The sequence below is a fragment of the Catharus ustulatus genome, chromosome 1, assembly GCF_009819885.2.
Source record: "Catharus ustulatus isolate bCatUst1 chromosome 1, bCatUst1.pri.v2, whole genome shotgun sequence".
Classification (NCBI taxonomy): domain Eukaryota; kingdom Metazoa; phylum Chordata; class Aves; order Passeriformes; family Turdidae; genus Catharus; species Catharus ustulatus.
This window is the reverse complement of record NC_046221.1, coordinates 40852100-40924188: the sequence shown is the minus strand read 5'-3', so window position 1 is coordinate 40924188 and position 72089 is coordinate 40852100. Positions and strand designations below refer to the sequence as shown.

At 41.0% G+C, this 72089-nt stretch overlaps 1 protein-coding gene across 6 annotated transcripts; it reads right to left on the bottom strand.

The window, feature by feature from the left end:
- Positions 1-24842: 24842 nt before the first annotated feature.
- Positions 24843-69962, bottom strand: LRRC3B (leucine rich repeat containing 3B). 6 transcript variants are annotated; one of them, XM_033074106.1, is made up of 4 exons: positions 69864-69942; positions 57702-57789; positions 52580-52713; positions 24843-26105 (listed from the first exon to the last, which is right to left on the bottom strand). In XM_033074106.1, exon 4 carries the CDS (start codon positions 25938-25940, stop codon positions 25161-25163), a length of 780 nt encoding a protein of 259 aa, XP_032929997.1. In that variant the 5' UTR covers positions 25941-26105; positions 52580-52713; positions 57702-57789; positions 69864-69942; the 3' UTR covers positions 24843-25160. The 6 variants fall into 6 exon arrangements, with proteins under 6 accessions (XP_032929997.1, XP_032930015.1, XP_032929987.1 ...); XM_033074124.1 differs by lacking the exon at positions 52580-52713; XM_033074096.1 differs by lacking the exons at positions 52580-52713; positions 57702-57789 and having other exon boundaries at positions 69864-69962.
- Positions 69963-72089: the final 2127 nt, after the last annotated feature.

Genomic DNA, 72089 nt, shown 5'->3' with positions numbered 1-72089 from the left:
TGATGACAGATCCTTTCCTGCCCGTGAGTGGTATAAGAAGGAACTAGTTTTCTTTGACTTTTCTCAGGCGTACAGAAAACAAGGCAACGAAGCATAGATAATATGGTTTGCTGAGTAACTTCTCCGAGTATTCAGCAGGACAGATCTTTAGCTTGCATATATCAGCACAGCATCATTGCTTTCACGTTAATTTAACATCTGCCCCAGTTTATTAATGCTTCTGTTGCTGTTCTTTCTCAATGGACATTCACACATATCCTAACAAAGAAATCCCCAAAAGAGCTGTCTTAAATCAATGGAGCAAAACAATTTACCCCATAGTGGAAAGAAATATTGGAATGCTATTCAAGAGCTCCAAAACAATGCGAGTAACTCAGCCTGAGATTTGTTTGAAAGAAAAATGAAGATTCAAGGCATGGTTAAGTTTATTTCTGCCAAGACATGGCTGCCCATTCTTGCACCTCTACCCTCTATGCTTGCATGCCTCTGTCTACTAAACTAAATCCAGTACTAGTATTCAAAATCACTCCCCAATACAAGGATTGCCTAAATTAGATTAACTATCATCGAGCAAGCGTGTGTCTAATGCTTTACTTGGATTCTTCTATTGATCATAACTGTTTCTTTGTTCAGTATTCTGTCCAAATATATTCTAAATTTAAAATATAGTGTTTGGTGTTGACATATGAGGAATGGCAGGGGGGAGAGTGGGGGTTGTCTTACTTCTCAGTCAGCAACTATTAGCTCAGCATATTCTTGCCCATCTGATTGCCTCCTCTTGGACCTGAGAGTATTTCCTCCCACAGGCACTGAAATCTGTACATTTGGAAGCCATAGCAATAGGAATAAACCCTTTTATTGTTTCTTTGCATATTGAAGCTTGCCTCAAAGGTCCACATCTGTCTCTCCTGTTTATTACCTACTTAACTATTGGCTGTTCTTTGGCTCTCCTGTCCTTCAGTCCACTGGCAATTCATCTGCTCTTAATGAGGTGTCAAAAATGATTGATAATGGCTCTGTAATTATCTCTGCCTGCTCTTTAAGAACATTCAGGTGAGACTATCTGTCCTTGCTCATATGTGAGCATTTAGTTTGTCACCATTATATTCTTTGTTCTTTTTCACCAGCCCAAACAACTGCTTCCTTAGTTGTTTTCTCACTTTCTCATCAACTAAATCAAAAGTACAGCTTCAAATGCAAAGCAACAAATTCTGTACTTGTGCATACCTTGCTTGTGAAGTCTCAGTGAGATCAGTGATAAGGGCAATATACAAACCAGAGCACATGTTAGCCTTAGAGAAATGTGCTCTGGTATGCTTCAATCTATTCCTTCTGGTTATTATGTTTGGATCCCAAATTGGCTTTGATTACTGTGCTTTCATCTGATCTGCCAGTCTGGAGGCCAAGTTTCTGTATTAGAAGACAGATTTTTACTCTTTCATGGGAGTAGCCTCTGAAAACTTTTGGTTGAACTCCATGCCCAAAGCAGATGGTAAAGTCAGTTTTACAACCCAGGACCTTAATTTGGTGTGGACGGAGTTCTAGAGCACCTCTATTGCAATGAAAAGATAAAAATTGTTTGCTTTTGAGGTACACAGAGACATTTCATCCATTTATTCAGATTATGGTGCCTTGGAAATCATTACAAATTTCCAGACAGAGGTATGACCAGGTAATATAGCCTGTTTTCACTGAAAAAGGAGTGTAAAAAATGTTGATGTACAGGATATCAGGAAATTTATTGTGAATTTTGTGTTCTTAGGAAAGATTCTGTGCATTCAAACAAAACCAAATTAATTTCCTTCAGGTACTCTTGATTGTAGGTAAGAACCATATGACTGCACCAGTTGTTTTTCACTGATTTTTTAGGAGTGTAAAATAACTGAAAAATTGAAGGCATTGAAACTGAACAGCTAAAGGTACATAATTTTAAAAGCATCAGATCCAGTATTTAGAAACTCATTATAATTCTTCTACAGACTTTGGTGCACAGACGCACCCATCCTATACATATATATATATGTGTGTGTGTGCGTGTATATATATATATATATGTATATGTATATACCAAGGCATGTGTAGTGAGCTCTTCATCCTGGTTTTAGAGAGGAGGCTTCACTGAGCATATTTATTGGGTACTCCTCAAGAAGGCTGGTCTCACCCAATCTTAGACATCTAAAGCAAAGACCTTTATAATAATAAGTCACTCCCTGTAGTCTCCCTCCAGTCAATGGAAAAAACAAGGCATGGCCCATCTGTCACTTATGCATCACCCTCAGAAGAGGAGAAATTGTGCTCTAGAGCGTGTCTTTTTCTCCCACTTGAGAGATAACTCCACTTTGGCGAAAGGATCCCTTCAGAGTCTTCCTCCTCTGCATTTCATCAGATCTGATGAAAAATCTGGGCTGGTCACATAGAGATAGGTTTCTCCACAGTTGTTTCAGAAGTCTGCTTAGGGTCAGAAAAAAGATTTGGACAAGACACTAATGGTTTTGAGTTTTATTGCATAGCTTGTGGAATAGGAGACTTTCTACTGGTATGAGATGAGAACACAGCTCCTAGCATCCTTGTTGCCATTCTGAAAGGCAATCACTACTAGAGCATGTCCTGCTGTTTCTTCTGGTTCAAGCCTAATGAAATGTGCACTAAGGTTTATTACACTTATCCTTCCCTCTGCTCCTTTTTAGATCTGTTTTTGCAGTTCTGATGGAGAGGTTTGAAGAAGGGCTACAGTTTCACTGGCATCATTATTTTTTAATTAAGTTCGCCCACATCATGCGGTAATTGGACTTCCTGATTTGGAATCCTGAAAGTTCTCAATATTCTTTCAAGCTATCCATCATGTTAATGTCGACACCAAACACATCCTCTCCAACCACTGGCACAGATCCTTATGCACCCTGCACTTCAGCCCTAGGCAAGTCCCCTTCTATCCCAACCCAGTTACCCTGGCACAGATGGATTCTGCAGCTGTTCTGACTACCCAGTCAGTTAGAAGAAAATATTTAATGTTGGCACCAAAGAGAATTTGGTACAATACCACCTTTTGTCCCCAAACTGGAGAAAGCACACTAAACTACCATTGATGGTTGGGATGATGACACCCTAAAAACAGGATGCTGCTATGCACATTTTTCTGCTTAAGCAGGAGGACCACACCAAAGTGAACAGCTTCCAGTTTGAGTAATCTTTGTCATCAGTGTGATGAACTCTATACAGTTATCCATGCTGGAAACATAAAAACATATATAATAAGCACTGAAAAGGAGTGTCCAGATTGTTTGTCAACACATCAAGCAACTTGTCTAAAAGAAAACCAGAATGCTTTATTCACATGAAGCCACACCTGGAAAAATGTTTATTCAGGACAGACATTTTATATACTATTTCTATGCACATATCATGTGGTAGTTTTTCTTTTCCTTTTGTTTTTTCTTCTGTGAAGGGTTTGTTGTTCTTTTTTTTTTTGAAAGCACATAAATATTCAAATGTACATTAAAACTTTTAAACCACTTAGCTTAATGCTTAACCACTTCAGTGTTTTCTTTATTTTCACTTTGGATTTTGCTCTTGAAGCAGAATCTTGGGATGTGAAAGAATCCTTCCTTGTGTTTTCAAAGAGATTTAGATAAATCTGAGACTGAGCATGAGGAACCAGTACAGATTAAACTGGTGCTTGTTAGATCTTCAATAAAGGCAGCAATGTTCTGGAGCATCTTAGTTACGAAGGTCAAACTGTTAGACCAAGGGAATGCCAAGCAGGAAGCAAAAATATGCACATTCGTAAACAGCTCAGTGAATTCCCCTGCACATACATTGTTCACTCAGCCCAAAGCAGCTACAAACTACCTGATGTTTGGCAGTGATCACGACACCCATGCAATTACTGCAGGTCCCCTGCAGGACGGCAGCTAATGAGCTGCTGATAATGCACCACCTCACCAAACCGGAGATGTCAGAGTCTCCTGCACTGGCAACACCTGTGTGGGGAAGGTGGTTGCACAGGGCACAGCTCTGACCCCTGTCCTGGGTATGCCCTTGGCCTCCATTCCTGGCACTCCCCAGGACAGGGAAGTATTACCAATATTTTCCAGGTGCAAACATAAAGGTTCATCTCTGCTAATTGCAAATTATTTAGCTTTTGGCAGATTGTTGCTGCAAAAAGAAGCTTTGGAAGCATTAACTGTACAGTAAATAGTGCTGAGAAGGCAAGTCTCTAACCCTGAAAAAATAGCATGTTATTCAACTATCAGAGTGACTGACATGTTTAACTTCAGCACTTTCTTGTTTTAATTAAACATGTCCCTTTCTTTCTTTCTTCATGAAGAGATGGTTGGCTAAGGAGCATAATGATTAAAATAAAAATTAATTATTCAGATTTTCTGAGGACAAAGAAAGAATTCTTCCTCAGTAAATTTACAGTAAGACAATCTTCCAGGGCCAAGAATCAGCACTAAGTGAGAAGAAAAAACCCAATTAACAGCAGTGACAGCAATACCAAAGATGGGAGCTCAAAACAACATAAACATAAATGCTCTTCAGGTGTTGTTTTAGTTCAAACTGACTGGAAAATGAGAGCAAAAACTTCTTCAGAAACTGACTTCAAACACTGAACTGTTAACCTCTGACACATAACTCACTCCAACCTTATTCTCAAGGCATAATCTTAGACACACATCTTCACAATCAAAATTTAATTACTTTACATTGTTGAGAAATAAGCAATTGGAGACAACATTCCTAGCGTATCAAATTCAGTGTCATATTTGGAAAAAAGGATTAATCCATTACTGGTAGAATTTTCACCCACTACTTACTGTTTGGTTCCTTCTTTCCTCTCAGGGTACTACATGGCCATTTCATTGTGGGATCCAAGAAGTACAAATTTCTAGCTCAAATTTCAGCTAGAATCCCATCCCACAGGAGTGGCACTTTATACGTAAAGTGATGCAAAATCAAAGACAGAGCACAAGAAACTGATAGCCTTATTTTGATCATGGTAAAATATAGACCAAAAACTGATGTGGAGAACTCTGATGCTTGAATAGCCTGAAATTACTGAAACCAAACCACAGCCTAGCCTAGTGCAAGAGCAGATTTTTGGGAAGAGCTGTCCTTTCTTGAAATTTAAGTTTCTTTGAGCATATGAAGTTATCTCTATAAATCATGCTGGAAATATGCTTAAAATCTGCCACACTTATGAGTAATTCTAGTTTTACACTGCCATAGATATATCAGTACTGCTTATTTTTAAGGATAAAGTATAATTATTAAAGTAAAAAATTCTAAGAAACAAAGAAAGTTATGTGTTGCATGTACTAAATTAGATTAGAAAAGGTCAGATGATAACAAAGCCTAACTATATGCCAAGACCTCCAAATACTCATTCAGCTATTAACTGGGCACTTTACGCGGAAGAGCATTGGCTCTTGGCCATTGCACTTGACAGTACAAACTTGGTAACTCGAAGTGAGTGCTCTTTGAGGGTCAGAAGGTTTCTGCTTTGGTTCACTTTCCACATTTGTCAGAAGCAGCCAGTCTGAGTGCAGACAGAGACCAGAGCCACATGCGTGGCTCTTCCCCTCTTCTCCAACATTTGGCAACGTGTAGCTGGCAACCACCTTGTGAATCAAATTCTTGATTCTGACAGAATCAAGTTCTGTCAGAGTTTTCAATAAATTCAGAAACTGGAGATGAGAAAGGGAAGGCAGCCTTTTGCATTCCCTCCTGGTGGTAAGGATCCTTCTTAGAATTAGCCAGGACTTGGCTTTCCAGGAGGTACTCCTTAAAACATGATTTTGGTCTCAACAAACATTGCCAAAGTAATTAATGCACAGAATTCAGAGTAAAATAGGATCTTACCATTAATCACCTCATTTAAAAAGGAAAGTATCCTCCTTATGTGCTTGAGGACTTTGCCTTTGTTGGGGTTAACCCATGGGTCTCCTGTTAGCATTTTCTGCTCAATTAGCTCTTTCAAAGGGATTACTGAATCTACACAGATATTGTGTAATCTAGGTTAAGTCAGGAAATAGCATAATGAGAAGCAGTTACATTGAGAAGGGAGGTCAAAAAAAGCAGCAACAGGAACTCAGGAAATATGAGGATATAAATAAAAGGACAGGTGCTATCTTCAGTCATGTAATGTGATTTCGACTCAGTAATTGACCTAAAAATAGATGAGACTAAAAGAAAACATTCTGAAAAGCACAGTAGAGGCCATAATCTCAGCTGGTGTAATTCAATGTACTTCCAGAGGAATGAGTACAGAAGTGAATCACTACAGCAGAATAATAATAACCTATATATTTATAGAAGAAATGGCAAAAATAGCACTTGTCAAAAAACATTACTCAAAGCTAAAGCAAAATGCTTATCGAAGTAGACCACATTCTGAGAACAGAGCTGTGATTACTATATTATGATTACAGTAAAGGCAGGCGATGCACAGTCTCAGTTAATTTTAAATGCAAGTTAAGCAAGAAACATTTGGTAACTATGATACAGATGGTAACAATCCTAAAAAAGAAGGGATCATGTTTATATTTTCCTTCATGGCAGTATTTTTGGTATGACAATGGCTAAGTCAGAACAAATACTTAAGTGGATCCTGCTCAGCTGGGTATATATCTGATCACATTTCAAACCTTGCCAGTTTTGCCTTGGATATAATTATCTCAGGCTCTGGAGAATTACTGAAGGAATTTTACTTACCAGAGGCAACTGGTGATTTTAAAGGATGGGTATTCCCCATCAGCCTGTGGACAAAAGGAAACCAAAGGCTGAGACTGCCTCAGACAACATAAACCTGACTTTTAGACTTCTTGCTTTGAAATGAGATATCAGATCTCCAATCTTGCCTGTCTCAAAAACACCCTGATCAGCTCCTGAGAAATTTCACTGTTGAGAAAACTTGAGAGACAGAATAGATGAGGAAATGCTACTTTCCTCTTTGATTGATATTTTTTTTTTTCACTTGAATAGAAAACTTTCGTAAAGTTGGAAAAATTCTGCTCCAAGAGGAGTAAACAGGAGGAGAAATATGCTTTCTGGCTGCTATCCCTCAGGCCAAGAATACTGTTAAATCTGTGCTTTAATCACTGGCATTTTATGCAACCATCTATAATTAAAAGCAGAGTTTTCACCCAAAATGTATCTTATGCAAGCAACATATGTTTTGTGCAAGTGAGCTTAACTGTTCCCATGCACTGAAGGAGCAACTTCATTCCTGGAGAGCTGAGACCAGCCTGCCTCCTTGCCAGGCTGCTGTGCTGCAGGGAAGCCAAGCGTTACCCTTGCCAGGCTCGTGGGGAGCGATACCCTCCTTGTTGTAAATCAGTGTAGCACGGTGCTTACTACACTGATTGAAACCTCCAGAGACTGTGACTCCTGCAGAAACAGGACTGTTTGACTGCATAATTGCATCCAGAAGCGGTTGTCTCCCACAGTGGCTAAATGCAGAGCCATGTAGCAGAGCCAGCTCCCCAGATGCACTGCTGGGTCACTGCATCCATTTCACACATTTCTAGCTGAGCAGCCTCCTACGAACCATTCTAGAATGGTGCACCTCAGCACAACAGAGGAACGACAAGTGGCTGAAAGGGCTCTGTTATCTGTTTCAGTAAGGTTAAGGAATAATTCAATAGCACAAAAATCACACTGTTTAATTGAAAATTTTCACAGCTTTTAAAATGTTAACAGAATACCAAAGATCAATGAAATCTGCATGCGTGAGTTATTTCTTTGAGAAACTAGCACAGTCACGAAGTGTTATGGAAGTGTTAGGGCTATTTGCTTTAAATGGAAGCCAACAAATTATAAAACATCTAAACCAACAGCTTTGATTCACTCTACTTGCTTTGCAGCTGAATAAGCTAAAATGAAATAAAACGTACATATATGCCTCCAGGTTAAAAGATATTTTTTCTATGGAGTAGTAAAGTAAGAGACTTTATTTCAAACTGAGGAATAACATTAAAAAAAACCCAAAATAACAAAAAAACAGGAAAATTTAAAGACTACTTGGTCCTGTTCGTGAAACATCAACAACTTCTCAAAAAGTAAAAAAGGCAACTTTTTCACATCAGTTTGAACCAACTCTGCTCAAATGCTTAGAAATCTCTTCTAAGAGACAAGAATTGGCACCAACTTCAATTCTGTGCTGCAACATCACAAATCAGAGTTTAGTAGGATAATATAATTCTTATTGTTCTCTTAATATTTTCCCCTTGGTTTCTTTTGCATGGAATCTCCTGAAGATTCTTTTTTCATTAGTTCTGTTTTGCTTGAAATACTAATCTGTTGCTGATGTGCTCTGTGGACCCACTACCTTATCCTCCAACTAATGTGTCATTGCCTGTCCCTGCAAAGCTGCCACGAGGGTGCCAAGATGCCTGTTGAGCAGCAAAAATGTTTTCATGGTTTGATTATTCATACTTCATCACTTTAGAAATATCAGAAACAGTGCAACTTGTCACACACTGTGACGCCACTTCTATTACATTCTATTAATGCAGATTTTGTTCATGTCTTTTCTAGAGTGAACATGTGCTTTATGTATGTGCACAAGAGGCTTCTCACTGGAAATTCTGACACTGCCCTTGCACATGAGAAATGTGCTTAGAATGGTGCAGTGGCACTGAAATGCTAAGAAAGACTCACTGTATGTTTATACTCTCCCAGCAGAGACAAGGGTGTCTGGGGCTCTGCAGGAGCACAAATTGCAGACCAAGTCTGCAGCAATGACAGATGTGATTAGCAAATCTGTCCAAACTTTGTTTAATAACAGGAAAACTCTTTCACAACATCTAGTGAAAATCATTACATTTAGATTGTTTGAAGTCCCCATCTATTCCATATTTACCAGTCTGTGTTTTCTCCAATTTGAGAGAAAACTCTGTTTTAAATTCTTTCAGGGGGCTGGAATAAGATTATATTAAAAAGTGCACAGTGGTGCTTGGGCTGTTTTGAGACAGCCTTGTAAAGTAAGCAATTGATTGGCAAACCAGTGGTCTCTTCTATGAATATCAATATTAGCAGGATGATGAATACTCTTTGTTCTCAAGAGTTCAAAACACTGCCTCCATTTAAACAGCAACAGCATTGTTTTAGCTGTCATAAAGCCTCTGGCAAGATACATGGGATAAGTTGACATGTTTTTGTAGCCAACTGACATAATTGGGAGAAAAAAAAAACAAGCAAAAATTTTTTCAGCTTTTGCAGTTTGAAAGATCTTGTCTATTGGGTTGTCCCCCTTTTTCTCAGCTATATTCACAAGTCTAAGAAAAGGCAGTAGCTTTTGCTTTTATAACAAGTACATTAAACAAGGAAGACCAAGTGCAAATGTGCTTGAGGACTTAAGAGCAATGTAAGGTCTTTGATAATTTAATTCAAAACCAGCTAACTGGAAATCCTTGTGTGAACTTTAGTGTTCTTTAACAGTAGATAGGGATGATCAGCAAAAACATATTGCATCTCCCCCTGTATATAAAATTTTGCAACTCTTTTGCTCAATGTCATACCCATCATCAGCAGTGGATCATCTTAGCAGATGTTCCCAACAATGACAGGTCTCATGTGAGTGAAAATAGTTTAGACAGCTGGATGTATAAGGGGATGACATAAAACACAGTTTATTTCAATCATAAAATTCTGCCACAGAGTTTATTTTTTTATCCTAGTCTGTCTCAAGGCTTTCTGTTGTTTCCCCAACCCCTTCTCCTAGGATAACGGCAAAAACAACACAGGAAGGTGAACTCAGATACTCCATATAATGCAACAAGCCACAGAAGTTTGGGTCTGAGCAGACAAGCCATTCTGTTGTCAGCTACTTTTGAAGAGGTTGCAGATGCACAAATTGATCTTGATGCTGAATTTGATGAGCAAAAGTGGAAGCACTTCAGTATGTCACATATTTCTAAAGCCAGACTTTCTCAGCCAGATGATTAATTCCATTCCATTCCATTAGGATATGATGTCTGACACCAAGACCTTCAGTTCAAATGAGTAACCTAGAATTTAGATACTCTGAGCCCTCCATCCTCATTCAAGACACTGAAATAAACACAGTTTTCCTCTGGTGATAGTCTTAGAAAACAGGATATAAAAGCAATGTCTTCTCTTTCAAAGTGGTTACTAGCAAGCTGCATGTGTTTTAGAGGAGCACTTTGGACTTTGTTCTTACAATGCCAGAGCCTCTCTCAACCTGTGTGCAAAAGATAGAGATAGTACATTCCATGCAGAAAACAGCACTCTCAAAATATGAGACTCCTTTTCTAAACACACTTCTTCCCATTTCAGGAATCACAAGTGAGGAATGCAAACTGTTCTGCAGAGCTTGGATCTGGATACATCCACAGATTATTCCCCAGCCCTCAGGCCCTGCTGGACTATGTCACTGTTCTGCATTGACACTGAGGACAGAATCTTCCCTTCAGTGACTGACAGAAAGAAAAAAAACAATGTGGACTTGCCACAAACATCCCAACACCTGGGGGACCATATGGGAGATGATCTGGGGGAGCACCACACCAGTCCCATGCACAGTGGGGAAGGTTCAAGGCGAGTAGGCAGAAGCAATGCAAACTCTTGCTGATGACCAGGCTGACAACCCACCAAACTGGCCAAGCCACACTTGCCCTCACCCCAAGTAGAGCCAGAAAGAGTAGCTCCCATCTGCTTGATTCTCATCCCACTGGCAGCATCACTCAGCATCTGTGAGCACCACAGCTCAACACAAAAATAAGGGGTCTTGGGCATATCTTCATCCTCCTAGGCTGCCCTGCAGTTTTGAAATGAAGAATTATTTTATTAAAGAAAGATGCTTTGATTTCTGGCTTTTACCATCATCCTAAACAGGCATTTCCAATCTTAGCGTCTTCATTAAGAAGATGCTAAAGGATGTCTTCTTATTTAAGAGAAATTTTTAATCACCTTGACTTCCAAAACAACCTGAATAATCCAGTCTTAAATCTCCTCATTAAGACCAGATTTATAAATTCAATCAGACTTTTGCCTGAGGTTTTGCAAATTTGGTTTTAAGTATCTGTATACTTAGACATGCACAGGTCAGTTTGAAACTCTGGGAAATTAAAAGAAATTAAAACCTCTACCAAATATTCCTTCCAGTGTAGCTCACATGAAAGAAGATATATCTTTTGTATGAAGCTTGTCTTCCCCATCAATTTGGTGGCTGAATTACAGGTGCTGGGTGAAGGACAGATGAAAAGAATAAAGCTAAAATCTTCTTGGTTTTCTTTTACTTTAGATCTATTTGAAAGCTCAGGAGTTTAATCTTTCACACTTTCCATTGGCTTGATAAAGGATGTATCAAGGACATTTGAGTTCTTGCATCTTCATAAAGAACCGAAATTGATATTAAAGACTTTACAGCCTCTTTTAGCTGAAGTTAATTAGCGACTGGAAAAAAATTATATGCTAGCAGAGTCTAAGACAATCTGACTTAAAAAAATCTTCTTTCCTTCCTCGTATTAAACATCATGTCATTTGGCTGTGGCAATTCACTACTTTTCTATTTCTCCAATCACTGCAAAATTTTGCAGGACTTAAATTTCAAAAGTGAAAAACAAGATAGAGGGAAACAATGAAAGTGAACCATCTGGTTTCTGCACACCTTTCCAATCATGCTCCATAGATTCTTTACTTCACAGGTGAGCTTCACACAGGTATATTGGTCTAAAAGTTGAACAATTGCCCTCTATTTCAACAGGAGTTTCTCACCCTTTGTTGATATCAAGCAGCCCAGCAGACCAGCCTCCCATCTGTTCCCATCTAAAAATGATGAAGTCCTAGAAGAGGCTGGCAACAGACAACAAGGGCTTACATTCATGGTGCTTTATATTTAATGGAATTAAGAGTGATAATAGACCTGAGAAATTCTCATTTCCTTGACAATGATAAGAATCTTAGGTGGAGATAGCCACTGTATCTAAATAAGTTACATAAGCCTGCAAAACAAGATTTTCTTAAATTCAGGTGCCTGCTTGTTAACTATTTGTAAATAAATTCTTCATAGAAGCAAGTGACATAATGCTAGCATTATAAACACTAACCTGAATAAACCTCTGTTTTTAAGTTAAGTTTTTAACTTAAGACAAAGCCTGAGACTGGTATTTTAAAAGTAATTTAATTTTTATAAGTCTTGTTGAGTGAGGGAGATACCTCTAAACTGGGAGGGAGGCATGTTTTCAGTCAACTGAAGAAAAATTTTGCTTTTAGCAAAGTCCTTGCAGTACAACAACAACATTTTCAGTATAGTAATAACGCTGCAAAAAATCATATTGTACCACATAATTCAAGAAAAAGGAAGAAAAGTTATGTTGGCCTACAATGCTTTGGGCTAAAACAAAAGACAGGTTTGCTCCTTCCTTTAAGGTGGAAGAGTTCATGTATATGCTTCTTGTCGTTCTGTGCACTGATGAAAGAAAATGATCTTTTCAAAACTCAGTGAGGATCATAATTAAAATTAAATTCTCTTTCTAATCTACAAAGCCTTGAAGCTGTCATAATTTGAGTGCTATTCTTCTTGATCTACTTAGCCCTGACAGCTTAAGTCAATGTTGAATCAAAATTGTGCCAAACCATTGCCTTTATCAGCATCTTTTTCTCTGGTAGGAATCCCTAGGCACAACTGAAATGGGAGAACCTTTAAAGTAGACTGGCTAAATATTCCCCCCAAATTACCATGGATTTCTTTCTCTCACACTCAGTGAGGATGCTGGCAGTTAAAAATACTTTCTGCAAGAGGACCTTTACTGTGAGAAATGAGAACTGCTCCTTTGATTTTAATGGAATTACATTAAACTGCTGCAGGTAAGGATCTGACCCTCCACACTTTTGGATTTCACCCAGGAAGACATTACAGCAGGGTAGGTGATGTCCCAGCTTAAAATTTTTTAAAAACACATATGAAGCAGACAGAAGCATACAAAGGATGACTTCATTACATACACTACATCTTCCCTGTGTTTCAAAGGACACATGCAGTTGGTTTAAAAACCTTTCAGTGAGAAAGCACAGCATGGACATTATTTATGATTCACCTCCTAGAGAGAAAAATATCTTTCCTCTTCAGCCCTTGTGAGGGCTAGGCAGGGAAGAGCCAAGTATCAGTTTGAAGAGTCAAACTGTGGGGGAGCGATATGGCAGAGTCAGATCAACCCAGCAGCCACCAGAGAGGCTGGAACCTTTTCTCCCCCACCCCACTCAGTGGGAAGCAGCCTTGCAGTAGGAGCAGTGCCTGTGGTGGGATGCCTTCCACCAACCCAGGTCTCAGGAACTCCAGGTGTCCAGGTAGAAACAGCCTGTCCTGGCCAGCCCAGGTGGGACTGGGTAGCTGACCATCACAAGCATAAACAACCTAATACCTCTCTCTCCCCCAGCTCAGCTTTGCCCTCAGACAGCCTTTCTGGAGCAGAGCACAGGATCAATGGTGTTGTGGGAGGTGGAAAACAAGTCATGGTGTCAGCAAGGGTTAAGGCAATTGAACAAGGGAATTCGCTGCATCTCCCCCTCCCTCCCTAGCATCTGCCTGCATGGATGTCTATCTCCATACAGAGCATCCTCTCCAGGCATCTTACCTCAGCTTCTCCCTCCTATCCCTCCACTCTCTGCAGAGAGTTCAGGGCTTCTCCCATATACAGATTGACAAACTTCTGGGTTTTATTGGCTTCTCTATGCACTACTGTAATCCCCTGCCTCAAATCAAGTTCTGTTTCATCCACCCCAGCCACTCTTTTTTCCCTGGGAGCATATCTTGCAGATTCTCATAACCCTTCACCTATCTCCTCTGAATGACGTCTTTTCTTCAACAAGAAATGAAGTTTACAAGTGGAAAAGCACAATGTTTGAGAGACAAGTAGATAGTTTGCCTCTGACAGACACAGAGAACCCCCCTGAGTGTAGCTGCCAGTGAACAAGGTGTGTTTTGCTCAGTCGTGTGCCCTGCAGTCAGGCAGGGATGTACCAAGAATTTGGCTCTTTCCCTGGGGAGTCTCCCAGAAAAAAGTGACATGACAGGTTCTGACGTGACTTGTAATATAAAGTAATTAAGTGCTTCTTCATCATGACAGAAACATTATGGCATTACTGTTAAGTAATGATTTAATTGCTCTTTCATTTTTACAGAAGAGGCTCCAGTATTAAACCAGTAAGAAAATAGAAAACAAAATGAACACGAACCACTTACATGAATGCTGCAATAGCACATGATTATGACAAGCACCCTCTGACCCTCTCCCACCCACTCCCTAACAAGTAAACAGAGAGTTTCCTGGTGATATTGTTGCCACCCAACCTCATCATCTGCACACACAGTTAACTCACAATGTCTAGCACAGAAATTCTTGCTCTCCCACCAGCAAGACCTAGGTGAGTCAAATGTTGCCGCACTCACACAAGTGCACACACACACACGTGTATGGGAACGGGAAGCTGGGACAGCTGAGGTCCATGTGCCATGAACCACTGTGGTTTTCCACAAGGGATGAGAACTAGTGTTTCAAACCAAGTTCATCAGGAACAGCATCATCAGGCCTGCAGTGAGGGGTGCCATCTGCTCACTCTCCCTGAATTCAGGCGGCCCACACAGCTCAGGCATCTTCTCAGTTTGTGTGCAAGAGCTGGTTCTGCGCTGAGCTCAACCCAGCACCTGCAGCAAAAGGAGCACACTCGTCAGACACCCAACACTGCGCTCACGTAACGTGAGCAGTCGTCACCCGCACACCTCTACCAGCTAAAACTGACTGCCTCACCCAGAGTCATCACCATGCTGTGTCAAAACAAACCTACTGTCAGCACAAGGAAAACCATTTCAAGATTGATTAAAGACTTGCCTTCAGGATTTTCCAAATGGAAAGCCTATTTAATCATTGCATTTCTGTGTGCTTTCAGGAAAAGCAACTCGGCTCTGAGTGACTCACTCTTCTCAGCCCAAACCATTTGTTCTCTGTGCTAAGTATGGCATCTATTTACTCAGGCAGTCAGGGCCAGGCATGAAATGTGTGTCGGGTCTCCTCAGGTCCATGATTATGTACTGTCATATTTTTAATTGAGGTAGTTTCCATCAAGGACCGTTTTTTGCACACCCTCAGGACAGCTTGGAAGTTCAGAGCTCGCTCCTCCTGAAACAATCACCTTCACAGTGGTGTTCACAGAGAGAACACAATGCTGCAGAAACAAAAATAATTGTGGAAAAATACTGGAACACAAGCATTTAAACAATAGTGGTGGGTATTTTCCAGAAGCCTGCTGACTCCAGTGATTTTGCTACAGAGTAACTTTGTGGGTGATGCTGCCTGAACTGTAACCCATTACTAGAAGCTAATAACATGTAGTCAACCTTCTTAAATATCTCTTTTTCCTCACTTTAAAAGCCTGTCCTCATACATACATACTTCAGAGATTCCAAAGGTCTGTGTAGAGCCAAATATAAAAAGACCCTACATGTCTTTTGCCATATAAACTTTAAAACATTAAGGTAATTATCACAGCTATGATAGTTCCTCATTGCCTCACTAGAAGTCTGAGGGTGCACCACTGCAGAGCTGTGTGATGTCATTATTTAGATGCTAAACCCTAATTAACCCTTTCAAAAGCACAAAAGCAATTGCCAGTATGGTGGTTCAGTTCACTCTGAATCAATAACACAGTTATTGCAGAAATGCTGATTCCACTCAAGGCAATATCAAAATGTCTGTCTCACATACCACCCAAAGTACATTCCTGAACTTGGAAAGAAAGTTTGCTAACAAAGAAAGCACAATTTCAAGTTCAACCAGGAATTTCGGTACATTATGGAGTGAGAACCAAACAGAGAGATGGATTTTCTTTAATTATCTAAATTCTTTTCAGCATTGCTATTTGTATCTACTATCCTGCAACTACAATTTCAGGGTTGTCACAGGTTTTGTAAAGAAAAAGATGTTTCCATGTACCTCAGAGCTTGTTGTTTCAAGGAATACCTTTATACCTTACCCAGCTCTCCTAAATACATCATCCTTTTCTACTTCAGAATTTCAGAATAGAATCGGCAAATTTCACTTTATTAATTTCTTGATTAGCCCTTTTTTAAAAAAAAAGTTTGTGCATAGATATCTCAATGTCTTTGTAAAAATCCATAATATATTAATCAGTTAATGAATCTTGCAAAAAACATGAGAAAAGAACAAATCTCTGCTGACCCATGAATACTTTTCCCAGTGAGATTTACCATTAACAGCAATCGGAAATCATTTCTGCTAAGTGAAAACAAGCTTGCTTGAAGATTCAATCTAAAGAGCCATGAAGTTTATTCAACCACAAATGTAATACTAAACAATAAAACACTAAAGACAGGGCAAAATATTCTAGTTTGAGTACAGCTGCAACGTGGTTAGATATCCTTGTCTTGAAAATCAAACAGGCTGTGCTAGTGTTCTTCAGTTTATAGTACTGGAAAGTTTGATGTACCAAAATTAACTTGTATCATTCTGAAGGAAAGCAGGTTCCCTATGGTTTTAAGGATGAAGTCTCTGAGATCCTGGCCTGTGATGTATCTGCTACCAGTGCTAAGGAAGTCCCTTCAAGAGGGATCTCATCCATACAGCAGTTTCCCTCCTTTTACAAGTGGCCTAAACCAACACAGTTGGCAGTGCTGAGGTGAGACTCTGAACTAACTGCTCTCAGGGTGGCAGATACAGTGTTCCCCAAAGCCCATGTCCTTAAGGACTACAAGGAGAAAGGGACAGTGGGTTTTGTGTTTCATAACAGCAACCAGACCTGCTGCTTCTGAAATAGGATAGTGAGAAGGTGTGCTGGTTGCTCCATATACAGTCACATTAAGTACATAAAAGCCAGCATTTATTCAAGAACCTGAAATGTCTCTAGTATTACCTTAATTCAACAACTCCTTTCTTTTGCCACTAAATTTAATTAACAGGATATAGAAATACTGTCTAGAGTACTTATTTGTTGCAGTTACAGGTTTTTTTTCCGACACCATGATATGTTTCAGTATTCTCTGTGGCTAAGAACTCCATTTATAAGAGACTCTGCTGAAAGTGAATGTTAATCTGGCTTAGGTACAGAAATAAAAAATTGGTAGACCATGAAATGCATTGAGCACAAAGCTAATCCTCAAAGGAAGAAAAAAATAATAGATTTTGATACGGTTTTTTTGTCTCCTTTTTGTCCCGCTTTGATGTCTGAAGGCAACCTGAAAGTTCGAGGGTCTGTTTTTCCTTCCCAGTTTTTTCCTTGCTTTTATATATTAAAAAATTCCAAACTGTATTAGAAAGAGCACGATTTTATAACCACATCTATGTAAAGAAAATGTGTATTTTTAGAGATGTTTCTAGATTTTAGAGATTTTTTTTTAGAGATGTGCAGACAGGCATAGAAACAGACCTCAGTGCAGATTAATTTAGCTAATACGTTCAACTTCAATCTCCATTTAAATATGAGTAATGTCAGCTCATACCAATGTTAGTTTATACCAGTGTTAGGGCAGATGTATTTAAACAGACCTATTTTTTCAAATTAAAATGGAGCTATGAAGAATTCAAGAGATCACAAACTCATTATAAGGCAATGACTACAAATTGTGAAGGATGAAGATACTTAGACAGATGGCTCAACATATGGACTTTTTGTTTGGTTGGATTTTTTGCTTATTTGGGTTTTATTGTTGTTGTTGTTAGTGTTTTTGTTGTGTTGGTTTGGTTTTGTTGTGTTTTTTTTTCTTTAATGTCCAGTTTAATCTGCCATTAACAGGCTACAGAGATTGCTGCTTTGTTACAAAATCAGCTTGCAGACTGCCCCACCAAAGCAGCAGGATGCTCACAATGTGTTTTTAAAGCCTCAAAACAGCATTAAGAATAATACAGATGTTTGATTTCCCAAAAACTTAACTTCTTCTCAAGTTTCCTTGCAGTAGGGAACCCTTAAAACCATGTCATTTTTCATTCTGGCGTTTCTTTTGGAATTAGCAGCTGTGTTCAGACTCACAGCCATCTCAAGGAGTCGCCTCCAAGGGCCATAACTATCTCCTAGGAGAAAAACACAGTCAAACATTTGTAATGCCAAGAACCTACCCATTTACAAGTGCAGAAGAGGAGAACTGATCCAGGAACATGAGCTGCACTTCCACTCTCCTCCAGTTTTCACAAACACGGCTTATCCTTATGAGTTAGAAGGCATTACACCATCCACATAAACACCTTGCTTTCTAGGAAGTTGTACTGTTTTCTGAGCCAGCTGGAAAACAAAAGGTTGTTCACAAAGGTCTGTTAATAGTTTGATATGGTAGCCATTGGATGTGACTAAGGATCTCAGAAAGAGGATGAGCTGTACCAGTGTCGCCTCATTTTCTTCCACATTCTGTGTAGCTGGTACTGGGATCAGGGAGCATTGTGAAAGGCTGAGGATGGAGGTGTACTTGGCTTAAATGCAGCATGAATCATGGCTTGGAAGCAACAAAGCAACCCTTTTCATGACTAAATAGGGCAAATGAAAACATCCAAAGGAAATCCTGTTTCATCTGCATGCATGTGTATGTACAGCTAACAGACACAGTCATGCACACGACTGACCACAGGGAAATATGAGTGAACTTGAGAGATGTATGGATGCCCTGCACATGTACATACTCATGGATGCACTGGCATGCAAAAAGCATCTCCCTCACATATTGCTGTGGAATGGTATGTGTATATTGTGTCTGATGTTTGTCAGTGGGTTTTGCTCCTCAGGTTGACTCAAGCAAAACAAAACCAAAACTTCCAGGCATTTCCCTGTCATAAGTGGCACCTTCAAGAAATCATCACACCAGTTTTCACTTGAAGAAACAACAATGAAGGAATTTCTTTGTAAAAATCAAGTCCTTAACCTTGTTTTATTGAAGAACCTGCAGAGAAATTCCCATCCTTTCTAGACGGAACACCAGGTGAACTGTAAGAGTAGTATCAATTTGCCTTGATACGTTAAACAAGGTTTGAATCAATTTTTCCACAGATCCCCAGTGGAAAGCTGTCACTCCTTTAGGTAACACAGTCTCGGCACAACTCAGTAAGGAGCGCTTGAACCTTATCCAGCAGTTAGTGCTGCAATTCACAGTGAGAAAACACCAACATTTAAGTGGGATTTTGCTTTTCCTGGACTACAATTCCAGCCCATGCATGGGAAATCTCCTTGTGAGTGCTACAAATAGCAGGGAGGCACTTGATTTGCATCCTACTGGACATAGGAGAGCACTGGTGCCATACAAATCAAGCCCACCTTCCCTTCCTCAACAAATATCCACAGCAGCGTCTCAAAGAGAAGCACAGACTCATGAGCCTTTCCTAGGGAAACCATCCCTGCTTCCTGGTATGAGCAGGACTTTCCTTGTTGAGAACTGCATCTATATAATGTTAGCATTAACTGCTAACAACCTTGATTGCCATGAATTTGTAGAGTCCTACCTTTGAATATGTTTTCTTCTCTACAGTAACTTATACCTCATTTAAAGGCATGCTCTCTACAAAAATGTTTAAAACCCCCCAGCATTCATTGTCTGATATTGTCTAACCAGAGTGCTGTTTTCTGTTGCAAAAGAGATAGAGCTTCTGAATTTTCCTTTTGTTTACAACTTCATTTATTACAATGAGTTCTAATGGCATCTCACCTTCATGATGGGGGATGTTTCCTATGGAAACTATTTAATATCCTTGATTATCTTATTATCTTTCTCTATATATTCAGTACTTCAGAAGTAAGTTCATTTTTCCTGAAGACAAGGAGAACCTGAACTGAAACACAATGCTCCAGATGTGTGTTCATCACAGATTTTATTCAGTGGTTTATCATACCATTCCACCATGCTGTTTGATTATTTCCCTCCTAATAATCTCTGCTGTTCGTCATTTAAGAGCTTCCCACTGTGTCTCCAAGATGCTTTTTCCATTTGATTGCAGTCAATTTAGAGAATATCCTCATGTTCAGATGTGCCATCTGCAGTACTTTGTAATTATTCACACCAAATCCAACCTTCTTTACAGAAATGTGAGAACCTTCTGTATTTCTTCACAGTTAGCAGTAGGCTGGACTGCCCTCCATAACTGTTTATAACCCACAAATGTAACCAGCTCATTATCAACTCCCTTCTCCACATCACCCAGGAATACACTGAACAGCATTGCTCCCCTTCTGATTTCTGTGGGACACCTCAGAAATTTCAGTAACTATTCTCCTTTAAGTCAACAGATGATTTCTCCTTACTTTTGTGATTGATAGGTTACTTTTCCCCTTTCTCAAATGCTAGCCTAGTTTCTTTCAAAATATTTGCCCTATCTGTTCCTTTAATACCTGATAAACTCTTGGCTCTTGCTAAAGGTGGACTCTTGTTTCTCACTTGCTTAGGAAAAAATATTCCCATTTGTTTTGCCCATATTGTGGTTTTACATGTAACATTGCCAGAATTTATATTCTCCTATATTTTCCTTCTTTAGATTTCCCTCCCAAAGTTTGAAGATTGTTTTTAAAACAGATCTCATCTACTCTTGCTTAGCTTGTTTAACTCTTTACCCAGGTTTGGAAGCGGAGTGATACCGTTTTTAAATTTGCTTTAGATTCACTCCACTGCACATCTAAACATGCTGCAAGACTCCATGACACTTTCAAGTGTTTAAGCCTCCAGTTGCTCCTTTTAGTTTCCTCTTTTTGCTTTCTAATGCTTATGATTTGCCCCTTTCAAGTTGAAAAAAAAAAAAATGTAGTAGATTTTCTGCATGGCATCTATTTGGTAAACAAAAATTCTATTCTCTTCTTATATTCCTGGGAAGACCAGAATGTGGATCACCACATCTTTTGTTCATACTCAACCCCTGAAATTTATGGCAACTGCAGTGCAAAATCTTGCAACCAAAGACTTAAGAATATGATGTGCATTAACAGTGAAGATATCTGTATCTAATAGGGTACCAAACAGAGAATAAAACACATAAAGCCTGAGCCTTAATACGCACAGACCAAATGCACTACCACAGATCTTACCCACAGAGCGTTAACAATAGAAAATTAGCAGAGAAAAATCACCATTTGTTTTAAGAAAAAACTAATGTTGAGAGAATTATCCTTTACCATTTAGAAACAAAACTATGGATGTTTTCTGTAAGAAAATCAGGGTAGAGAAATTAATCGCATTTAAGCTTTTAAGCCCCAGCTCTACTTTTCCTGAAGCATCTTAAAAAAAATAAAAATCACTATGTTATGCATATCCCTTCTTATTTTCTATCATATGCTATCTCCCATGGGTAAGGAAACATCCATTTCCTCTCATTTGTATTTACATGCTAAGGTATCACAGATAAAAATGTATCAAATTACTCATTTCTCAGCAAAATTGGCCTTGTAAATGAAATAACTCCTTGAAGTGTTTAACTTTTATCAAAGTCTAAAATTTTGTGCCATTGACTTCAAAGGGCAGCATATATGCTTTTCTAGAGACAGTAGTTTTGGACAGAAAAGTGTGAAGTAAACACAGTAAAAACAAGCATCTTCTTGGAACCATCCATCCCAAGCATTTCTACAGAGTAATGCTTAACCTCTTTTAAATTTGTTTGGGTCAGAATTTAAAGTTGGAAAGCCAGAAGTTCAGCTGGGGTAAAACTATACTAGATCCTGTCTCATGGATCAATTAATAAGGAAAAAAACTTATTTATAGTTTTCTTAGTCAATATTGGGAAGAGGGGTTCATTTTGAAAATGTTGCTTGAAATTAAATTTTTAAAACCTGCCAAGTGTTTTTTAAGTGTTTTAAGACTGATCAGAATTTCTTAAATGTTGTTTAAATAATTTTGTCTGAATTTTGTGGAGAAATTCCTGCATTCAGCTGTGAATAAACATTACCAAATTCTTGATTGTTAGTACCTCCAGCTTAGAGCCATCTTGTAGCTAGCCACCCCTGCTTTTTCTCACAGTGGCATATTAGCTGGAATGCTAAATATTGCTTGGGGAACACAGTGATAGAAATGAAACCAATTTTACTCTGAAGGAAATTTTACAGAAATTAGGGGAAGTAGATCAGGAAGTAATTTTGCTCAGCCTACACAGAGACACTACATGCCCCGTTCAGTAGTTTGTTATATTGCCAGAGCAGTGTAACATTTTATCTGCTCTTTTCAGACTCACATGTGCATTTAACCCTACTGCTTTGGGGTCCTACAGGAGGCCATGCAGAGCTTGGGGGCTGGGGTAGATAGTCAGATACAGTTTGGAAACAGGAAAGCATAAAATGCTAACTAAGGAGGATGTGTAATCAACAAGCACCTCTCCTTAGAAAATAAAATTATTACTTAAGGGAGTTGGTGGCAGGGGCAGAAATATCAGACAGTGGATATTTTAAGGACAGACCATGCCCTTTACAAACATTAACATTCTCTTAATTTGCCAAAAAATGCTCATGGAGATATGCAAACAGCTAAATTGGTCACAAGGAGTCACTCAACAACGATGACAAAACAGTGCAAACATGACATAAAAAGTTGACTATATGTTCATTTAAAAAAAAATTTCTTTTTTTTTCCTGTTCTCTTACTTGCCTTGAAACAAGTTTTAGCTATTATTTTAACAATGTTGTGAAAAACACTAAGATAAACAAGCTTCTGCCCTTGTAACAGAACCCTCACAGAAATAATGGATAAACTAATGGGAGAGATTACTCCAGAAGGTTTAAAATTTTTTTTAAGGCTGACCTTTAACACTTATTCTTGCAAAGTACAGTAATTTCACGAATACAAGCCGCACCAATTTGACTAAGATTTTGCTCCTAAACCGGAAATGTGGCTAATACTCAGGAGCGGCTAATACAACCTCAGAAGTGCCTGCCAGAGTGCTGAGCCGAGCAGCTGCAAAGTCGGCATTTTGCGATTGTTACAAATCGCTACTTTGTTGCACCGCGGGTGGAGCCTGGCTCCCTGTAGGCAGCACGGGGGGCGGGGAGAGAGGCGGGAGAGCTCTCTTTCCTCCTCTGCCACAGCCCAGGGGAGAGACGGGTGGGGCCCGGAGCCGCCATTGCCGCGGCCCGGGGAGGAGAGGGGGGACCCGGGCCGCCCCTACCGCGGCCCGGGGAGGGTGGGGGAAGCCCGCGCCGCCATTGCCGCGGCCCGGGGAGGGGGGTGGAAGCCCGCGCCGCCATTGCTGCGGCCCGGGGAGGGGGGGGGAAGCCCGCGCCGCCATTGCTGCGGCTCGGGGAGCTGACGGGAGCCCCGCGCCGCCATTGTTGCGGCCCGGGGAGGGGGGGGAAGCGCGCGCCGCCATTGCTGCGGCCCGGGGAGGGGGGGGAAGCACGCGCCGCCATTGCTGTGGCCCGGGGAGGGGGCGGAAGCGCGCGCCGCCATTGCTGCGGCCCAGGGAGGGGGGGGAAGCGCGCGCCGCCATTGCCGCGGCTCGGGGAGCCGACGGGAGCCCCGCGCAGCCATTGCCGCGGCTCGGGGAGCCGACGGGGTGCTTTGTCCCCGCCCGCCGCCGCCGCGGCAGGAGCGGGGAAACTCCGTCCCTGCCCGCCGCCGGCGCCACGGGCGCGGGAAAGCTCCGTCCCCGCCCGCCGCCACTGCCGTAGGAGCAGGGGAAGCTCCGTCCCTGCCTGCCACCGCGGGGCAGCGCCGACCCGGGGTGGCCGAGCCCAGTGGCAGCGGCGGCCAGCCCCGAGCTGCAGCACCGGGCTGGGCCCCCTGGCCCCGTCAGCGGCCCCTAGCGGGCCGAGCCTGCACAGCCTTAGCTCAGCCAGTAAACCCCGCCCTGCCGCGGTTCTGTTACTAATTGCACGTGGGTCCTCGCTGCGAACGACAAAGCGGCTTATATTCGTGTGCGGCTTATCTATGGACAAAAACCGAAATATTTGCCAACACCCAGAGATGCGGCTTATAGTCAGTGCGGCTTGTATTCGTGAATTTACTGTAGTTTTATAAATTTTTTAATCCACCCTTCTATAATACATATTCCAATGTCAGTTAGACTGGATCTTTAGGGACCCAGAGACAAGCATCATTTTATCATGGTAACAAAGGACAAGAAGAATACATCCTTGTGGATTCGTTCCTTTTGAAAATTTTATCTATGAAAAAACACGTTTTTTTAAAGACAGCAGAGATTTAAAATATCCATTTCATATGCGAGGCTGAGTTTAACTGCATGAGGGCTTTCTATTTTCCCACACATTCAGCCACAAAACCATATAAAAACATACATATATCCTAACACACAACAGAATGTCTAGCTTATAGATCCATTTATTTCCTTGAATTTTTTAAAAGGTTGTTCCCTGAAAAATAGAAGCCACGTTTACTTATGAACTAATATACAGCTTAAAACCATCAGGTTTTTTTTAAATTATCACTAGTGGAACTCTAGTTTGACCAGCATACTAAGCTTGTTGCCTTCTTGCTGTACTCCCCAGTGCTGAGGCCACCAGCCTGAAGCTCTTGCAAGGCAGTAATTGAGTGTAAGATGAGAACAACCCCATGCCCCTGGCTTACCTCTCTTCAGCATCCTGAGGTGCAGCTCCTCCAGGTTGCCTCCTCCCCAGCACTTCCAAGATGCCCTCTGAGAGGTTAAGCAAGCATCAGTCCCTTACACTCAGAGTGAGGGCACTCTGCTCTGCTCAAACTGTGCCCCCTTCCCACTGTGGCAGGCAGCCCACCAAACAGGCTGCCATTCACCAGCTGCTCACCTTGTACCCTTTGGGGGCTCTCCAGTCCTGGACCTCTCACAGCACACTTCATCATCGCTCCTCTCTTCTATCTCACGAGCAGTGAACAAGCCAAGAATGCTCTGGCACTGGACAGGTTTCTGATCAATACATTAGTCTGCTTTACATGGTTCAAATTTAAGCTTTTATTTGGTTTTTAAATTAAAAAAATAAATTTCGTTATTAAATAGTGGAATGGGTCTAAACTAATGTTAACATATTAATTCACTTGTTTTAGGATATCACCAGAGAAATAATTGAAGTTTACCACCCGGACAAAAACTTTCCATTAGAAAGCTCAACAGTGGCGTAATTCAGTTAGACAGGAAAAAAAGCCCCAAAAGTCTCAATGTTTACAATGAATGTTAGAAGTAAACCTCTGGTTTTAGCATCATCCATCTCTAGTTTCCACCACAAAGGCAGTCATCGTACTCAGAATACTATACCACAGTGCTAATGTCATCGGCTTCATCTGGTTTCTTTTGCCTGCTTGGCAGGGATTTCAAGTACTCAAGGTGCCTCCTTGCATCCTCCTGGTTCTGTCGGACATAATAAACCACGTAGGAGATCACCATGGTGAACCAGCCAAACATGGTGACCAGCATGGCGTAGTCAGTAGTCTTTTTAGGGAGGTTGCAGAGGTCGGCGTCGTTGGCGGCGTTGAGGAAGGGCCGCCCCGCGTGCTCGTCCAGCACAGAGGTCTTGCAGATGACGTTGTTGGCCGTCTCGTGGTTGGAGGCCATGCTCCGCAGCACCTGCTGCAGCGTGCAGTCACAGTGCCAGGGGTTGTTGGCAATCCTGGCCCTGGCCTTCAGGTTGTTGAAGGCATTTTTGTGCACGCTTTTAATCCGGTTGTCGGACAAATCCAGAGTCTGCAAAGTTTCTGCCACCCCTTTAAAGGCATGTTCATCTATAAACTCAATCCCGTTTTTTGATAAATTGAGGACTCTCAATTGGCTCAAGTCCTTAAAAATTTCGTTGGGGATAGACGTTATCTGATTGGAGTCCAAATAAAGTAAGACTGTTTCTGGAGGAAGATCTCTGGGTATTTCCTTGAGGTTTGCATTGCTACAGCTGACGTTCAGACCTCCGGAGTGGGAACAAAGGCAGCCTTTTGGGCACATACTGGCTGAATGAAAGCACAGTATCATGAGGACAAAACTTTGTAAGAGCAGACACATGGAGAGGGAACGAGTTAACCACAGGTCTACCAAATGCATGCTGGGCTGTCAGCATAATCACACGACCATTTCTCATTCAGCCAACAGGGTGGGAAAAGGACCGGCAAAGCGGAAATGTGGTTTCATTTTCTTCAGCGGGATTAGCAAAAACTGGTTGCTAACACATGGACTTCCTCATGGTCAATACGCTTCTTAGAAGCAGGCCTACAGAGAAGAAGGAAAGAAAGTTCTTTATACCATAAACTCCAATCCTAACTTTGTTTTCATTAAAAAAAATAGAAATTAAAAGACGATGAAGGGAAATGCCACACTAAATAAATGGTCTACTATCTTAGGTAACTCCTATTAGCATTATTCATAGTTTACTGCATAAATTCCCAGGAAATTTTTAAGAGGACAGACTACACTTACTACAAATTGCACAGATTTGGTCTTTAATACTTATCAGAGAAGATACTGGTTTGTTTTTATCACAGACGCTTCTAAAACAGCTATAAAAAAAAATTGCACTATCCCTTGCTGAAGTAGAAGACGCATCGATAGGAGCCAAGACTTGTATCTCCAGCAACAGTGACAGGTCAAGTGAGGAATTTGTGGTGGTTAATGCGAACTGATCTCAAAACAATTGATGCTATTTTAAGTCCAAATCAAAGTACTTCAGCAAGGAAATATTTTTACTATATCAAGGAACAAAAATCAGGTAAAGCTGCTACAAGACACCACAACTGCCCACCATCTCCTTATTTGTCTCCCCCTCCTTCTCTTTTGCTTTAGAATTATGGATTTCTTGTACTTCCCAGCATTTTATGAGACCCACAGACATAATTTCTACTTCCAGTTTTTTTGAAAATTTTATTTTTATGTAACAAAAAGAAATGGAAAAATTGCCAAAAACTCACATACCCCACCCTCCAAACCAAGTAAAACTCACAAAACCTATATACGAGCCAAACATTAAAATACCTTATTCATGGCATGTAATTTGCTAATAGGACATATGAAAAATACTGGCTCTTCTTCTCCCCGCTCAAGCTGGCTTTAAAATACCAAACATCCAGAAACGTTTCCATTTTCTCCTTTAATTGGAACACAAATACAGAAGTCTGAAAAGCTGACCTATATGGTTTCAAAGACAACCCTTCCCCTCCCCCCACCACCCCTATTATGGTAAACTATGAATTTCTAACAACAACAGGTCCATTTGTTTTCATGTACATGCTCTCTGTCTTTGTAGCAGCTCGGATATGTGTAGCCTTCAGGTTGTATTTACATATAAATGAATTATGCTTTTTTCTAAATCCACACTGTAGCCCACTGAACAAGAAAATCCCTGCATGGAGGATATGTGTGATTTTACATGAAAAAGAAGAAATTGCATTGCAAGCACTTTTTGCTTGCAGAACGGACATACCAACTGCAGTTGCTGACACATTGCAGTAATACGGATCATATGTGTCGAGTATAATTTCCAACTCATAGCTCAAGTTTTATTTAACCCTTTTTGCTGAGGCCAAGTATGTCAGTATCCCCACAGGAAAAGAAAATTAAAACTACCCAAACCAATCTTAACAACATGTACATGACTTGTGATTACTCCATGGCTTGGGAATGGCAAAAGCTCAGCATATTCTCACTGCAACTACTGGAGAGTGTAGTGTATCATCACTAATCTTCAACCTACCTATTGCTCAAATCAGTGAGTGCCCAAGAACCTAACAGAAAGCTTGCACTTGTATTCCATAAAACTTCTACTCTAAAATTAAAAAGAAATGTAATTGCTAGCCATGAGAAATTGTGAAGTTAACCCTGGAAATGTGAAACTGTTTAGAAGAGAACTAAGCAGAGGATGAAAAACCTGTTTGTGGAGAGAGAGGTGAGGTAGCACCTCCCAAGTCGAAGAAATCCTTCATGACCTCTGTGGAAAAAACAGGGTTTAGGTGAAAGAGCCCTATTGCAGTGGGTGTGTGCTGTTTGGTCTTTGCTCTTTGGCTCTTTGGTCACTGCAGTGCCCGCTCTCCAGACCAGACAGAAATCTGCCACCGAAGGAGATAAGCTCCAGAAGTTGTTTTTTCCCCAGCCTGCCCAAAAGCGCTAAGTACTTGCTAAAATGTGCAGCCCATTCGGAGGCCAAGCTGGAGCTGGCAGCTGCTCCCCCTGGCACTGGGAGCTGGCAATCTGCGGCTCCCTCCAGCAGCCCCGGGTGTTGTGGCAGGACAGCCTGTCCCCTGCAAAAACAGCCACCTATTGTCTTTTCCCTTCACGTTCACATGTCTCACTACTGTGCTGCTGCACCAAGAGTAGATGAGTGGTCCAGTTCATCACCCCAGAATGAGCATCATCCTATCACCTACTACTCGTATTTGCTACCACTGGCTCTGGAATCCTACTGCAGGAAGAGACTGGGGGGAAAGAGCAAAGACCTTGGTGCTTCATTTTACAGAAGCACTAAAATGATACCGCTCCCATCAGAATGTGACAAATAAGTATCAAATTTGCTTCATTACAGGCTAAAAAACCCAGTCAACCTGGAAATACAGCATGGACTCTGCTGAGTCTTCCACAGTACTGTTACACCACCAAAGAGCATGTATCCAAGAAGCCCCAAGCACTTAAGACAACATAGAACATCCTCACCCCACCGAAGACAAATGAATCTATTTAATGTATTAATGTATTTAGAGTGGAAGAAGTAGAGTCATTACAGACTAAGCAGGATAGTGTTTAATGAAGCAGCGCCTCTTCTAAAGGCCTAAGTAAGTAAATTAATATAGAGGAAAAAACTCGCAATGTTTTAAGTTGATAGATAGAGCAAATACAAGTTTAAACCTGCAATTAACAACCCAGTCAACAAAACTTGTCTGAATAAGAACAAAGCTCAGCAAATTCCCAGTAAATTAACCAGAAGAAACACAATAGGACTGAGCTTCAGTCAGAGTAAACAGAGCTTTGTTTGCTTCAGAATATCCAATCCAAGGGATATCTGAGGTTTAGGTTTCAACAGTAAACTTAGAGCAAAAACCCTCTTTATTTTTTTTAGTGACTGCAAGAAAAGAAAAGAAAACTAGGATTCACACATTTGTAAGGCCAATAGGAAGATCGCTGACTAATTTCCTCTTGCTTGGAACACAATAAAGAAAGAAGATGTCAAAGTTGGAACAAACACAAGAGAGATACACCAGAAGAAACACTAATGACTAAGGGATGAAAGACACAGAATTAAAATAAATATATTAATTAATTATAAATCTGAAAATAAAGGAAAAAATAATTTAAAAGTGAACGAAGGCACAAGGAAATGACAGCAATACCAGGAGCACTTGTAGCAGTGTGATAGAAAAAGGCTTTTTGTGCACATTTCTAAAATAAAAGTACAAACATAGAATACCTAACACCAAGTCAAATATTGCAGGGGAATAATGCTACAGACAGAAGATTGCACAGAAGAGATCTTTACAGTCTTGCAATTTAAAAAGGTTTCCAAGGCTTCCTCTTCTCAAGCTCCCCCAAGACCATTCAATCAGGGCTAACATCCAACAACACTGGAAAATGTACAAATCCCAAAATCCTCAGGGAAAGTATGCTACTTTTAATACACAGTGAGATTTCTACTGAGCTTCAGGGGTCAGGTACTTGCAGTGTTGGTCTTTACTGCAAACAAGGTGCAGCAACCATATCTTGGTTCCTGAATGCACCAGTACTAAATTATCTATTTGAATAATACCTTCTCCCCACAAGAAACTAGTGACGTGAGGAAGCTTTAGTGCCTCCAACTACCAACAGAGTCAACCAATTCCCACAGAAAGTCCAGGACAACACTGTCTACAATATTAATTTATGTTGTTTTGTCTTCAGAGAAAGATACAAGAGGATAGGAAATCCTATAACCATCGCACAGAACAGCTGAAAAATGACAGAGATGTTTTGTTGTTTAGGGCAATACTAAGAAAACAAAAGATGTAAAAAAAGACAATCATATATGTGTAGCTAAAGATGTCTGACTAGGGGAAGGGGTTTCTACTGCAGGGTTGAGACTTCCAGAGTCCACACGGCAGCTTTGGTGACCACCCAAGTACTCACACATCCCCTGCCTCCATAAAAAAGATGGAACAGCTACCAAATCCTTGCACTTGAGGGCCAGCCACTGCTCTCAGAGGACTCAAAAGCAGAGACTACAACCAACCTTGAGAGGTATTCTGCCCACAGTATTTCAAACACACCCCCACACAAAATCCCCTCAAACCTCAGGCGAAATCAGTGCAACCACTTGCTGATGACACTCTTCCTGCAAATTTGTATCTTTAAGATGTGAGAGAGGGATTTACTTCCTATTTGGTCAGCAGATGCCCACTCCACACATTGTGTATCTACATTTTAGTAGGGTCCTTCAAAAATTACTTCCTAGCACTACAAAAATTATCTGTGACATAAAATATCTTTGTTCAAGTTGATCCAGTAGGACAACACTTCTACTTGGAATTTCACCTGAGTTCTCAGACAGTGCCAGATGAACTCTCAAAAATTTCTTTTGTGGAAAAATCAAGACCTTCTCCTGACAGCTCTTCATCAAGCAAGATCTCCCATGATAAAGACAAAACCATGACCTAAAGTATTCAATATAAATGTTTTTACGGGAAGATTCCTGTAACAAATCACAGAATGAGGGCCACAAATTAAGTCTGTAGAACAGGATCACACAGGTACATGCCAACACAAGAGCCCCTAGACTCACACACAGCATCCTCATTCATTTTGCCTGCTTGTCAAACATTGATGTGAAGAATAAGCAGCAACCCTCTGCTCACAGTACCACACTGGCCTTCACCAGATCACAGACTGTAAGGACTCAGTGACAAGAGAAATAGGAGACTTTAATTTTTGTTGTTATAATTCACAAACAAGCAAAAATGGGAAAATGGTAAAAGATCTCATCCTAAAAGCATCTTCATTCCATAAGCTGACAAGCATAGGCATTGTGCAGAACACACCCTCCTAGCAATAACACCTGGATAAATATTGCAGGTATTTTAGAAGATGCTATTTTGCTCTTTCTTTGGGATACAATATCATGAAACACCAAGGAAAAAAAACCTGAAAGTGTTGTGGCATCAAGCTGCAGTTAAAGCACAGTCTAGAAAGTGAGAGCATAGCTGGCAGCCACCTATAAAGTTTTATGCAGCTTCTAGGGACAGAAAGTTTAGTTACAAAGGGTTTTCAGTGCTGATTTCTTATGTGAAGTGGTACTTCCGTCTCATGCACAATCACTTGTGCAGATCCCATAAGCTAAATTATGCCTTCACTAGCATTTGAGCAACTACATCAACCTCTACACGTGCAAAAAGGGCTGCATAGCACACTCGTTTCACTGGGAAGGAAATGTAGTGAAAGCAACTCCATTTTCCCTATCAATAATGTAAGGTGCTAGAATAATGTCTCCTCTTCAAAGCTGGGCTCACTGATGAAAAAGACTGCATCTATTATCCCAGTAATGTCAAAAGGGTCACAGCTAACTACTAATGATCAGCACACACAGTTTGTACTTTAGGTTATTGAAGGCACCATGTTTAGAAAGGAATTTATTATTACTGTAGCTGATGTGCTCAAACGAGCAGGTAAGATCAGAACAGGGAAAAGGAAGAAGCCAATGGATCAACCACAGGGGGTTGGCTGCATCATGACTGTACTCAATCTGTCTGGTCTGTCACTTTTCAACCACCAGAAAAACTGGAAAAAATTACGTACAACCCAGCTTCCAAAGAATGTGAATCACAGAGACTGATGCACAATTCACCTGCCTAGGCTTACCACGCTTCTGAGCATATACAGTCGTAAAGCTTAAGCAACCTTGCTACTAACTTTAGGCACAGTACTCAGAGAAGCTCTCATTTGAAAATGGATCCCAAATGGCTCTGCAGAGATCCACACTCCTTGAGATCAAGGAGTCCACAACAAACATCACTGTGTCCTCAGCTAATACTGAAGGTATCCCTGAGAACCACTGCAACCCTCCACAACAGAGATGCACTGCACATGTCAGGGTGCCTCCCATCCTCCACCTGAACAGCCCATACAACTCACATATGAACCTAGAGATAGCTCCAGTTTCTGTGGGCAGCTCTACTGCCTTCAAAAGAAGCTCTCAACTCCCAGTAAGCCCCCAAGAGATCCCTGAAAAAGAGCTCAACTTGTCAAGTCTGGTTTAAGTGAAGTCCTACCCATCAGAGTAACAACTTTCTCGTGTGCCAGCATTGGAATTTTGATACAGAATTAGAAACGTCCAGGAAATAAGACTCCTACAGGGCTCTTTTTTTAGACATCTTTAAAGCAAACTTGCGCTTTGAATAAATATTAAAATTTCATAACTAAAAATCCATTAAATGGAGCATTGTAAAAAGATCATTATTTTAACTGACTTCCAGAAAATTACTGAGATGTTTTATAGTTTTGAAAGACCTGATAATAACTTTTTGCCCTCCTTTAAGACATCAACTATGTTCCTTTATAGAAAAGATGCTCATTGATAAATCTAGTTTTCTATTTTCTATTAAAACGGGTCTTAACTTTTCCATAGTGAATATTTTTGGGTTACATTGAATTTAGCAAATTAACCATTGAAATAGAAGATATGCCCCTTCCTAATACATTGTTTCCCATGAGTTCTCTTTCCTGTAATGCCAGTCTGCTTGTCACAAAACACACACACACCCCCACCTTACTATCCCCCATCCATAGAGCTGTATTTTATGACTTTGTACTCCTCTTTTTTCCCCATTGTCATAAAAAGCCATACACTATTTTATCTCTAAAAATATTACCTTGTAATTAGTATTGACAAGACAGGTGGAGATTATAGGCTAAAATTACAGGTGGTTATCCAGCATGAAAAGTCCACTTTGCTAGAGGACTGAGGACAGGACAATTTTACCTGAAACCAAAGAAAGAGATTTGCCACCACTACTCCTGAACATTTGCTAAAGGCATATTTAGCAAGAGTTAAAACAGAGAAGATATTTGGAGAAAGAGCTATTTATATACATCCTACCCTTAACAAATCTTACACTGCTGGTAACCACAGACCTCTCAGTGAGCTGCACATTGGGCTGTCCTGTGCACCAGGTTTGAGAGCAGCTGAGCCTCTGGAGAGGCACAGACTCTGTGTGCTTTGGGCAAAAACCTCCACGAAATCCTGTCTGGTTCCACCAACATCTGTAGGCTGAATCAGCCCACTAATTTTAAAAACACAAGTAGATTGATGTAAAAATAAGAAGCTGCAGGGTTTTTTTTGCGTACCTATGGATATATGATAAGACTATACCTGACTGACTGAGTGGGTACTGAGCTGGAAATTGATGATACTTGTGAGTTGGAGCTGGACAGGAGCAGCAGGACCCAAGGGGAATGAATACAGCAGCCACTTCAGACCTCTGTGCTGTCTGTGCACTACAGAACAACAAATTGCATGGGTGCGAAGTGAATTGCTCCAAACGAACAACAAAATCCTTTAAAACAATGCCACCTGTGTGCTGTCAGCACATCGTGGTGAAGGGCAATCTCACCAGCTGCACAGACGGACTGCGAGCCAGGCAACACAACCCCTTCCATGGCTCCAGGACAACAGCAGGAAATTCTATTTAGCAGACGAAACAAGAAGCTGGTTTGGATTCCCAGGACAACCTGTGTCTTTCACGCATCTCTCCCTGTCACTCCTCAAACGTGGAGGTTTGGCCGCTTCACAGCTCAGCCACCTTGAGGGTAGGGAGTTAAGATGCTATGAAGCACCCAACCAGAGAGGTGCCACCAGCTGCTTGCAAGGTGCCAGGTCATTTAAATTCCCAGATGAAAGTCTCCAGCAGTGGAAGAGTTTCAGGATTTGAGAATATGGTAGCATGAAAAATTCTAAAGCAGTAAAAAGAGAACTTAATAGAAGCCAATGGCAAATGAGGTGGGAAAAAAGGGCATAAAAGATCACTGATTCTATGAATAGTTGAAATGTCATGATTAATCAGTGCGAGCCTGAACTTAAACTACATAATGGATTCATTATCTAATGAAACACCAAATGTACTCAAACTATAATATTCTTCCCTAGGACAGGGCTCAGAATTCCAGTGGTCATTATGTTCCCAAAAAACTTCCAGTATAGGCATCTATATCTAACTGCAAACCTTTTCCAGTTGTAGAAGCAAAGTGTGTAGGCAAAGGTTTACAGATCTTGAGCTATGAATGCCCTCCCTTACCTGTCACAGAGTAATAAAATGGTTGAGGAGAGCCAAATGAACATTTTAAGCTATAATTACTTTCTGATGGTGAGATCGCTGAATGTATCACTCCTTATTACAGATTAACATCTCAATTATACTGTGTGGGCAAATGAATCAGCACTTTAAGACTGATGGGTTGGGTTCATGTTAAAAATGTATTTGACTTTTTTCCCTTTTCACATCAAGTCAGGAATTATTTCATAACTCTCAGCTGATAAATAATTGTGTGAAGCTTAGCAGATATAGTAACAGATTGATGACAGAAAAATATTACAAATCATCTCCTAACTTTCCTATGATGCCTTGCTCTCGGAAGTCTTCTGTGGTAACACATTTCTTGGAATGAAATTTGGTAACTTGCTGGAAATTAAAGGAACAGCTGTTGGGGATGCTGTTAGAGTTTGTTCTTTTGAGCTTAACAAAGGCTGAATCACCTGCTTTTTAAAAGGTATGCAGTGCTGCCTACTTTTTCTTGTTAGCTCCTGCATCCTCTTCATCTGCTGTAGACTACAGATGGCTCCTGTCCCTTCCCTGAGCAACATACCCTGATGGGAAATATAAACAGCATTTTGTATGCACATCTATGCCATTTGAAAAAGAAAAGAAAATGTTACATACACTTACAGCAAGCAAGTTAAAAATGAAAGGCACGAGATGTAGGATACATCCTAATCTTTAATATAATTTATCACTGTATTTTGGAAGAAATTGTCTTGACAACCTATAGAAGAAATGAACAAAGGCTCAAGATATGCTAGTTACTGCTCACCAAACACATCTGCAGAAAGATTTTTTTACCACTATACAAGAACAGGAAGAACCACATTACAGATGCTAAGGGAAAATGCTCCAACACACACAAATGATTACTTGTGAAGAGTTCTCCAAAGCCTCATCATTTTTTTCTAGATTATTAGTGTGCATTAGGGTAAAAAACATTTTTAAGAGTTTGGGATTATATTCTACCAAGTCTCAGTGACATTTTATGAGAAAACATCAACAACCATTCTATTTGGCAAGAAAATCCTTTCCAGTTGCAGTTGAGTCAATCCTCCACATGATCTGTAGTAGAAAAAAATATAATCTAAAAGCTTAAAATAACCTGAAGTGGAAATACTTAATCTTCCTTGGGTAAAGAGATCCAGACTAAAGTATTTTCTAAAGTCTGGTTATGAAGAGAATACCTAGGAGCCTTTCATGAATAAGCAATGTTGTAGGTTTTCAAGGAATCTGATATAACCCAATGGAAAATTGGTTACTGTAAGACGTCAATACTCAATATTACTATTTATTTTTATCCCATATTATAAAATAACATGATCACAGTGAAACAGACAAATGCCCAATTGGAGCCAGACTCTTTCCAGTAGCTAATGATGGATGCTCCTTCAACTTAATTAGGCAGAATCTATCAGATCAGAGAAAATCTCATCTTGATCTCAAGATAATTACACTGATTACTTCAATGATTACCAGCATAATCAGTGGTAAGTTTTGCAATTTAATCTTGATAAACTGCATATGGTGACTGCAGATGGTGTCCTTGCCCAGTTGAAAATCTCATTCTATTTTTTTTTTTTTGCAAAGTGCAAATCTAACCCCTGGTAACAAAACAGTGTTATCAGTAATTTAAGAAACTTTAAGGAACCACCTTGCAAAGATAAGCAAGATTCAGACCACCTAGAGACCTTTCTTCCACTTTTAAGGGTGTTTATTGGGTTCTGCGTACTGTGATCTTTAGGCTTATTTGAGGTTCACCCAAATGCTCCTGCAATTTAGTAGAAGACAGAAGTTGTAATTAGGCTGGGGAGGCTGTGCTGATAATAAAGTCAGCAAGGCAGAAACAAGCATGCAAACCTGGAGGGAGCATTCAGCAAGGAACACGCTGGTGGCTCTGCAAAGCTGCCACTAGTTTCCCCAGGCAGCAGAAAGACAGCTGCTGGCAGCAGACACGACCTGGGCACCAGGGAATCCTGCAAGAGAGGTGCTGTGGACTCCAAAGCACGACACGGAGAAGGAGAACAAAGCAGAGAATGGCTGAAAGCTGGTTTTTCCAGCAGACCCCCTGTCACAGAGCAGGTTCCCAGGAACTACAATGGGTCACCACAGATGAAACCATTTCTTGGGTTAGACAATGCCACAGGAAATGCAGATGTGAGCAGAGAAGTGCCACAGTGACAGCTCTTCAGCCACTTTCACAAACTCTTGGTTTTACTGGGTCCAGATTACCCTGTTGCATTAAAACCCAGGAAGTCAAGGCTATTTTTCTCCCTGCACAACTTCCCAGCGCGACAAACACAGAGCAATAATTCATGGCACCAAGAATTCACAAGGAAAGAAGCCAGCAGAAGTTATTACTAAAATGAGGCAACCTGAATGTTAGTAATACACAAGATGAGACTAGAAAGAAAAAGAACATACTTCCAGAGCAATTACTCTAAAAAACACTTAAAGGGGAGAAAAAACCCACAAGATAAATTAGCAAAAGGGGACAGCAGTTAAAATAAAGTACCTCAGCAGTTACTAATTCAGCTCCTTGTGCTTTGAAATATGCTACCTGTGTATTAACAGGACCTTAAAGAAGCATGCAGAAGTAGAGTAACTCATTTAGAAAAATGCAAGAAAAATATAATGTGTACCAGCATATAAAAGAAACCAATCCAGTTTGAAAGTTCCAATTAAAAGCTCTACACCTAAAAGTGAATGCTCAACACCACAAAACCACAAGCTTCTCCTAAGGAAATTAAAATTGTGACTTAACAATATAATTCAGAAAATACAGAAAGAGACAGCAAGTATGGAATAATTATGAGATCAATAAACAATTAAGCAACTTTAAAAGACATTCAAGTGACCTTCCACAATCTAGTGATACACTGAGTTAGCTACAAGCCATTTGGGCTTGCCAAAGAAACTGGCTGATGCTGTTTTTGCTGTGCCAATGGTTATTACACCTGCACACTGCCATGTGCATAGCTGAGAGAGCCAAGAGCACATCTGCAACACCACACATACACACAATGTGCTTCCCATTTCTGCACCAAAAGCATCAAGCAAAGGTATCATAACCTATCATATCGAACCACCCACCACAAAAACCACATCCCCCACTTCTAATATTTTAATCCATGAGCAGCTTCAAATAACTGTAATTTCTTTTTCATTAGCTTGCCAAAGAAACTTATCTCTTTATTTTTCCTGTCCTAATAATAGATTTTCCTTCTATATTTAGGTATCATTGTAATTCCAAAATCTTAACATGTGGTATTCTGGAATAGTCAAACACAGGGATTTTGTACTTCCATGAAAGCAAGATTACCAGGTTCCCATCAGGACCCGCTTTAGCTCTGCTGTCTGCTACTGCCATTAGAAGCTGAGGAAAAAACTAGCCCAAGCACAACTTCTGCAGCCCTGCTTCAGGTTAGGATCTCCCAAGCAAGCAAAATCTAGTAGTGTAAAGCTTCAATGCCATCTTGCGCTGCAGCACTTCCCTAATTAAGAATTTAAGACCAGATGGAGCCATTAGATCATCTAATCTGACCCCCTGCCTACCACATGACGTGTCATTTTACCAATAAACCTTATATTGAGCCCAGAAATTTAGGTCAGACTGAAGCATGTCTGAACTGAGAAGACTTCTGCGTGCCCAGGGCAATACATTTTGTGTCCACTGTTCCTGCAGCATGCTGTATCAACAATCACCATAAGAGTTAAATTACTCTAGCAGACTTACCTGCTCCACCAGGATCCAGACACCAAACAAGACAGTCTGTTTTCAAAAGAAAGGCTATATTGAAAGATAATGTTCATCATCAACAGCTGCATGTTACCACTTTCTCCAAACGAAAGTTAGACAAACTGGCTATTTTTTAATCTGCTGGTGAGTTACATCAGGCCCTCAGCTGCCATTAAGGAACTTTTCAAATTACATGTGTTACATCTCAGCAACAATCAGCATGTTTTCATTTTGAAGTAAGTGCTCTGGAGCATCCCCAAGGCTTCCCAGGAAGTCAGGTTATTTATTTATTTATTTTTAACCATGTAGTACTTTTCCAAAGTCATTAAAAACTTGCTGTATTAAGTTTCTCTTCTGAGGACATAGGTTGCAGGCTGAAATACTTCAAGGGTTCTCTGACCCTTACTCAGCAAAAATCTTCAGCCTGTTCACAGCTCATCAGATTGGTGAGAGGCAAGCGAGACTTCAACGTTCATGGTGCTGAAATAAGAATTATCACCAACTGCAAAATAAAAGAAACAGCTCTAAAGAAAAAAATCTGCTTTTCTCAGTGGAAATAAACACCAGCCTTTATCAGACATGGAATCTAGCCGTGAAAAAAAAAACAAAACCAAAACCGAGGCACAGATGCTCGACATTGAGTGTGCAGAGATTTTCCAGTCAGTTGCTTTTCCCAAGGAGAAAACAAAAGGAAGAGCCAAAGGGAAGTGTTGCAATGGATACCTCCAAGAAGAGAACAAACCCTTGAAGTCACATTTTTACTAAGGGAAAAGAGGTCTTTATCAGTAGCACTAGAGCACAACAGGAACAGACTGAGACTCAGTTCAATAAAACCCTTATTTTAAAGACAAGAATATATCAGCGCTTTGTGTGTCCCCTCTGAGATTATACAGCCAAGTTGACTTTGGCAGACCAAGCTGATACAAAAAGCAGGACTTGTGAAGGAAAAAAAATCTTGATTAGCTGGGCAATGATCCAAAAAGCAAGACACTTGAGGCTGCAAGTTCTCAGCTGAAGAAGCTCAGGTAGAATTAATTTATAGCAAATTAAGTTAGGTCATGATAATGAAATTTAAAGACATGTGGGGCATGATTTATTTTACTACGGCTTGTTGAAAAGTTAAACACAAGCAGACCTAACAGGAAGGCTAATTTAACTCTGGTTACAGTTGGTACTGGCACTGAGATAAACTTAACTTGACATACTTGGAATGAGAAAAAGAATATAAGAATAGGATTAAAAAAAAACCAAAAACTTTTTAGCACCATTTTTCATCATTGCAGGAGAAAGCATGGCAAATTCAATCCTCTGAATCATGGCTGCTTGTTTCCCAATTTTAAAATATCCTGGCACACAGCCCTCAGTGGCAAGTGCAGTGGAAATAGCTGATGGCAAGGGTTGGAAAAGGATGGATAACAAGATCTGCCCTGCAAAGCCCCTGCCATCAAGGAGCAGAAGGGAGGACGGCAAAACCTAATGGAAAAAGGTCTCATAAGAAGTGCAGTCCTCTTGCAGGTCACTGGAAAGCAGCAGCAATGGCAGGAGGGATGCTGTCATCGAGGGCTCTGTGAGTTATCTCAACAGGTTACCCAGCAGCAGCCTGGGCTTTGGCTTCACTCGGCAACAGATGAGGTGCCACTACGTCCTCAGCTGTCCCTCCTGCCACCCACGTCTCCCACGCTGTGCGAAATGCTAGGGGAAGGGGAAAGAAGAGTCACTGTAATGGATGAATGCAGCAGTTTGCAGGAGGGGGGAGGGCGAGAGTAATGAAAAAGTGTTAATATTAAAGTAATAAAGCTTGTGGCCATTTTTCAGTCTGAAAGGCGCAACACCGTAAAACAATGCTTAAAGGCACTCACTTCTGTTCCAAACCACCTGCACGCTAAGGCACCCTGCTATTAGCACATAAGTTGTTTACTACCAGTCTTATTTCAGTCAGACTCCAGGAGAGCCATAAAACTGAATTTTTTCTCTCAGTACAGGAGTCCAAGTGGCCTCAGGTTTTCCTTGGTGTGCCAAGCCCCAGTGTGTCACCTGTGATCCCTGCCCAGTCACTAAAGCACTCATTTCTAGTAAGATGCATAAAAGTCAAATCAAAGCAGAGAATCTGTGCCTGGCACATGGCACACATACATCCTCCTTCTTGCCTGCTTCTCCTCGAGTTCCTGAAGCAATAGCTACTCTCAGCCACACTTTCCCAAAATGGTCTGGACCCTGATTGGTAAAATGAGACTTCCATTTCCTCTCCTGAAACAATTTCTTAAAAAGAAAAGAAAAAGTAATGAAGAAGAATTACATATAATGGCAAAGTAAATAAATAATGGATATTCTTTTGAAATTAAGACATTTTTATCTGTTTATTTGTCACTTGCCTCTTTTTTGTTTGTTTCTTTAGTTTGCTCTTTTGTTTGGCCCAAATAAAAGCATGTAAATTCAAAGCGACACACCCACTTTTTTTCCTCTGTCAGAAGCAAATATCACAATTCAGAAACTCTTTATAGAGATGGTCCAGCTACAAAGAAAAGTCTTTGCCTCACTGAGAAGACTAGTAATTCAAGGACAAAAAGACAGAGGCTAGAAGAACAGTGGTACCGACAGGAAAGTTTAAGGTGGACAGACGAGTCTGTGGAATTGCTGGAAGAGCAAAGAAGAAAGAGAACCAGAAGTTAATGTCAGGCCTGGGCAGGCATCATGAAGGGAGGAAGCCAGATGTGCCAGTTTCACATGAGAGACCACATTGGCTCACAAGCTGATGGGTGAACTCCTTACAACCTGGAGCCCAGCGGAACTGCCAAGCCTTAACAAGTTCTATAAATTATTCCATCTTTCTGGGAGCTACATGACAAACCATGAAACAGCTCAGCAGCAGCAGCATTCTAACGACTAACACAATAGAGAGAGATGCACTGATACGGTGAAAAAGACATAGTTTTCCCCATATTTACGCATCTTCACAGGAGTCAATAATGAAAAACACCCTGTTAACTGTCCTCCTTTTTTCAAAGGCACCTTTACCTCTGATGCATTCAATTCCCACATCTGAATACAAGTCAAGAGTCCAGGATATACAAAGAAGTCCAAATAGCCTAAACAACACTGTTAACAAGTCCCAGTCTATATACTATGAAGAACATCACAACAAAGAGTAAACCAAACTGCATCACTTGAGAGCAGCATTTTCAAATCTTCTTCCTCATGTTTTCATCATGGGAAACATTCTCTTAGTCGTTGTCCTTTCCTCAATTGCCACAGATGCAGTGCCACAGCGCTGCAGCAACATGCAGCCATCTTCATAAGTTGGTTCAGATCTGAGCACTCCTACACTTCTGACTGCTTCCCTTCCTGCTTTCAGTCTGGCAGAAGTGTCTTCCAGTTCCATCCTGCCCTTCCTCACTGGACAGTGAGGATAATAGACTAACTCAAGCACAACAAAGTTTCTGTAATGAAGTGATGCCATACACTTTTCAGTGTCACTCGTTCTGGTCCAAGGACAGTTTGCATACACCCCAAAAGGATGCTTTCTGAAAATGACAAATCTTCCATCTCTTCCAGCTGCAAGGAGAGCCCATCCTTGCAATCCTACATTTAAAACCTTTGCTAGCCTGAGGAGTAGCCCAGTGTTAAACCTCAGTCAACACAGCGCTGTCAGCCCATTTTCAACTGATCCATGATAGGTGAGCAGCAGTAGGGTGTGCACAGTGGCCACAGCCATGTATGTTATAGCACCACCAGGGCTCTCACTGTGCTCTGTGCTCAAACGTGTCCCCAGAACATGAAAAGGAGACACACATAGCTACAGCACCAGTGTGTGCTACCAGCCACTGCATGGCTGCACTATGGCAAGCAAGGAGACCACAGGCGAGCAAACCTATGGTTCTTTGGGGCATGAGCCCCAATAGCCCTGAAAAGCTACTATGATGGGTCTGCTTTCCTTTTAAATAATATATTCAACCTCTCCTTTCTCTTTCCACCAAAAAGCTGTCGTTTTGCAAATAACCCCTCTAGAATTCTTCGAAGTTTCACACAGAAATGCACTTTGGCAAAGACTTCTGCAAACAGGGAGGAGCGGGCAAGTCAACCACCAACCCAGGAGGTGTCTTACAAGTCCATCTGCACTATTAACCCGCCACATCATCATTTCATATTATAAAGTTACTTTCATGGCTGTACAAAAAGCTCCATTAAGAATAAATGATTAGTTCTTCATCAATGACTTTAACACCTGCCTTAGTAAGGCAATCACTTATTAATAACAAAATAAACAACTAGGCTTCTCTTAGAATAAATTTTAGTAGTAAAATGAGAGGAAAAAGACTCTATTTATAACATGCTGTTATATATTTTATTTAAAGTTGTCCAAGTATTTCCCAGGCAAAATGCTACATCCTACCATTACTCATTAAAATAGGACACAGCTTGAAGTTTGATGAAGAGGAAAAAAAAATCAATATTATTTCCTATACAGTGGCATTCTTTCAGTTGAGTAGTCTCTTATTTCTGCTGCATTTTTCATAGCATTAACATCCATACTGGCACTAAAATTTTAATGGATATTTTAGTGTTATTGGAACATACATGTTTTCTTTATTAAATATGAATTTGGAAAAACATGGAAAAATTAAAAACATGTATAAAACATTATACAATATGAAAAATTTCAATCAAAATACAAAATTTAAACCACATTGGCATTTTTCTGTCTTTATAAAAATATGGTAGTTTTTCTTCAGCACTTCCTTCTCCTGGAACTTTCAGTCAGCTCTCTTCAAAACAAAGAGAAGGTGCTTCTTTGATGCACTAAAGGCCATAGCCCTTTATGAACCAGTGAACAAGGTGCTCCCACTGGATGCTGCTTGGTTGGGCTCACACTCAGGAACTTAGCAAAGATCTGAAGCAGAAGCTCAGATGGTTGTGGTGAGATCAGGCAATGTGTTTTCAGATGAGATACCTGATATGGGCTATGCTATGAACGGTCTACCAGGAACAGACACACACATTGAAATTCTGACTTCAGAAGATGTGATATGTGAGATGTAAGATATACATAAGAGCAGATATGCTGAGGAAAATAAACAAGCTTTTTTTTTTGTGTAACAGTGCCAGCAGAAAGCAGCCCAGAAGCTGGTACAGCTACTCTTGGGAGTAATTACTGCAACACTTGCAACCTCCCACTACTTTTGAGGCAGTGCCACAGTTCCCATGAACAGCCATTCTTGCTTCCATGCAAGATGAGGAGCAACCCTGGTAGACCTCCACGCGCTGCTAGTCTGAGTCCTAAGTGCTATGCAACCCTCTGAGAGTCACTGGCTGTTTCTGGAATCTAAGAAAGGGAAAGGCCTTTAAAAAGTTATGATGAACTAAAACGTGGCAGAGTTGTGCTGGAAAGGTAAATGAACACTGCTGAGGACAAGTGGCTCCCCAGCTCTCACTCCATTCAGTGGGGATATCCAATGCCTCTCTGGAGGGCAGCGCTGACTAACCTATGCTTTCCTCAGCAGGAAAGGGATGAGCTGTGCTTTACACCCCTGTTAGCCCAGACTTGGAGCTCAGAAGAAGGCAGGAGCCAGAATCCTGCCTCAGTCTGATGGCTCCACCCAAGAAGCAGCAGTTTCTGGTTCTGCTGAGCTGGAAATAAAAGTTTCACTTTTTTTTTCCTTCTCCTTTCTCCCCATTTGACAACTGCACATAAACACTTGTAGATTGGGACTGCTACACCCCTGCAAGCTTAAAACAACCTTCCTCAGGCAGAGAGGACAGTTCTCGATGGCAACATGAATGTGACTGCAGACTAATTCACCTTGTTGTTCTGACACACGAAAGCCATCTCTGAAATCGCTGCACTGTCTGTAGTCACTCCTGTTATACATCTCTGCACAGTCAGCACTCAGCCAAGCCAACAAAGGAAAGAAGCACACAGAAAAAACTCACACCTTCTTGGTAGATACGTACTGCTTTTTTTTCCAAATTCTTCTTTTTAGTGTAATCGTGGAAAGACATTAATAGCTTAATTTAAATACAGGTCTATCAAAAGACTCTAATTTTTTTTAATACACACACTCTGCACAGGACTGGTTTGTGTCTAAAGCACATTAAGTGAATCTCTGATATCTGGGCAGACAAACTACCAGGAAAAAGGCCTTCAATTTAAAAGGTACTTCTTCCTTCAATATTCTGTGCTCAGAAAGCCCAGACCCCTGCAACCAGTGAGAGAATCTGGAGCCATAAAGGCTTGTTGTCAGCAGAGGAGGGTCCAGTTAAGGGACATTTAACCACACTGGACATACACAAGCCCATGGATCCAGAGGGGATGCATCCATGAGTGCAGAGGGAGCTGACTGAAGTTTACAGGATGCCTCTCTAAATTATCTTTCAAAGATCATAGGGATCAGAGGAATTTCTCGGGGACTGTGTGAAAGCCAGTCCTATTTTCAGGAAAGAGGATCCCATAAACTACAGGCAGGTCAGCTTCACCTCCACCCCTGGGGAGGTGATCAGCAAATAAATCTGGGAACAATTCCCTTAACATATGGAGTTAAATTAAATTACTGGAAGTAGTCAGCATAGATTTATGAAGGCAGAAATCACATCTGACCAACCTGATAGTTTTCTGCAATGAGATGCCTGCTGAGATGAGAGGAAAGTGGATGTTATTTATCTTGACTTCAGCAGAGCTTTTGATGCTGTCTCCCATAACATCCTCATTGACATACTGATGAAGTACAGACTAAATAAGTAAATAGTGAGGTGGAGAGAACACTGTCTGAACTGCTTGACTCAAAAGGCTGTGCACAGCAGCACAAAGTCCATCTGGAGGCCCATCACTAGTGGAATACTTCAAGGGTCAGTACTGCGACCAACATCATTTAACATTTTCACAACGATTCTGGAGGGTGGAAGAGAATCTCCAGCAAGTTGGCTGATAACAGAAAACTGCCAGGAGCAGTTGATACACCAGGTGGGTGTGCTGCCATCCAGAAGGACCTGGACTGGCTGGATAACCTCATGAAGCTCAGCAAAGGTGAATTCCAAGCTCTGCACCTGGGCATGGTTAACTCCATGCACTCCTACACGCTGGGGTCTGATCAACTGGAAAGCAGGCTTGCACAGAGCAACATCAGGGTCAGACGCAAAGTGTGTGCCCTCATGGAAAGGTTGGCTAACAGCATCATGGGCTGCATCAGAAAGAGCATCACCAGCAGGTTAAGGGCGATCCTCCACTCAGCCCTGGTGAGACACCTGCACAGAGCTGTATTAGTCCTGGGCTTCCTGGTATATGCAAAACATGGACTGAAACAAGTCAGCAAAGACCACAACGTGGATAAAAGAACTGAAAGATCTGACGTATGAGAGGCTGAGATTGCAGAGACTGTTCAGCCTGGAGAAGGCTCAGGGCAGGTCTCATCAGTATGTATGAACAACTGATGGGAAACAACAGTGAAGACAGACCCTTCCCAGTTGTGCCCAGCAAAAGGACATGAGGCAATGGGCACAAATTGTAATATAGGGAATTCCATTTGAAAGTAAGAAAATAATTTCTTTTTCTTTTTTCCCATCTCCCTACTGCCAAGGTGGTCACACCTGGAACAGGTTACCAAGAGAGGTTGTGGCATCTCCATCCAAGCCTGGTGGACATAGCTCTAAGCAACATGCTGGAGCATGGAAGTGGACTAAGCAACCTCCAGAGATTCTTTCCAGCCTCAGCTATTCCATGATTACTTCCAATCAACTTAAGCAGAGCCACTGAAAGAACTACAATTCAAGCAAAAATTACTCAAAAGCAGCATAACTTAAGACAGAGGTAATTCTAGGCTTTGCAGCATAATGCTTAAATCCTACAGATGCACATTTTTATTTCCTCTTTATGTTACACATGACTGTACAGTTCTGGGTTGTCTGCAAGGAAAAGATGCATCTCATGGGGTTTGTCCCTTGCAACAGGGAGCTAGTTATAAACACACACCCCAAATCAGAATTTGGCTGTAGATGTTTTCTATTACTCAGATTTTATGAAATATCTTACCACTGAGTATAGTTTCCCCTATGACTACAGTAAGTAAACAGACCCAATTACAGATGTTCTCTTTTAAAAATACTACTTGAAAGGAACATGGTGTAAGGCATTAATTGAAATGATGTTCCTTTCCACAAGGACAGTACTTCCTGAGAAATGGTTATATTAGCAAACTAACATTGAAGAAACACAATTACTGTGTTGCTCTGTGACCCTAAATCAAAATAGTATTCTTCTTTTTTAACTCACACTAAAATTCAAAAGCAAAGGACCAAAACTGCAAATGTTTATTCATTTTTGTAACTGAAATCAACAAATTGAATTACTGAATTGATAGCACAATACCCCCACTAAATATGCATAAACTTATCTGTAAACTCTTTAAAGGAGAAGTTTTTTAAATGACAACAAGTCACACACAGTCAATTTATTTAGGCAAATAAATTCCTAAGAACCTAATGGACCAATTAAGTGATTAACTGAATTCAATGCATCAAACATCAACTTAAGTGCCTACTCTCATACAAGCTGTTTTAAAAATACTGCTCTTAAAGAAACAGAGAGAGAAAGTAAGTTTAAGCCTTTTTTAAACACGCTTTTGGGTACCAAAATGACACTCAAGCTGGTGAGGAAACAAAAGGAAACTTTCATTCTGTTTTCTGTACACAAATTACAGAAGATAATCCTCAAAGTGTAGCTAAAAAGTTTCAAAACAAAACAAATACACTGAACAAGCTTTCTAAAATTCCAGCTTTTGTTATTAATTTTAAGATGCCAGTCAAATGGATTGTAATAGAAAATACATTTTTCCATCCTTCATTTACAATGCTCTCTTAGAACATCCGAGGCCAATTCACAACCCTCTACAGGGATATGACATTTGCCAAGAGGAAAAAAAAACAACTCCGCAAGAACAAGCCACCAAGGTTTTCCCTGAAGCCTCCTGTTGGGATTTGTAACCTTAAAAGGAAAAATGGATTTTATTATGCTGGTCCCCAGCTTGCCAAACAAAGAGCCCCCAGGTCTGTTTGGTATCTGTCTCATTGCATTCACTCAGGGATTCTGTGTGGCTTTCTCTTGCTATGTTACAGCAGAGCCAGCACAGCTGTTTTCATCTCCTGGTATCATTCAAACACTCTATCAGGCTATTTGCTTAACCCGGAAATCCCAGAGACCCCAGGAGTCTGAGCTCTGAAGGAAAGTTCAAGTACCAGAAGACACTGCAGAAACAAGGCATGCCACCTCTGCTCGGTACTTCTACAGGTCCAGGTAATCTGGAGGTGAGAAGGGGGATACCTCTGCTTGACCAGACTTTTTCCAAAGCCACGGAGAGAGTCATCCATTACGATACCCTCCACATGTAGGCAAAGGACTTATATCATGGGATCATGCAGTTCCTGCCTTGGAAGAAATAAACCAACTACCATCTGAATTTTCAAGTTCACAGTAACAGAAATAGCTTTGAAATTCATGTAGTGATAGCACTGATAGCAGACAAATTCCTCTTAAACGCCCTGAACAATTTGGTTCTTACACTTCAAGACTACAAGTTTAATTTCTACTTCTGTTTTACACTGAAGAGAAGCTCCCTTATAAGCCTAAAAAGACGGAGCCCACCACATACTTGCCCACAGATGTTAACTTTGAGCACTGAAAACCACTGCTTACAGCTTTTCTTATGGTGGAAAAGGGCCATGCAGAAGAAATCCAAATGCCCAGATAATTCATAAAAATACTATTTAATATGGTATAGTCAAGCATGGCTACATGAAGTAATCAAGATTAAACAGTATGGCAAAGAGAAGAAGCATAAAAAACATATTTTCCCTTACAACACCAAATGGGAGTCACATTCATTTAAGCAAATATTTTTCTATATTGATAGAAGCCAAATACGTGGGGTAAACTGCTGTGCTTTTTTTCTGTTTGCTTCATATAAAATCACACAGGAAATCTGTGTTCACATAACACTATCAATGAAATGCTTTTTGCTTTTTTATAAGTTGTTTGTAATGAACATTTTAGCTCTCTCAAAAGGTGAAGAATCAATCAGCCAACCTCTTTACGCATGTCCTATGAGGATACCCACCCTCAGTAAAAACAAATCTCACTAGCCTTAGTCAGCAAGCTGCAGCAGCAGGTGGTAAAACTATGACACGCACCAAAAGCTTAGAGACTTGTTAATTGGTAGCAAGATACAACAGAATATGCCCACTGAAAACTACCCAAATTTCCCAAACACCCTTTGAATAGCTTTCCTTTTTGAACAAGAACTTGATGCTTCACATTATATCTGTGCACACCATTTTCTCCTTCCTCCCTAAATTTTAAACCTTTTTCTTACATTTACTTCTTCTGAGATTCAGTAGTGACAGCTTCTTCTTTGCACTCCTACATATATTTTGCACAAGCTGTTAAACAGAATTAGTCCATGCTCCTCTTTCGTGTTTTTCCTCTGCTCTGAAGGAACCTAATACACAGACTTTAGAGAAACCCCAGTTTTGACCCTTACCACCAAGCTACTGATTTGTGCAAACATGGTTTGGCAACCAGGCTGAAGAAAGATCTTGTGGACTGTCATGCAGACCCCCCAGATGGCCACAAGAAACATTTACCAGGTGAAAATAGGTCCCAAGTGTCTGGCAGCAAAGGGGTATGGACACAGCATTTGGAAGAAAAGTTGAACATGCTGAGTGTAAACTCTATGCTGCCTTTAGCTGCCATAACACCCCTTACAAACAGATAACCACAAAAACATTGCCTAGTATCATTTCACAATTTGCACTCTACATGTACAATAACCCACGTTAGTTCTAAAGGATACCATCAGCAAGAGGGCTGGATGAGACTTGTACCTAAATACAGAAAGAGATTATTTATTTACCTTCAGCATAAAGGTACTCACTCCTCAAATTTCATGACAAGTCTATATTGCAAATTTCCCCTTATCATTCAAAATCAGCATGAACAAGTTAGAATCACTTAGAGAAGTGAAGCCTATTGGTCTTCACAGAGCTAACAAAGCAGAAAGATTGATACAAGTAAATTCCCCTTTCCTCCCCAAAAGACAAAATTACACCTTGATAATTCTTTCAGTTGCAGGTCACTAATTATCTTTTAGTTGGAAACAAGAACAACCAGTTTTGTGGTAACAATCACTACCCTTAACATTTTATTTTTTAAAAATAAAATAAAAATATCAGAAGAGATACTAGGAAGAAAACAAAGTGAAGTGGCAATGTAAAACTATCAGATTCTGGGAGATGAAATAATTCAAGTCTGAACATCCTTCCCTCACCATGTGGAAAGACCACATGGCAGCAGGAGCAAAATCATCATGCGCAGTATCTGAAGCCCATGCCACAGAATAGAAAAAAAAAAAGGTGGACAATAAAGAATAAACCTATTATGCAACTGCTGATATGTTTAAATCTGGAGGCACACTACCACTTCCTGCAGAGCTTTCTGCCAAGTTCAGAATCCTTGGGGAAAATGTCTCAATCCCCAGCAATGACGCAGTGTGAGAAGCCTATCTGGGACATACTTAATGCCGTCCTCCACACAGAGGGTGCACTTCCAGGAATAAAGAGTTAGTCACCATGTCTACCTCCACCACCCATCTCCTCATCTTTTGCATATCCTGCTCTGCAGAGACAGGCATTCACACCTACAGGATGCTGCTAAGTCATGCGGGGACACAACATGCAGGGAGCTGCTCTTCTAAAGAAAACACCACAAATACAAGTGGACATCCCACTAAGATTTCTTTTTTTCACATGGATTCCCACAAGTGGGTTTACTACACCCCATTCCTGAATGGAAGCACCAATTTGCTTCTGCACACCTTCTCATGAAGGCTAAAAAGGGGCAGAGAGCATCTTCTTGCATATACCAAGACTCAAGGGACTCATATGAAACAAATAAATTATTAAAATGGCTTAAAATCACAGAATCATTGAAGTTGGAAAAGACCTCTAAGATCACCAAGTCCAACCGTTAACCTAGCCACATCCATGTCCATCACTACAGCATGTCCCCAGGTGTCACGTCCACCTGCCTTTTTGAACATTTCCAGGGATGGTGATTCCACCACTTCCCTGGCAGCCTGTTCCAATGCCTGGAACACCACTTCATTGAAAAACATTTTCCTAGTATCCAGTCTAAACCTCCCCTGGTGCAATGAGGCCATCTTCTCCAGTCCTGTCACTTGCTACCTGGGAGAAAACACTGAGTCTCTTAGGTATAGATTCATCTCCAAGTCATAGGAAACCCTTTCTTTCCATTTTTTCCCCGTAAGTTTCTCTGTGGAATTGTGATTTATGCAGAATTCTGTAAACATTTCTTGTTAGCTCACTCCCAAAGCTCATCTCCGAGTGGAATAAGATCACATGCAGCAATCCCATGAAGCAAAGGAATGAGTCATCAGTCTGAAAGTTAAGCAACAGACAGAATCATAGATTCAGACCAAGGTAAGCATAACAATGAATGAAACACCAGTTCCAAAGTACATCTCTGGAGAGAGCAGTCTAGAACAGTAACTCATAAACGGACCTACCTAACACAGCATTAAAAAGCATATATGGGTCACCAGAAGGATACTTAAGAGAAAAACTCTATGGAATTCAAGGAAGGGGAAAATCTCCCTGAGAAATGCTTGAAACAGCTGAAGAAATTCAATTACATCAGTATAGACTTCTGTAACTAAGTTGGTCAAGTTTGTGTCCTATGTTCTTACGGCAGGCAAAAAGACTGTGGACTAGGAAAATGTCATTTTTAAACAAAGTAAATAATTGTAATTAATTTCCAGTGAACTCTTAGTTTTAATTCTACTAAAAGCAGTACAATTTCCCACGAAGAACGAAAAAAAGGCAATAGTGCAAATGCTCTCTCATGTTGAGTGGTTTCTCCTTTGGTTAAACAAAGACAGCAGTCAAAAAAAGAGAGTATGTCTCTTGAACCACACTGACAAATAAGGCTCAAAATCTGTTTATGTGGTTTTGCTGGTCTACATTACAAGTAATCTAGGTAATAAGTTTAGATTTATACCAGAGCAACTGAGAGCAAAGCTTGTCCCTAGAGATCTACAGCCTGATTAGTGGTGGCAAGCTGAGATAGCACAGCCCCAGCTGCTCAATATTACACCAAAAAAAAGAAGTGGGCAGGTTCAGAGAAAGCTGCACATATTGGTTTCACTCCTATTAACAATTTACCCCTACTATCTCACTCACCCACTCCCTCTTCACCAAAGCATGAAATGACAGTTAAGCTGTTCAATATTCAGCTTACTGTCATCACAGATTACAAAATAAATTAACAAAATGCCACCATTCCACACAGCAATTCCCAAATATCATGCTAGCCCTATGAATCTTCAGATGTTTCGCTCTCCTGCTGAACTCTTCTGCTCTGTCTCCACTTAACTGACCACAGCACCCACACTGTTGCAGCCACAGTTCCTTCTCCTTCCCCACTCCAAGGCAGCACTGAGGATCACTGTGAGTGCAGTACACATCAGGGTACACACTGGGGATTTACTCCCAATCCTTCATTTGTACCTGTACCTGTACTGAGCATTGCACCCCAATAATTCCCCTTTACTTACTGCACGCTACAGAGATCATATCTACCATCTCCAGGGAGCCTGCATCCAGCGCATGACTGCCTGAGCTAGTTTAGCTCTCACTGAGAGAAGGAAAAGAGACTGGGAAGAAGGAGAGCCTGGCAATAAGGCTTTCAGCTCAGCTCTTCAGGAAACCTCCCCACACGGTGATTCTGCTGGCTCAGGTGCACCATTCCCAGGTTTAAATTGTGGTGGTTCCCTTCCTGCTAACACTTCAGCCCAGCCATGCTGCAACATCCTGTGCACTGACTGCATCGCCTGGGCAGGGTGAACACACTCCAAGTGTCTGGCTGAGAAGGGTGAGGACCTCATCAAGGAAAGTAACACCAAAAATGTATTAAGAGGATGAGTGCTATAAACAGGGCAGTGCCATTTAAGAACCTCCAACATATACTAGCATGTCCCAAAGATGGAACACTACTAAATTTTTATACTGATACCTCCAAACACATGATTCAACAGCTTAATAGGAAGATAATTTCGAAGATTATAAAGACTACATCCCTTCTTCAATCTGGACCTGCTTCTTCATTTACTGATTTTTTAAGGAAGCTCAGCTTCCATCTCTATTTCATGGTTTCTAATTAGCTCATCTCTCATTTTAAGTATTTACAGCTTGGGAATTGAAAAAGCAATGGTGTAAGTGATGAGCAGAAGGAACAAGAATTGGCTATGCAGGATAACCGCTCCAGGAGCTGGACCGCCTAACCTGCAGGCAGGATGGAAAGCAGCTTGGGAATGTCTCCTTCCTGTTCATAAAACACAAGGGGCTGTGAGAGACTGACTTCCCACCAGACTGTGGCTGCATCACACCTACCAGGCAGTGACTCAGAGCACCCCTGCCACACACACAATTAAGTTCTGTCAAGCCACCACTGACCACCTCTAGTGCACAGCACATGGCACGCTTTAATTTAGCATTAGCAAAATACCAATAGCCCCTGGAGAGACTTGGATTTAATTCTACTTTAAAAATATGTTCACTGTACTAGAAGCAAAGTAGCACCAATGAATAATAATTACTAAGTGTCAGCTCTTTGAACATTTTCATACCTATACTGAAAGTCTTGGAAAGGATGGCTCCTCTTTCCCAACATGAATGCCAGAAACAGTATTTTTCTGAAAAGGAAGACCACATCAGATTGCAGATGTTAACTCTACATTTTTCTTCCTCAGCAGTCCAGATCCTGAAAGCAGAAGTAACAAGAATATAGTATGTAAAACTGCAGCTCAAATGTTTTCAGCAGCCCAGCAAAATCCTCTTCCACACATTCTTGTGAGTTAAAAAACAGATCTGCTGTGAGGCACAGCATGTATTTCATGGCAACAGTAAAGATTCATGTTTCTGCTTCTTGGGAAGTCACTACTTTGTAAAAAGATATGACTGGCTTCACAGGTCAAGGCAAAATTTACTGTCCTGAAACAGACTGAAAATGGAAAACAGGTGTAGCAGCCAAAACACACAGAGCTATCAGAAGGGGTTGAGGAGCAGTATACATCAACACCAGTTTATACAATCTAAATAGCATGGCGATGCTTTTCTTCTCCACCTGACAACTTCACTTTTTGCTTTCCATTTTCCTTGCTTTTCAGCCCTTTGGAAACCTCACTCACAAGGGAGAAGATGTCACATTTCCCCTGGAACAGAACTAGCTTATGACACATTGTGTAATTCCAAAAATACATCATGCATTAATTTGACATACTCCTGTCATCAAGACCTTAATTTCTAATATCTTCTTTTTCAGATACTATTAGAAAATTCCTCTGCCTCAGCTACCTAACTTGTAACACTTTAGGAGGCAAAGTGTCTTCTTGCTCATCCCAAGGTCCTTCACCCAGAAGATTCACAAACCTCTGGGGAAGGTCTGTTTGAATCTCTTCTTGAACATACAGTGTTCTCACCCTAGCAAATGACTGCCAGTGAGCTGCTTTTCTCAGCCAATACTTTGTATTTTAATTCCTATATTTCCTTCACTAATTTCCCCACCTACTTCCTGTTCCTATTAACTCTTTCCTTTCACTTTTTTTTGCTCTCCGGACCTGTGTGTCCCTCTTTACCACCAGACTGCCATGGGTGCTACAAAGTTGTCTCACATTCTGCAAAGGAGTACAGCCATGATTTCTGTACAATACCCCTGTAAGCCTAGGAGTGCTGTCTGGCAGCTGTTCAAACTGTTCAGGTAGAATCCTAAAATTTAAGTGGGACATTTTCTGTAAAATAGATGTGCTTCTGCTACATAAACTTTATGCCCTCCTACCTTCTCTAGAATTACAGCTGCTTCACTCTTGATTGTAAAAAGGCAGAACAGAGAGAGATAGGATATACAGACATGCTGAAATGCTTTCTAATGTCTTCTAGCAGACAATTAACTGTAGTCTGTGAGTCACAAAACTGTAAGAGATCCACTTGCTCACAACTTTGTGACCTTTCTGGTTAGGAGTTATACACCAGCTCAGGTAAGCTGCCGTTCCATCTTCACAACAAACCTCACCTGGTTAAATGCTACATATCTCTTGTGGATAGCAGAATAATTATATGCACTCACAAATCAGATGATGTAGTGCTATGTATTTTTCACAGAATGTCCAAAAGTCCCATTCCCTGGTTTCAGAGTTTGATGGTAAACAACGTGAGTGGGTTCTAAAAACCAGAGATGCACCCCAAACTGTAAACTGATGATGCTGACATCAAACTTGTCTCTCTAAATTAAAATATAAAAAGGATACTTCAAAGGGATAATAAATACCGGTAACTATTTTTCACAGCCTTCAATACACACTCATTTGCACTTGTGAAAGACAATTACAAAACCTTACTCTGACCTCATGCATCACCAAACCAAAACAGCGTACTCCCTTTGCACTGCTCTCTGTGACTGCAGAGAGTCTGGGAAAAATGCAAACCAATATTCATAATTTAAAGATTTCCTTTCTGCATCCTATCCCACTGGTTTTTGTTTAATTGCTTCGTGATCTCACCATCAAAAATCAGAGTACCATTTACTGTCATTAAGCTGTCCTGGTCATAAAGGAAAAGCAAAGTTCTTATTTTTGAACCAAGTTCCTTAGATGGGAGCATTGCCCAAGTGAAAGCAGCCTGGCTGGGCTGTGTAAGAGGGTAGGAGGCAGGGGATAACAATCTTAATATTTTTGGATGCAAGTTCAGGAGAGAAAAAGCAAAGACAGATGCTGTTAGCTGCAGAGGACACCTGAGAAGTCGTTCCACAGCACACCACACATGAGCCAAGGCTGATCTTACTTTTCCTTCCCACATACCTGGGCAAGCAGCCCAGCTAAATGCACACAGCACCAGCAAGGAGACTCTGCTCTAAATGTGCTCTTTATAGCACATACATTAGCCAATTTGACAAAAAACACCCGTCAATTCTGCCCAGAACCAAAAAAAAAAAAAAAAAAAAAAAAAAAAAAAAAAAAATCCCAGAGCCAAAGCAGCACTGACAAGTTGGAGAAAATGACCCTGACTTGGGGAGCAGCTCTGGCAGAAGCAGAGGGGCAAAGACTGGAAGATTTCTTCTGTTCAACCATATTCTTAGTCATGTCTTTGTCAGTAACTATTGTTTTTCTGCCAAGTTTGCATAACCCCTTGCACAACAAGGTATGTTTAGCACATGGTCTTTTAAAAATACCTTTTTAAAAAAGAAACTATTTTTCAGCTATGAAATCTAAAAACCTTCCAGGTTACAGATTTTACTCTGGCCTGCTTCATTACACACCTCGTGTGCAAACTTATTACAGGAAAATGTTACCTAATTAAATGTATTATGCTTTGTGGGGATGTTTTGTTAACTTATTTAATTAAAAACTTCTCAATTTACGTAATTTATCATGGCATGACCATTGTTAATGAAGCTCACAGAAGATACAAAGCAAAGGAGATGAAGCAGAGCAGAATGAAGGATTATGTTTTCAGACTTGCGAAGCGAAGAAGCCTGAAATAAATGGAAGCTGTGAGTGTTTGGAGCAGACAGTGCATTTATTGTAATTATTTCAGGCTGCATGCTGATTGGAAAAGATTAACATAAATAGGAGCTGCTATTGCAGATGTTTCTATTCTTGCTAGGAAATCCCTTGAATACAGGAAGCACAGAATAAAAATGCGAAGATGCTGTACTATAGAATTGTAACATTTTTCCTATTATTTTTTCTGTTCTGGACATACCAGAAGTAATATAAATAAAGCTGTTAATCCTTCAGGACTTGAAGAAAAAGCATCACTTTTCTCTGCAAACATGATAAAACATCCAGATGTCACCTGACTGCCCAGCAATAAACGCTTTGCACATTCCCTCCTCCCTTCCAGAAGGCACCTAGGTCACCTCCAGAGGCTATAGGGCCTGCAGCTACAACCTCAGTTAGTGAAACAAAATCCCCAATAATTAACAGCATTTAAGATCCTTATTCCTCCATTCACAACAGCAAATTTGATACATAAATAATTCACATAATTCTGATATTTCCGATTTCCTTTCTATATTAATGGCAAAATTTCCATTCAGTCTGGAAAAAAATACATAGAACTCTTATTTTTGAAAATTTTCCAAAATTTAGAAGTAGATAAAAATACCCAGTGACAGTCCTGGAGGCGTGTATAATACCTGTCATCGTATCTTCTGCTTACCTTCCTCACATCTCATAATTTGTTTCCTTGTCTCCCAAGGGCCCCAAGACACAGAAACTAAGAATTAAAGTAAATTACTTAGGGCAGGACTTTTTTCACTGCAACTTCAATCTGCTCAGGTCTATCACCGTAGCTATTTTAAAAATAAGTATTATACAACTATTCAAGCTCTTTGGTTATTTGTAGACAAGCTGCATGAAGTATTGTTCATACTGGCAAAGATCAGCATGAGTCAAAGATGCTGTGTCAGTACAGTATCTGCCTGAACATTATTTCCCGTGGTACTGCACTAAACATGAAGTAAAAGGATCATATGGGCCCATCCATACATCTCCTTTACACTATGCTTCACAGCCACAGGGCACTCAGCTACACCACCATGGGCCAGTCCCCAGAGCCTGAAGAACAAAGGGGTTCCTCAGCCCTGTGCTTCCCCTGTACTGGATGATGCTAGAAACGTGTCAGATCTAAACACAGTTTTCTTGGCCCAGAAGAAACATCCTCTGCTGCCTGGGACTCACTCCTGTGCAAGATGTCCCAGGGTGCTGGTCACCACTGCGCCAATCCTGCTAGCAGATGGACCTGGTTCTTTCCCAAAGATCAGATTGTAGAGGAGGATGGTTGCATGGTGACCAATGGCTTGAACACTGTCAGGAACCAGAAGCCCACTGAGCACATCTTTCTACCAGCACAGACACTGCTGTGGCACCCAGTAGGACAGTTTCAGTGACAAACTCCACTGACAGCACAGCACATCTCACACTCCAAATCTGTCCCTCCTTTTCAATGTTATGAAACAGTATCATCAGCTGCAGCTCAGGTGCAGCTTTAGAGTAAAATGCACTAGAACAAAAACAACAGCCCTGTCTAACATTTACAGAGCAACCTTCAGCAGGGTGGATCTCATGGGATTTCTTAAGCCATTCCAAGCCAACTGTATAATGTCACAGGTTTTCAAAAGTGTAGCCAAGGGCAGAGTTTGGGCGTCCATACATATGATTTCTTCAATTCACTGCCAGCTGCAAGGAGTCAAACACTGACAGAACACAGAAGCAATTCTGCGTAATAGCAATTCTACATCTTCAGCACTGCAGAAGGGAAGCACAGCCAGTGGCAGACGGAATTCACCAATTCACCACAAGTGCTGGGCTTTGAAAAAGGAGGGAAAAAGCAAAAAAAAAAAAAAAAAAAGAAAAAATGCTGCTTCCTCAACACAGTAGGGTTGCAACAGAAATTCTACCTTTTTGCAGGGGGAAGTGAGGGATTTATAGGCACAAATACATATTCTGCAAATCTCCTCCAAAGGACTGCTCTTGAATGACAGAAGCAAGATCCAAATCTCCCCAGACTAACTACCTAACTGGGCTCAGCAGGAATGAAATGCATTGTATGCCTGTCACTTCTATAATTTTGAGCTGAATCTTGTTTAGTAGTCCGTCAGATGACAAAGGTAGATTAGAATTCAACAGATAATGCTAAAGTCCCAGAAACAGTTATTTCAAGTATTTTTATATTACAAGTTAGGAACAATACCTCAGTTCCCATCTGGAAATATCCTGTGTTCAAATCAGTACAAATAACATCCATTCTCAAGGTGTTTTCATTATGATTTTCCATAAGTCTGTAAAAAATTGAGACAGCATGCACATTATGGACATAAATCTATTATACCTTACACCCACATAAATCAAAGCAATTCCACCAAGCTCAGACACAGGTTTACCTGAAATCTTTAAATATAAGTGGTTCTCAAGCAAAAAAAGAAAAAGAAATCCATAATACTGATGTTTCGAAAGTAAATACCAATCTAATCACAACCTCTATATAACCCCAGTCTCAGCTCTGAATCTAGGCACATTCCTGTGGTTTCCTCTCCTCAAAAAATCCAGCTTCTTCCCCAGAAGATCCAGCTATCAGCTCCAGCAAGAGTACAGAAAGGCCAGCTCCAGGCACCTGCACTGAAAGACTTTTGCTGCCCTCTTTCATGCAACCCTTAGCCCACATAAAGTGTCAAGTTGGTGCCTTGGAGAAATCCTGTGTAGCTGACACCTCGAAGAGAGGGGTAAACAGCTTTTTCTGAGAGCAGCGGCAGTGAAAAGGGAAGACAGCAGGATAAAAAGAAAGCTCTAGAAAGTTTAGGGACTGTAAGGATTCTCATTAGTATCAAAACACTTTCAAGGAAAATTACACAAAATTTACTTTTTATTAACTTATTACAGGTCTATGTTATAATAAAACATCTTTCCCTCCTTAACTGGGAAACACAGAGATTTTGTACTTGTTTAAGCATTTTGAAGACTCTTCTGTCACCTGAGAACACTTTACCTACTTATTTAGAAGGATCATTTTCCCCTGAGAAAGGAAAAGAACTCCTCCCAAAATAAAATTCACCTCCCATCTCAGACCTCCTAAGCCTCTTCTAGGATTTTTTTTCTTTGTTGTACCAACATCTTTCATGGACTTTGTACTTTAAACATCGCTTTGGTTCAGAGGAAAAATAGAACAAGGTCTTAAAAGTACTGAGGAAGCAAAACAAAACAAAGGAGAAATGCCTGGCAAGTTAGAAAATATTGCAAACCCATATTCCGAAAGTCACATGGGGACTCCCTTCCACCCGGTGCCGAGAACACTGAAATCTCATCTACCCATTTTACCCCTACACCATGCCACTTAATAAAAGAAAAGGAATTGAGCACTTTTGCTCAGTAAGGTATTGGAAAAGCCCTCCTGTAGTCTTCAATCACAACCCTGAAGGCCTTATGAGAAGAACAGCAATTAAAAACACCATCTACTTACACTGACAATATTCATGTTAACAGTCAAACTGGTATTTTAGAGTACAGCAAGCATTACTGAATCTGGCAGCAGCAAGTCCTAAAAACTTGCCATCATTCCTTTTCCATCCTGGACCAGCCACCCAACCTATAAAGAAACTCCACTTTTATAGAAAAGCTCAGCTCTCGAAGAAACTTTGAAGGGATGCCCATCACTGCTGACAGCTATGAGCCCATCACACAGCTGCGATCCCAGAGACTGAGCTCCTGACTGAGACCCGTCCCTGGATGCATTAGGAGCTCCGTGACTTGGCCTTTGCACCAGTATTCATGTCTCAGCCTTGACAAATCCCCTTGACATATGCATGTCCAAAACACTCATTTTCTCAGGGCCCATCAAGATGCCTCCTTCAGGGCTACCAAGAAAGCAGCTGTAGGCTTAGCAAGGACATGCTGTTGTATTAGTGGGGTGTTTTATCTTTTACCGCTCACCAGAAGCACAAACTTTAAAGGAAACGCTTCTGCAGGTGCTGATTACTCTGCCTTTCATCTCTTCAGATGAGCCTTCTTACATGGGTATTTTATCTGGTACATCCCTGCCAGCTCTTTACAGAAAACACTTCCCTCTCATTCCATTTTCCCTAAATCCTGACACGCAAACCCAAGCTGAAGAACGCAAACCCCGTCACATCTGATGAATTAGTACTGACAGTGGTTGGTGCTTTTGCTTTGTTTGTTTGTTTGTGGTTTTTTTTCTGCAGGAGCAAGGAAATCAAGATTACCCTTCAAATGAACCAAGGGTCAAAACCTTAATGAAAAATTAAAGGTTTTCACCATTATGGGGAATTACAACACAGCATAAGGAGGCAAGGTTAACTTTGCAATGTCCCTTAGAGCCCTTCAGAAAAGAGGTGCACCCCAAAGCTGTGGTCTGATGTGGCCATAGGTGCACGCTGTCCTTGTGGTGAGGAGGCTCACAGGGAGCCTGCAAACATCCATGTCCTTCTGCAACCCTGGCACTGCGACCCAGTGTGGGGCACCTGGCACTCATCCACAGTTTTCTCTGCTTGTTGCCAAGACCATGTAATAGCTATATTCTCCTTATGGCACCTGAGGAATATTGTGCTTCTCTGTAACCTGAAGGAGTACAGGCAATGGCACAGGAAACAGGTTTCAGAAGGTTTACACAGATGGGCTTTTTCTTTTTTCCCATTCTGGCCTGAAAATGTTGAAAAGAATGTAATTATTTATATTGCATTTGTTTTGGAAGTGAAGATACAGATCACTTGCTTTTAATTTCTTTTTCCCAGATTCATCCTTTATTTAGTGGTAACTATAAAAATTCATTTGAAAAAGTAATCTATTCAAGATTAATAAAGTTCAAGTGCAAAACATTTTTAAAGACAGCTTAGGTACAACTATTAAGTTGTCAAACAAAACCATGTAGTCTGAGTTATACAGGAAAAGGGTCGAAGTTTATGGCTAATTTCTCAGATTGAAACTGTTTCCAGGAGCAACACTTCCATGCCAAATGCTGCTAGGTGATTCCAAGAACAGTCAGGTGTATGAGTAAAAACAGAGAATCTGAGTAATATCACTGTTAGCAAGAAGCCCACCTCTCACCAATCTCCAATTTCCACCACCATAAACTTTTCGCCTTTGCACTCAGGCTACCTCTGCATCAACTGACCACAGCCTCAGTATCTGTAATTAAAAACAAAAACACATTTGTTTTTTTTTCTAGAGATGGGAATACTGAAGTTCACTTCCCTGATAGCTGATCCTTAAAAATTCAATCTTTCTCTGTCAGCTGTGGTATTTAAAGTCACTAAAATGCTACCCTGTCAGTGCCCTTTATCTGCCAGCGACTGGTCCAAAATGCACAAATAATGTCATAAGGGCTGTGATCAAATGCTTTTAAAGTCACATTAGCTCCTCATGCATACATCACATCTACACTTACAAAAATGTCAATTCTACGTCAATACCGATATTTATTAAATTCAACAGTCAAACCCCTAGCCTTATGTACTTTTAGAAGGCAACAATATACCTTTACAAAAATAATTTGAGGAAACGGTGGATGCATAGGAAATGGAAGAGGCTACTTGGAGCAGCCAAGTGAATGGAAAACACCTGAGGTCATAGAATCAGCCCCTAGCTCCCCAATGCTTTACATTAATGAAGAACTGCTGTGCAAGCCTGATAATATTTTAGTCTCCTTTGCAGATGCCCAAGCATTTACTCGGTATTCAAAGCTGCACTCCACAGCTTCAAGAATCAGAATTTAAAACTAGCAGTCAGCTCACTGATTAAATACTGCTTCAATGAAACAAGACACACTAACTCCAGTCAACAAAACTCCTTTTGGGACCCCACAGAACACCTGCTCTGTAGCCCCATAGCAAGGGAAAATAAAGGACCTGTGCAACCTCACTCACCTTATGCTTTTCTAATGATTTCCCAGTTAATTCAAACATCCATAAGCTTTTAAAATCCATTTACTTATCATCAAAGCATTGCCTGCCAAGTCATGCATGACATAGAGAAAAAAAATACTAAGATGACAGCGCATGGAGCTTTCACTGCATAGAGATTGTTTCTCTCAGGAAAGTTCTTTGGAGAACAGAGAAGGTCTCTAGAAGTATGTTTGTGGTGATACAGCCACACAGAAAGTCCAGATTGGAATGGTATTTTTATACAAATTAATCTTGAAAGTAATGGAAAATCTATTTTAGTGCATCTGACCTGTAGTCAGATTTCACCTCAAGAAAGATTCCCAGCATGACAGCTTTTTACACAGAAAAAATAAATACATATCCGTGAGCTGAAATCAGTGACAAAGGTGTAATAGCAAATATCCCTTATGGCAAGCTTGTGAGAAAGGGCTGTTCTCAGACAACAAAGCCTGACTACAAGAGGGTACATCAATTATTTCTGCACAAACCAGACTGAAAGAACAGCACACAGCTGATATGTCCACAGTTGTTCACACAGCATGACAATGGGAAGGGATGAGATGGCATTAGACAATACAACAGCATGCATTTCAAATTTTAACAGATTCATGTAATTTTTTTCTTTTTTGCTCACAACCAAGAGAAACTGCAATGCTACTGACACTGCACAGTTGACTGCTGCTGTTCAATGTGTTAAAAAAAAACTACTATAATTAAGTAATTGGTTGGCCTCTGTCCATTTCATTCTACACTGCTGCCTCACACTTGTTTAAAGAATAGAGAAAAAATTGTTGAAAATGTGGCAGATAGTGGAAAAAAAAAGTCAAGCTTGACTCGTTCAAATTAGGTGGTATTTGTACAGATGGAGCACCTGCCATGACTGGCAAGAAGAACAGTCCTGTCGCTTTGCAAGAAACATTTTTGGATCGAAAGTTATCGAAATACCATTTGTATCCATCAGGATTATTTCCTGAGCCAAAGATTTAGGTTTCTTGCATGTCTAAATCCTGTCAAGTCCTACTCTAGCAAAATAAGTATTTATAGAATCGCAGAATCATTTAGGTTAGAAAAGATCTTTGAGTCCAACTGTTAACTCACCACTGCCAAGTCCACCACTAAAGCATGTCCCTAAGTGCCTTATCTACACATCTTCCAAATACCTACAAGGATGGTGACTCAAACACCTATTCCAATGCTTGATAACCCTTTCCATCAAGAAATTATTCCTAACACTCACTATGCATCAGAGATGCCAATAAGCATAGCAAGTAATTGATGAAAGTGATGAGCAGAATACAGATAAAATGTTTTCTGCCAAAGGGCAAAACCCGTGAAAGACTCTGGAAAGAGAAAATGACCAACACATTTTCTGAACAGAAATTATTAGCCTTTCAATGACAACAGTCCTGCTTATAACCAAGAAGGGATCAAAATTCCAGTGTATAGGGACATGACATGTCAGCTCTGCAGCCTCAAAACATACAGGAAAAGAAAGGATTACCTGGACTGCATGCTGTCATCCATGTGCTGCTTTTCAGTCGGAGCTGAGATGTTCTTATTCTACTTGAATTGTGTGCTTTGGTTAAATGCAGTGTGTTACAAGTGACACGTAAAGGTCTGAGAAACACTATGATCTGAAGTTTGAGGAGCTATTTCACTCTGAGTTAGAAGATCCTAGAAACTGAAATTTCCCATTTGTATCTCATTTTATAACATGATATAGACAATTCCTAAGAAAAGGGTTTCAGTTTGGATTCTCTCAGCTTTGAAAAAAAGATGTCCTTGCAGCAGCAGTGTAAAAACTGGTAGACCCACCTAGAGAACAGGACCAGGCACACCCAGAGAACAACAAAGTTGAAAACGAGCACTTAGAAGCAGATCTCCTCTGATACATGCCTTCCCTTTTAGTGCTTATGCAGACTGGGACTGACAAACATTCATGAACACTAATACTCTATTACAAACTTTGTTAAAAATAGACTGTTTAAAAGTCACCAATTCTCATCTCAATGACTTGGTGTCAACAAAGCTGAAAACAAGGGCAAAAAGGACATTTAGAAACACTATCACACTATTTGAGGGTTGCAATAGCAGAATTAGCCTGATAACTTTATTTTAGGAGAAAAGAACCAAGGATCACTCTTATGACATTTATAACAATAATTACATTTAATAAAATGTAAGAATAAAAATGTACTTTAAGACCATTTGCAGTAACTACATCTAGAAAAAAAAACCAACAAAACCAAACCCAGTTCTAGCAAGATATACTATATAAAGACTGACCCCTGGATTTACCAATTTCCAGTCTTGCCAACAGTCAGTCTCCTGCCATTGAGGACCTCCCCTCTTCTGCAACTCATGTATTTGCACATATTGATTCTACAGTTTTTGCTCCTGGCAACTACCAGGGGTTTTTTTTGCCTAGATGGAGGTAAGTATGACAGAACATCAACATTTCCAAATAAATCTTCGGAGTGAAAAACAGGATTGCAGAAGTGTTTTTAGAAGTGTAAGAAAAGGTTTTCTGGGTTTTTTCTTTGCTTTTAAGAAAAAAGATTGAAAACAATATATAAGCACTGCTATATAAAGAACTAAAAATAAAAATAATTTAAATGGAAGCCTAAAGAGATTGTGCCTATTTTCATTTCCAAACACAGAATAGAAACAGGTTAAAAAGTCAAGAATTAAAACACAGTAATTTATATTTATTTTGGTTGCAATGCTGATTAAAGATTAAGATGGAATTTCATCACTAAGATATATAACCACCATTGTTTGCTTAACCATATATGACCTAACAAGCAATTGCACACGAATTTTTTTGTTGCAGTTCCTCTTTAAAGAGGAAGACGTATTTGTCTCTGCTTTTAAAGGAGAGGAAGTACTTGCAGGAACTCAACACTGTTGACCCAGTGCTTTTCCTTTTCTTTTAATTGCAATGCCTTTACAATGGCAAGCACCATGGATTTATTTTCATGTCCAAAGCCCTCACCTTTTTGCTGCAAATTACTCACAAGCAATAACAATGTATACTTTTTAAGTATTACAAGAATATTTTGCATTAAGCAAATGCTGCCAAAACAATACACATTTGTAACCTACATGAGGGAAAACAGCCCTCACATGCTTTTCCTGTGTCCCAGTAACTCCCAATGAAGACATTTGGAATGAAATGCTGAATACTCATGGTCTTGAATATACAACATATCTTTAGTAACTAGAGTTGCAAAAGTGTGTAACCGAGTTTTGGTAAACTGCAAAAAATACTCCATTTAAAACCAGTGCCATTGTTTGGTGGAGGAAGCAACTTTGACAGAAGTAAATGATAGCACTATTAAAACTAACAACATGCACAAAGTAAATCTCTTAAGAGAGCCCTGCACCTAAGACATGCCATGTTTAGAAGCACATGCCCTATTAACTGAGGTTGTGCATCCAGAGGATGAAGTGGGAACACGAAGTGACCCCCCTCGAGAACACTGTGTGCCAAACTTCCACAGTTTGAGTAAAATACTGGTTGTTATGCAAGCACCACAATATACAGGCAATACTTTCCAACTGAGAACTCCATAGAAATCCTGTGTCCATCCCCTGACCCTTCCGTCCCTTCCTGTCCACCTTCTACTTTCTTTATGCATTGTTTCTCTCTCCTAACCTTTCAAAATTCTGTTAGTTTCTCCTTTTACTGTGACTTGAGAACGGACTTTTCATTTACTGTTCCTTAAATAATTAAATAGTCTCCACTTGCTTTCCTGCTTCCAAGCCAGAGAAGTATCCCATTTATGTATTGTCACTCAAATCTATCACTTTTCATTTTTTTCTTATTAGCATATCTTTATAGTACTATTTGGCAAGTAGAGGTTAACGTTTTTCTTCTTCTCAAAGGATAAGTTAGCAGCTTTATGAAACTGCTATTAATGAAGCGCCAAATTCATTTAGAACACACACACTAGCTAGCTGAAAAGCAGAGGTAAACCTTAATCAAGCACATCAAGATCTGTAGTGCTAATTTTCATCTCTGTTTAAGTAAAAAGTCCAATTATCCTGCTCAATCTATCTCTGAAAAAGCATTTTACCAGCCATTTCCTCAAGAGGCATTTTTTATCTCCTTTCTGTCAGTGGAGCTGAGATACCAAAAGCGAAATTCTAGTCCCACTGAACTCAACCAGCACATCTTTTCTGAAGGCCTATGGCAGGGCCATGACAAATCCCTGGCACAGCATGGAGCCAAGCCAGAGGGCTACGGTGCAGCCTGAATCACCTCAACTTCAAGAGTCAAATTACTCAGATTAGCCACTACTTTCTCCCTGTTGTCATGTACTTCTCCCCTGTTTTGAGGACATGTGGCCTTCTGCATCTGTTCCCATTTGTCTACCTCTCTTTTTTTCATCCTTATAAAAAGTTCATACCCTCCAGAGAAAGAAACACCATCTTAATTAGTTCAGTAACCACTGCCTTTTCCTTGATGATGGAAAACAGAACTCAGGAGCAGGGATGATCCTTATGGTAAAAAGACTTCCCCATGTCCATTGTGCAAGTCAGTCAGAAATGTGCCAGTTTTTTAAAAAGGTCTGCTTGTTGCAGGTACTCAATAGAGCATTTAAATAGCCAGAGAGAGGAATAAAAGGTACTTTGTTGTTTGGTAACAGTAAGCATTGTGTTTGCATTTCCAAGTTCAAACTAAGTGCGAAAAGCAAGCTGGTGCTGGACATAGTGCTGATGAGCTTATGGGGAGAAGTGCAGGTCATCAGTGGCAAGGACAGACACAGGCACCAGTCACCCACAGAAATTTCCATGAAGCAGATCATGCATCTTTAAGCATGGTGAACTAATGACATCCTCCTCCACAGTGAGCTCCACAGCAACTGTTTATCTGAACCACAAGCTCTGATGAAGCAGTGAGTAAAACCAATACCACATCACACTCATTTTCCCTCTGGGATGCACCCACAAGTCTGCTGTACATCCAGACTAACAACTGAGCCAGAATGATGGAAGCACAGAAACTACTTATGAAAAGAGCTGGACTGAAACTAGAAGCAGAGATTAAATTCACCAAAACATCTCCAAATGTGATGCTACTTCACCCACAGCACACTGGATTTAAGACTAGAAGATATACCTTGCTCATCCATGTATTCACAGGTGTAATCTCTTTAAAAATACTTACTGAAGGTGCTGAGAAAATCCTAAATCCTTTTTGCTTATACTTTCTGTAGACATACTGGCACTTGCTTCAGACCGGTACTGAAGTGCTCCACCAAAATTGCACTTTCTGAAGGTTACTTTTAGTAAATAAAATATTAACTTAAAAATGCTTGGCCCAAGAAACCAAGGTAAATGCTACATAGTCTATTAACTCAAATAATTTATTCTCGGCTCAAAATACCATCATTTTGAAGTAAGTTTCTGTTTATCATTATTACAAAATTTGCTTCAAAAGAGTTTTCTCTAAGCTTATGAACAAAGCTTACTGAATGAAGTAAAATTAGGGGTATTATTTTGCTAGCCACAGAACACTAATTTAATTTGTATTCTCTAATGAATGCTGATCCTAAGATCAGGCATGCAGATGACAACAAGGACAGTAGTTACATGCAAATCCAGTAAGTCACTACAAACGCAGTATTCCACTCTGAGAGGAAGTACCTTCCTTGGTTCATCTTCTGATGAAATGAAGTGGCAACAAGAAACATTTCTATCCATATTCCTTCTTGTTTAAATCATCCACTTCATTAAAAAGTTTAAAATCTTCCTGCCAGTGAGCCATGTATTCCTTGTGTTACTCACGTAAATATTCCTAGTAAAGTGACAGGCAATATCCTTAAAAACAAGACACAGAAGCACCTTATTATTTAACTGAACATCTAAAGGTGCTTTTGAAATGAAGCAATACATTTTCCCTGGCTTTAGACACTTGAGTTAGCACTTCTGAATACAGCTGAGTTTTATAAATTCCACTGCTCCTGCCGGGAGGATATTTCTTGAGCTGACATATCATGCATTTGTCTGTTACTCTAGTTACTCTAATGCTGTTTCAGTGTGAGCAGGAAGAATCTCCTACCTCCCAAATGATTTGAAATACGGATCCATAAAGCACATGGAAAAGGCAAATCACACCTATACCCTTAAGTCTTGCTACTCCATTTACATATAGCAAAGCTCTCATGGGACTGTATTAGCTCAGGACTGAATCCAGAGCACAGACTTAGATGCCTATTAAATGATACTTCTCTTTCAATTAATCTCACATTTGAGGCAAAACACATTGATTCTTGATAGTTGCAGGTACAATCCTCACTCACTCAGGCGCTCATCTCCAAGACACTCAGCAGCTTCAATCCACCCTAAGGCAATTGAAAACTACAATCACACAGGAGCTCGTTTTGGTTGGACTGAAGTCGGTGCAAATTTTACAGCAGACCTCAGGGGAAGGCAAGATCAGGGTTCAGCGACACAGCCAGCAATAGCTGAATAAATGCAAGAGATCTGGACTTAACCTCACAGTCTTCTCTTACCGAAGTCCAAATCGTCCCATTAGCGCCAATGGGCACAACCCTACACAGTGCTGCACACTGGAACTCTCTATGGGCCTGATCCTGCCATCTTGAGCCATCAGAATATTGACTGTAGAAGTAATCCCACAGAAATCCACACAACTCGCCAAGTAAGGGATGCCACAATCGCAGTTATCATTGATTCTGAGCAATTTTAATATTTAGAAGCTAAACTAGAAAATTAGACTCTGAACGCAGCAAAGGTTTTGCAAATTTATTTCATTCTACAGCTTATTTTCTTTCCCTTTAAGCCAAACCAGAAGCCTTTACTTTTAAATTAAATTATTAAGAATAATTATCAATAGGTAAGCCACATGAACACTGGGGTGCTCTATATCAAAGCCTTCAAGCTACTGCTTTCAGTAGGGCGTGACGCACACCTTCCAATTTAAACCTACAAATTATTAGACAGGTTACCATAGGAAGAAATTTTTGATAGGTCTTTTCAGCATTTAGAAAAGGCTACACCAGTCAGAGTTTTCAGACTGAATAAGGGTTATTTTCCTTTCCTCACCAAATCTCTACCATTTTCTCATGGCTATTATATTTTAATTAATTCCAATAATCTCAAAAGCTTTAGCTTATTCTGTCATTTTCATATCTGTGTAAATAACTCTAGGATTACTTCTTTGAGGAGAGCATTCAATGTTATTTGCCTGGTTCTCATTCTGACTCTTTGGGTGGTTGGGCTATTTATGCTTTTCAAGTTGTTTGGCTGTTTTCATTCTGTAATTACACCATTTCTGCTATCTAGGGACAATCAGAAAGATTGGACGATAACCGACAGCCTGAATCACTCTCACATTTTCTAACCGATACTCTAGAATCTCCTAATTTTTTAAGGCAGAAGCAAAGAAGGAAATAAGAATTCTCCCTGGCACATCCTGAGGCATTTTCCAAATTTTTGGCGAGGTAAAGTCTGGACGGGTAGCTTGCCAGAAAGGCGAGAGAAGAGCCCGCAGTTCCCACAGAGACACAGTACCCACAGCACCGCTTGCTGCAAGAGATCACGACATTTCTGTGCAGGCTCAGAGGTCGCGACCGCCGGGTCGCACGGAGCGCCCCGCGGGTCCCCCGAACCCCCGTTCCAGTCCCGGGCCGGGGACTCCCCGCACCCCGCACGGTGCCCCGGGGCAGCTCCAGCGCCTCCCGCTCCGGTCCCGCCCGGTGCCTCCCCGGGCAGCGGGGGCGTCGCAGCTCACCTGGGCGCAGCAGGCACCGCTGCTGCCATTTGTTGCTCCCGTTCGGAGGGAGATGCCCTCTTCCCCCCTCCCCCCGCATCGCGGCCACCGCCGCCCGAACCGTAGCAACTGATCCTGATAGGTTTCAAAGTGGAAAAATCCTACGGCAACACACACGGCGTCTTCCCACCCGTCCCCGCCTCCGCCGCCCCCCTTCCCCGGCAGCCCCGCTCGGCGCCCCGGCCGCCGCCCGCACCGGAGCAGCGCGAACGACCTCGGGCAGCCGCCCCGGCAGGGACAGCGGCCAGCACCCGGGAACACGCGGATGGGAGGGGACTGCATTTTCCACCCCTTCTTCTGATATTGCTCCGTACGGGATCGGGGGCGGCGGGTCTCATACCCGTTTGCCTCCAAGCGAGAGGGTGTCAACCCCCTTCCCGCAGCCTCCGCCTCTGGATTCCCTCCCCATATCCCGCTGCCTCGGCGGAATCCCGACCCCGTCAGCCCCAGGACTCACGGACACCGGAGGTTCGCCAGCACGAACTGGGGGAGGGGGCACCTCCGGTGGCCCTCGCCGATCGCTGCCGGGCAAGGGGCACGGCACGGCGGTAGCCCCTCGGAGGCAGCAGCGCCGATCGCCTTACCCCCGCTCCCTTCCCGTCGAGTTTCCTCCCGGCGCTGCCGCCCCCACCCAGCGCACCCGCGGGGCGCCGCAACTCACATCGCGGAGCCTTCCCGCAAAACTTCTCGGCGTGTGGCCCCGGCGGCTCCGCTCCGCTCGGCTCGGCGCAACAGGCAGCGCTGCTCACCTGGCGCGGGGCCGCCGCGCCATGGGAGCGCCGGGCGGAGCCTGCGGGCGGCGCGGCGGGGCCGGGCGCTGCCAACGCCCGCCCGCCCTGCTGCTCCGCCGGGCGCCCGCCGGAGGCTGTGCCTGCCGGAGGCTGTGCCTGCCGCGCCGCCGCTCCCTGCCCTGCGCTGCGGCTGCGGGCACGGCGGCAGGCGGGCAGGGAGGGAGGAGAGAGCGGGGCGGAGAGCGAGGGAAGGAGGAGACCTCCCTCTCGCTCCCACCGCACCGCGGGGAGGTGCTGCCCGCGAGGGGTGATGCTGCCCGTCTGCCGCCCGGGGCTGACTCTGCCTCTCACCCTCCAGCTCTAGGGGCAGGGCGCGGACAGAGATAGCCATGCCTGGGGTGCCTTCACAGGGTGCTTCTGCTCCCCCCAGTGCCCAGCAAAATACGAATGAGGTTAATTGTTTTGCTCATCTGAGTGAACAGCTGTCATTGCCAATGTGTAATACCAATGTATAATATAATACCAATGCATAATATAAGTTTACCACGATTAGTGAACTTATGCTATGCACAACCTCACCAACGTTGTTTGATGATCCCGTTATTCACATCCTGCTTCGGGTTTACCGCGGTCCTTGCGAGGGTGACTTTATTCTCCAAGGGGTGCTTCTGTGAAATGTGCTATGTTGCAGCAGTTGCATGGCTTGTCATAACCCAGACTTTAAGAAACATTATCAGTTGGTTGCCTTTTTCACTCAAACACATTCTCTGTTGTGCACTTTTCTACTCTGGCTCTGCAAAGTAAACTTTCTGTTCATTTCGTGCAGCAAAGAATTTTGTCACCTGTCTTCAGTTGAGAGCACCTGGGCAGATGGGTTTTAGAAAGATCCATCTTAGCTGGTTTGCTTTGAGGTGAAAGCTGCCTAAGATGCTGCATGGAACAGAAAACAAATTGGCATTGATTTCCTCTGGGCTGTGTTTTTTGCCTCTAACTATACAAAACTGTTTTATCTCCATATTGGCCATTGTTAAAAAGAAACTTCTAGGTCAGAAGGACGAGTGCTACAGTCACAGACAGGTGGTCTTTTGAAGGAAGGGGGGACAAAGGAAAGGGATGCGACTAATCCATTGCCAGATGTCATTTTCCATCATTAAACCTCAGTCCTGTGAGTTTCTACCCAAGTAAAAATATTTACCTGAGTAATCTATCTGAATCATATTAGCAAGATAATGCAGGACCAGGCCTTTGTATTACAGCAAAACCTGCTCTCCTTTCTCCTAGGAATATTCACAAATTGGCTCATGAACACTTATATATATGCCTATAATTTTAAATTCTTAGTATAAGAGATGATAACAAATACAAAAACAAACTTGATAAAAATCACTTTCGTGAGTTCCTTACACAATTCTCGCACTGACTGACTCAACCCAGCTTTGAAGACACAATCAGTTAAAAAATAAAACCCTAATACATGACCATGCCTTTCTTTTTGCAGTGTGTTTGATTGTGTTACAAAGCTGATAAACTGACTGAAGAAGCCATGGCTATGTTACTAGCCCTGTATTATTTGCAATGGAAAACAATTTTCAGGCTTTGTGAGTTTTATTCCTTTAGCTGAAACTGACTCAGATTCATTTTAAGGAAGTAGAAAAATGTTAACCATTGTTGATAACTCAAACCCAAAATCTCACGTGCAGCATCCCATTCTTCAAATAAAGCTTGTGTTCATGTTTTTACTGTTTGGTGTATAGATATATGACAGCTGGGTATAGTACCCAGAATGGATGCACTTGGTTGCAATACACCACATTACCAGCATTGCAAACTTCCTTGGAGTGATTTGCTGTTTTTAAATATTTTAATGGGAAAAAAAAAAAAAGGAGTTAGCAGATCTGCTTTTCGTTTGGCTTGACACTCCCCACCCCCTCTAAAAACAAAAAAAAAAAAAAGAAATGCAGTTATTTCCCTTTAAAACTGAACCTCTAGTGGTACTTTGTGGAATAAACTGTTTTCATTGTTAAATATCACAACAATATAAGAAAAGACTGACTTAAGCATGCACAACAACTTACTGCATTAGCCATTATGTCATTCATCATAATGATTTAGGTGTAATTGCCAAAGAAAACAGATCCTCAGAAAAAGATAGAAAA

Coding starts and splice junctions, on each gene's coding strand:
- LRRC3B (XM_033074096.1), bottom strand. CDS start 25,940: ATGCATTTGGTAGACCTGTGGTTAACTCGTTCCCTCTCCATGTGTCTG.